The sequence below is a fragment of the Juglans regia genome, chromosome 1 (genome assembly GCF_001411555.2).
Source record: "Juglans regia cultivar Chandler chromosome 1, Walnut 2.0, whole genome shotgun sequence".
Classification (NCBI taxonomy): Eukaryota; Viridiplantae; Streptophyta; class Magnoliopsida; order Fagales; family Juglandaceae; genus Juglans; species Juglans regia.
In genome coordinates this window covers 19474676-19546764 of record NC_049901.1, presented here as the reverse complement: position 1 = coordinate 19546764, position 72089 = coordinate 19474676, and the positions used below count along the sequence as shown (strand labels likewise).

Below are 72089 nucleotides of genomic sequence, written 5' to 3'. Positions count from 1 at the left end.
TCTGCTGTCGCCAGGCACGGTATCATCAGGTTCAACGATTTCAAATTTCTTAGATCTGACTTTTACCTTCTTTTCAAGAGTGGTGTGTGAGCTACACGTGCCTCCATAGCTAGTAACAGTTGTTTGTTGGCGAATCAACTCATCTTTCTATTGCTACTTCCCTATGTTCCCACTTTTTCTAATCAAGAATCAAAACAAAGTGGTCGTGAAAGTATCATTCAGCCAATTCAGACCAACAAAATCAGCACACAACAATCCACTGCGACATATAGTGGTAATTTTGTAATCTGTTTATCAGACTATGTAAAAAATCAATTCAAATGGGTGGGAGCCAATTTTTTGGCTCCACATCCCTCTATTTTATTTCTCTTGTATCGTATTTGGTTGTCTTGGAATAATTCTTGAAAATTCTCATTTTATTAAATCTTATATCTTGTAACGGCTTCCTTTATCAATCAAATGCTTGCTTGCTTGGAAGACAAAGAAAAGTGATCGAATGCATAAATATTGGATGGGTTGGTTTGACATGGTTTTGCATAATTAAATCGAAGCGCCCCAATCTTTTCAGCCAAAATCTTAAAAGTCACTATGCCAGTCGTATTGCATTGTGAGTCTTGTTCTTCCAAAGTTGGGCTGGTTAGGCTGGGACAAGTGTAAGAAACGGGCACTCATAATGGGTATTCTTTTCCCTTTCCTTGGGGTTGTGAAATGGCACTTAAGGCATTTCATGGGATTTGATGCCCGACCCTTAATGGCTAATCGGGGGTTACGCTTAGAGGGGTTATTTATATAGCCCCTCTCTCTTTTAGATTAGTTACTTGCATCAAGAACGATCTCTCTCTCAAAATAGTTCTCTCTAATCTCGGTATTTAAACTGTGGAATTAGTGAGTGTTGTTCTAATATTACCACGTAGTACATTCCACCATCGCCGAGATGATATTAAAAGAATAACGACAACGAAAAATCTATGGAGCAATCGCACTATATCTATGATTTACCAACGAGGTAATATTACTTCATTTGTATACTTTGATGTAGTTTTTCTATCACTCCATGACATAAGACTTAATAGTGATTCTTTCAAATCTGGAACACCGTTAGACATGAGGCGCAAGTGGGCAAATATTGATCATAAATCAGCTTTTTCTAAAATTTAGTTCTATTTAACAATCCATAAATCACATCATAAATAACTATCTCAAATGGATCATATAGTACTGTTTGGTTTGGATACAAAATTACTCAACTCTTTTTATTTAATTATTACTTATATCATTGCAACTCACTGTACAAACCGCTCTCAAAGACAGCAGGAAAAGCTACACGGAATAGATAAAATTCTCCATGCATGTATTTTTAATTTATCATGTTCACGCCCTCATATTCCCCGTACAGGCCATATCCGGATAAGTATTCATCAAATGCTGGAGATAAATATTCACTGTCCGTAAAAGGTGCCAGGAAATCACTTGTAATGTAGGAGTTACCATCAAAAAATGGCTCCGTCCAAAAATCACCAGTAGTTTCTGCTGATGCTTCCAGGGAAGTAACAATATCATCCGCAACCATGTTTGTGCTAGATGCAACTGCACTATCTTTGGTCATAGAGGACAATTCACTTGAGGAGGGTTGTGGTGATGATGGTGAGCTATCCATTATTTGGGCAGTGCAAATTAGCAAAGGATCATTCGGTTCCTTTTCCCCCTTTCGTGCTTTTTCAAGTGGTACTGAAAGATCGTTGGCGCCATGTTTTTCCAGCTCAAACAAACCATATGGGCAGGAGAATTCATCAACTACTGGAGATAAATCCTCAGTGCCCATAAAAGGTGCCAGGAAATCACATGCAATGTAGGAATTATCTGTTAAAAATGGTTGTGTCCAAAAATTACCGCTGGTTTCTGCAGATGCTTCTGTGGAAGTAGGATTATCATCCTCAACCATGCTTATGGTAGGTTCAACTGAAGTATTGGTAGTGATGGAGGAGGATCTACTTGAGGATGGTTGTGGATCAGATGATGGCAACCTACCAATTATCTCAGTTGACGTGTCTGTTGGATATAGAAGAGGATTATTTGGATCAGTTCTCTTTTGTATTTTTTCCAGCTGGGAAAGATTGTTTGAGCTGTTATTTTCTTGGCGTGGGACGTCAGAGCTCTTTTTCAAGCCTTTCTTGAGGTTGGTGTGCCAATGGTTTTTGATCTCATTGTCAGTTCTTCCTGGTAACTGAGCAGCAATTGCAGACCATCTGCAAGTGAAGATCGAAGTGTGAGGCCTTAGTGATCCACTTCATACAAAAATCATGTGATGATCATGCCATACGTACTAGTTCTTTATAATGTAGTCTCTAATTATTAATTAGCTAGCAAAGAACTAATCAAGATTGGATGTAAGTAGATAGATCAGCATTCAGCATACCTATTCCCCAATGATTCGTGCAGCTTAATGATAGTCTCCTCTTCTTCTCTGCTATAATTCCCTCTTTTGATGTTTGGCCTTAGATAATTCATCCATCGAAGCCTGCAACTCTTCCCGCACCTTGATAGACCTGAAAATATGAAATTCTTCTGAGGCTGTATTCCACATTGGAGTACTTTAATTTTTAACCACTAAACCAAGTTCGATAATATCAAACAAATTATTTTCCCTCATGAACTAAAAAAAAATTAAAAAAAAAAAAGCTTTTCTAGTGAATATCTAACCTGCAAACTTGGGAAGTTGGCGCCAATTCCAGCAGCCGTATCTAGTAACATAAGCTATTAGCTTCCCGTCTTCCTCTGGTGTCCATGTACCTCTCTTCAATCCATTTTTATCACCACTAGGAGGTCTCACCATCTCTACCTCTCTTTCTCGTTTCCCTTGTCTATCTCTCTGTCTGATCTCAGCTCTCTTTCCCCAAGCTGCTGACTTTGAAACTCACGTCGATTTATTTATGGCCATGACTTGGAGGAGGCCAAACGTGTTTCATGAAAGATGATGATATTGGACAACTGATCTCATTATGGGTCCCCTCCCACGCCTAAAGATCCATTAAGCTTGACTAATTTGTAAATTACCATTTTTCATGCTATTCCATGTGGTACTCGAAGGGGCCGTGGCGAGTCATCATAAGGCATTAATACTTCCCGTATAGGTTCGAGGAAACGGGATGCTAGCTTCCTAGTTAGCTTGGTCATGACCCGTGTTATGTATGCAAAATGCCCTTCACCTTTATATTAAAGTCAAATGCAGTAAGTACTATATATGTTGTGGGATAAATAATGCGCGCACGTGCTTCAATTTTCATGTTCAACTTGTCTAACATAGTTTCTTGACAATATTTACTAGGAAGTGGGATTAATTTCATATATTATATATTATACACACACGTACACACAGCCTTGCTTTGCCATCTAGTTTAATTAACTGCACATTATCTCCGATGAAGCAATGCCACGCAAGCTCATAATATTTCATGTGTTGATAATTACAATAATGCAGAAAGATATGAATGACCCCACCTTAATATATAATATCTATTAATCATGAATCACATACAAGCCACAGAATTTAGTTACGTCTAACAAAAAAAAAAACAAAAAAAAAAATGTTATTGTACCTCTAACATTGAGCAGAATGTGAGGCTCAGGATCGATCAATATATATAATATGATTAATGTTGCTTTCGTACGCAAAAAGAGGACAGTTTGGAACGATATTCTTAGACAGCGACTAAAAAATTTTAGTGGTTTTAATTTCATGGCTTGAGTATCAACGTCTGACAGGTTGCTGGTCAAACTATCATGTGGACTGAAGAAATTAATTTATAATTTTATCAAACTCGCGCGCCCAATGGAAATATGCATGGCCTGGCCTGGCCTGGCGAAAAAGAAAAATAATAATTAGTATCGTATAATTATTTTAAAAATAAATAAATACAAGATTTATATTAAAAAATAAATAAATTTTTAATTTTTTTTTTAAAATAATTCTATGATATTTATACACTTCACGAGTATATATAACACTACTTAACTAAAATTATACAAATCCTCACGCATATATATGATTTCTAATCTCGATCGATCATCACAAGACTAGAAGCAAATTATTAACATATACCCCACTTATCTTCCCTAGACAGAAAAAATAAAGAAGAGAATTAAAGATAAAATAATTAAAAAACTTATAGAAACTAAGAGCTGGTTTGAACATTTTGAATGTTTTAAAATTCTGTAAATAGTAGTAAAATAATTTAAATAAATTTAAAAAATTAAAAAAATTAAAAATATTATAAAGTAAAAATATTATTTAAATATAATTTTTTACTATAATTTTTATTTTAAAATTCGTAAAAATTGTATTAATTTTTATATTTATATAAAGATTCGGTGTAATATTAGATGAAAACGATAAAAATTAAAAATTAAAAAATACTTTATATTTAAATAATATTTGTGAATCAAATTATGAAAATTTTTAAGAATTTCATGCCTTATCGTTGTGTCCAAATGTCCCCTAAAACTTAAAATAAAGTGGCCCATTGTTGTGGGTTATCGCAGATTCACGATACTGTGGCGAATCACTTTTTTTTTTTTTTTTTTGGTATTTTTCCATTTTTTAATTTAATAGAAATACTTGGTATTTGTTTTAGATTTTAAGGATAATTTTGGCTTTAAAGGAAAAATGGGATACATAAGTGGGTAATTTCTGAAACTGATCGTTTGGGATGATTTCAAATCATCTGATAGTTTGATGGGATTTTATGCATTTTCCTATATATTGTTAATTTTCTATCGAAACTTTTGGTGCATGGATACTAACTACAAAAACAAAAAGGACACAATTGAACTTGGTTATCTGTTGTTTTATTCGTTATGCCAATTAGCATCCACTGGTTGAAATTCTCTTGCATGATATAATACATATCAAGAAAAGAAAGTGATCAATCGCAACTCAAATATATTTGTTTGTAAAATATTTGCGACGAAAATGATTATTTTGTATCCGACAATAATGAAAATATATAATATTCAAATATATACTGACATGGATCAAGGCCGTTTTGAAGCTGTTAAATTAGAATAAAAACTTGAAGTATTTTTTTTTAATTTACCAAAAGAAATAAATAAATAATAATAATAATAAATAAATAAATGAACGGACGAAAAAATACACGAAAGTTTGAAACACATTGGCGATGGTGACCACGAAAAAAAAATTGCTGTTAGAATTATTATTTATTTGGCATCTTTTAGAAGCTTACTGGAACGTACAATTATCAATCCTCGAAGGGCAAAGAGTGTCAGTACATTTACACGTTTTGTACAAGAACTCGTCGTTACATACAAAGCTTGATTCACGTGTAGGCGCTGCTGTTTGGTCAAAAGAGAATCTCTGAAGACCCGAAGCTGCATGGATAGAACCAACCCTAGGCGGAAATTCATGGGAGCCATCCTAATCAAGTCATGGATGGTAGGGACCAAGTAGAGAACACAGAAATAATTAAAGCTAGTACTGTTCTTCTTCTTCGCTGTTGATCAGGATTATGACTTCTGCCTGGTTGAAACTCTGCGCTCATGCAGTATGGAGCGAAACACATGAGAACATTTCAAAAAGCCAAAATGGGACTTTGAAAGGCTTTAGACTACTTTGTTTAGGGATTATGAAAACATTCACATGCAAGTCAATTTATTCACTTTTTCTTGACCTGGCCAAATGGAAAGATTTAATAAAACTGAATGGAATCCTAGCTTGCTATATGCATTCACATCTGGCCCCAATGTTTATTATATTTTCAGTCCTTTTTATGGGTTTTGGTCATTCAATTGCTTTATGCGTTCACATCTGGCTGCAAGTGCTGGACAGTACTATGCATGCTGGAGGGGCATGTTAATCCACCACCGGACTAGGCTCACTCCACCTCGCAAAAGGCCCAACGACCAAGAATTACTAGCCCATCAAATGACGAAAGAAAAGAAGGCTCAGATCAGCGTAGAAAGATGGGACAGGTTCGCATGGAAACACACCACTGTTTGGATAATTCGCAAGAGCCACATCGAATTAAACGACCTGATATGGGTCACAGGCAGGAGATCTAGGCGGAGGATCTTGTCCTTTACAGGGCGCCCAGAGAAAGATAGCGCCTCACCTCCTGCCGTGGGCCAGATGACCCAAAGTTCTTATAGAAGCTACCGAATTAAATGTGACGGCATGGCACCCAGTGCAATTGGAGGAAACCCCAAGCACAACAAAAACACCAACTTGGAGAGGGGGATATAAAAGCCTAAGTAAAGATAACACTCAAACTTAAGTATTCATCAAGAACTTTTTCCAAGAGATATACTAACTTAGGTCTCGGAGGTGTCACCCACCCATTGAGCCCTCACGTTTCTTGTATTGCAGGTTGATTGAGTTCATTTGCCAGTGTGTGAAACACGCCCTTAATAGTTGGCGCCTTTTATGGGATCTCTAAAGATAATATCAACGTGTCTTTTGTATGATTGCTACGACGCGTTCTCAGGCGACCTGCAATCAGGAAGCTACCTTAACCAACATGGAGGGAAGATTTGTATAAATGGAGGAGCAGATGAGGAAGATGGTGTTGGAAATAGAGAGTCGCAAGTGAGAAAATGAGATATTTAGAACAAATAAATGCTGGATCTGGTGCAAGGTGCAAGGCCAAGCTAGAACGATCGAGTCGAAAATGAGTCACAAAGTGTTGGTGGGGTGGCTACCGACTACAAGGAGAAGACGAGGATGCACGACGAGTTGCGTAGCCTCATGGATAAATATGAAGAGATGGCCAAGAAGATAGGAGTGTTGTCCTCAGTTGACTAGTTACTCAGCAGCACAGATCTTCCTTATAGTGCCGAGGTGATGGCCACCCTAATCCCACCAAAGTTCAAGGTTTTGCAGATGGAGATGTACGAAGGGTCTAAGATGCCGGTTAAACATCTGAAGACGTTTAAAGCTCACATGACACTCCATAGTTATTCCGAGAGATTGCCTGTCAATCATTCCCCTTGACACTTATGGGACCTGCTAGGGGATGGTTCAGGGCCCTGCAGTCAGGCACCATCAACAATTCTAAGGAATTGGGCAAGCATTCCTTACACAATTCATGGCTAGTAGAAGGAGAAGGTGACCAACCGCATACCTCCTCACCATAAAACAATGGGAGGATGACAACCTGAAGGCTTACCTCTCCAAATTCAACAAAGATCGTATGACTGCGGATGACCAATATGAGAAAATTACATTGGCAGCACTCCTATGCAGCATTTCACCCTGGACTCCCTCCATGGCAGAGTTGGCAAGAAAGACCCCCACCATGCTACGAGAATTCATGGACCGGGTTGATGACACCTTTCGGGCCTTAACTGCCACGATAAAGTCTGAGCTTGAGTAGGCGCAGAATAGGTCCAAGGGAACCATCGACGGCAGAAATTAGAAAGAGGAGCCCAAGACAAGAAAAGGACAGTACGAAAGTGGGGCACCATCCAAGAAAACACACTCGAGCATGAGCATGCAAGACGAGGAACAGTCTTAGGTCGGTGGAGACAGAAGGTGAAGGGCCCATAAATATTGCACGTATCACAACACGAAAGGACACCAGACAGAGGATCTTCATCCATTGAAACGACAGATAGAAGAGTTTGCAGGAAAATGGGGACCTCGAGCGACTAATTGCCTAGCATTCCTTGCGACCCTGACGGATGGAGGAAAAGAGACCTAAAAGAGATTGGAGGCCCTAAAGAAACGAGAGCCCAGATAGAAGAAGGGTGACGAGAAAAAGCACAGAGAACACCCTTCGTATAAATCAACATAATGTTGCCTTAGGAGAAATCCAAACCATTGCTGGAGGATTTTTTAGGGGTGACTTGTCCACCTCCCGTAGGAAAGCGTATGCCAGGAGGGAGAGGTATGAAGAGAGTTTTAGCGTCAGGAGATCGGTCGAGCAGGTGCGAAGCCAAAAGGCCATGGTGATATCCTTTGACAAAAATGACTATGGAGGTGTAATTTATCCCCATCATGATACCCTAGTGGTAACAATGTTAGTCGCTAACTTCACCACCTGAAGGATACTAATAGACAATCGGAGTTTGGCCGACATACTTTTTTGGGAGGCATTCGCAATGATGGGAATCGACCAAGGCCGATTGTGCCCTTCACCAACATCCCTAAAAGGATTCTCGTGGGAAATTGTATAAGCCATGGGTTCCATAACCTTATCAATGACAGTCAAGACAGATGCATGCAAAGTTACCATCAAGACGGACTTTCTAGTGGTCAAAACTTGCTTCTCCTACAACGTGATCATTGGGCGACTAACCTTAAGCAATCTAAGGGTCGTGACTTCTAAATATCACCTAAAGATGAAAGTTTCGACTAAAGCAGTCTTAGGGGAAGTGTGAGGTGAGTAGGTGTTGACAAGAGAATGCTACGTACATGAACTTAAAGATGGGAGCAAGCAGATGCAAATGGTAGAGCCGCTCATAAACAAACCTTTGGCTATTGTAATTAATATCTAATCAATAAATAAAATTAATTTAGTAAGTTTAGGATTCAGTAATGAAGAGTCTACCGATTCGAATTCATTGATGATGAAAGTTGGGCTTGAAATCAAGGTCTTGAGGTAACGGCTACATGTGTAATCACCCGACCCAAGCCTAAGCCCAAATTGTTTTAAGCCCAGGCCAAGTCGTCACAAACCCTACATTTATTTTCTCATTCTTTTTCTCTTCTCCAGCTCTTCCCTCTGGTATTAGAGCATTCACATTAGATTCTCCATAAAATTCTCTATAATTTAGCTAAAAAATACATTCTCTAAAATTTTTTCCTAAATTTTATCCATCTTTTAAAATTTTTTTACATCTCATTCTCTATCCATTCTCTATTCTATTAAAATAATATTTCTCTATTCTTTCTTTATTATTTTTTTCTCTCACTTCTATTTATAAATTTAACTACTCAATATTTTTTTTATGTTTTGAATTATTACTCTAGTGAATATTTTAAATAAAAATTTAAATTATTTTTAATATTTTTAAAATTATTATTTTTTCATATTTTCGTAGTTATTTAAATTATTTTTAAAACTATTATTTAAAACTAAAACAAATATGAATATGAGAGAAAATATAGATGATTGGAAGAAGAATTAATTTAATTGAAATGAATAAAATTTTGATAAAAATAATTTAGGAAATGAATAGTAACTTTTCAAATATTGTTCTCTAAATTTTTTCTCTAAAATAGAAATTCAGATGGAGGAAGATTTTTAGAATATTTCTTAAATTTTTTCTTAAATTATAAGGAAAAATAAGTTAAGGAAACCCAATGGAAATCCTCTTAACCCCCCCCCGCCGCGGCGGTCCCTCAGACACCATGTCTTCTGTACGAACGTACCCGAACGACCTACTCTCTCTGTCGTTTACCTCTCAGTTGCTCCCTCTCCCTCTTTGTATTGCCAAGCCTTGCCTCTAGACTGTGGTGCCGCCGCCTCACTCTCCCGGTTGCCGATGCTGGTAAGCTCTCTGTCTCTCTCCACGCGAGGCCTCTCTCTCCCTTTCGTTCTCTCTCTCTCTCTCTCTCTCTCTCTCGTGCCCTCATTATCGTCCTTTGCATCGCCGCCTGGCATTGGCCTCCCTGGAAGGCCTTTACGCTGCCCAGTCTCACCGTACCTAGCCCCTATGTCTAGCACCAGTCCCCATCCGGCTTTGTTTCTTTCTTTTCCCCTCAATCTGTATGATTTCGCATTCCAGCCCATCTTCCATTTCTACTGTGCCTTCGCGTGGCAGCAACCACCCTCCCCACGTCACTGTTACCCCTCACCAATTAGGTTTTGGTTTCCCTCCGTCCGCCTCTCATTTTTTTCTCACTCGGTCTCTCTCTCTCTCTCTCTCTCTCTCTAGTTCTGTCTTCTCTCTCTCCCTCCATCTTATTTCGCTCTCTGTTTTGTAGGATAACTTGTTTGATCAGTGGAGACCGACGGAGCAGGCTGTATTGCCTCATCTTGCCAAGTGCCTCAGACCACCAAGGACCATCTCTAAGCAACGTCGCCTCACTCTTGAATCCTACCGACCACCGTTCCGAGATTGGGTAAGATACTCTCAAGCTTTACCCTCGTAAACGCAGCTTAATTTAGTGACTTTTATGATTGTTTCCTACTAGAAGTTGGGTTGTCCAGACTTGTGAGTTAGAGTTTGTAGTTATGCTTTCATAATTTGTTGGCGTTTGGAGGTTCCTTGTTTATGATTGTCATGGTTGGAGATGGGAATGAATTTAAGAATGTGGGTTGGTGTTCTGATATGTGGGGAGGGAGTATGGCTGTAAATCGTGATGTGCGTTGAGGTGAAATCTATGCGAACCCAACGAGGTTGGGTTAATATTTTGATGTAGTGTGTGGACGTTCTTCTTGGGCCATTATTCAAGGCACTAGGATGGACTATTTTGTTTATGAGCTCACTTTGAACTTTAGTTTTGGGTTATATAGTTCTGCTACAGTTTGGGTTTCAGTCTTAGATAGCAGTACTCTGTGAAAGTCAAGTAAATGGTGTTCCTGTGTTATATTTTGCCAAAAACTGATTGGGGTTGATTTTACGAAAATTTTGTAGATTTTGTTATGAAACCATCCTCGGTTATGTTTTTGTACTAATTTATGTTCTAAACTTTACAAATATGACATTTTATCATGACTGGTGCAGACATGAGCAAGTTTTGTATTCTATTTCTCTGTTGCATAAAACAAAGTCTGAAATATTTGATTCAAGTATATGATATTTATGTGCTCAGTATTCTGTTATGATATGATATTGCATATGAAAAATCCTAAGACAGAAGTTTATGTTCTGCTTTGGTTATGGCCCTTCCAAGGGTAATAGTAGTGGCCTCTAGTCTTGCCACAAGTAATAGTAGTGGTCTCTGGCCCAGCCACTTGTAATAGTAGGGCCCTCCAGCCCTGGGCCACGGGTGATAGTAGTGGCCTCCGACCTAGTCACAGGTGATAGTAGTGGCCTTCAAACCTACTACGGGTTATAGTAGTGGTCTTTGTTTGAGTGCAAACCATTTTGGTGATAGAGTGATTTTTGTTTTGCTTGGCTATTCGCAAATTTCACAATCCTGCCACGGGAGTAAACATGGCTTCTATTTTGAGTGCATAACTTTGGTGACAAAATAGTGATTTACATTCTACTTAGTTATCTGCAGGCATGCACAACCCTACCACGGGAGTAAACATGAACTCTGTTTATGTTTCTAATGTTGTTCAGTTCCTTGTGCCTAAGGTATGTTATAATTGTAATGAAATGTTTTTGAAAATACCTCCACCATATTTTTTAGAATTGTCTGTTTCTGCATTTTATAAATGGCTCATGTTTACACACTGGTATAGGTTTGCTACTTATTGAATTATTGATAACTCACTCAATTATCTTCATTATTTTTCATATGACTTTGAGGTTTCAATTGGGAACCAAGAATAGGAAGCATATGCGAGATTAGTTGAGCGTAGATGAATAAATGTCAAAGGGTACAAGTGATTAGTGAAGACACTTATTCAGATAGTTTGTTCTGTTTCTTTGAGTAGTATTTTAGAATATTGATGACTTTTATTGAGACTTTGCGAATATTCTTATTATCTATGTTGGAGAAATTGTTGGATGCTAGGTTTAACGTTATCCTTGACCCTCAGGGTACACGGTTGTACATCACGACCTAAAGGGAAGTGCAATGCTCAAGCCTCAAGGGTGTCATGGCGGATAGTTGTATGATTAAGGGCGTCACGAAGGATAGTATTGTTTCACATTGGGGTTGGGCGGGCGACAAGATGGCGACAGGGGCTTGCCTCTAGCAGTCTAGGACTCAGGACTAAGAAGAGATTCCGGAAAGTGAGAGGGGGAGAAGAGGGTTGTCATTTTGGAGCCCTTATTACGATTAAACTATGTTGTTCCACTTTAAATGGAACAAACGTCATTTTATTCAATGACAGACTCACTGTGCATCACATAGGATGTAAAACAATGTTGTTTTACACTTTTTAAAAAAAAAAAAAAAAAAAATGAGTTGGATTAGAGCTTCGGAGCCAACCTCAGCTACGAACTTTGACTCAAACTCCGACTATTTTTTACATTCCACCTCCGACTCGAAACTCAAATTTTTTCGACTATGACGGAATCAAGTCAGATCTAGTGTAGGATGGAGTCTACAGAATTTTTTTTTGGCCCTATTCAAGCCCATCAAAATGTTATTAAAATTTAAATAAATTTAAAAAATGAAATATTTTATGAAAAAGTTGGAAGTGTCCATAGTAACACTATCTACTGAAAATCGCATAGAAAAGACTAGAAGGCTGGAAGCCATAAGTGCTCCCTCAAGTCGAGTTTGAGTCATATCTTAGATCCCAACTTCACCAAGGAAATCAATAAATCCTTAGATGACCAATGCTAATAGTGTAAGGTGAATCCATATTTGGATTTGAACCCAAAACTTATTACATGCCAATTAACTTTAGCGTGATCCAAAGATTATTGAGTGACCACTCTTAATGGTAGATAAAGTTAAATCAACATAGAAGATGACTTTCTATCACTTTTTGGAACCAATTTACCTAAGAGAAATGATATAGACACGAGTATTTTACAACTTTTACACAATTCTTCTATAAAATATTATTACCTTTTGAATTGAAGCCCATCAAAAGTTTTGAAAGGATTCAAGTGGTTCTGAAAGATAATAATATTTTATTACAAAGTTGCATAACATTGTAAAATAGTTACCTATATCAATTTTGGCGGCAAAAACCAAAATTCTTAGTCCATCATAATGCTTAGATTTGTGTAGTACCATAAATTACTTATGCCTTTTATGAATCATTTGGGTTCGATCATATAAGTTTGAGTCGAATACTTTTTGTTTTTTAATTTTGCCAAAGGATAGTTACAATCTTATAATAACATATTAAAGACTTGTATTCCTCTCATCTCCAGTAGTTTGCATCTTACTGCCACACGTACACATCACTCGTGACAATTAGATCCACCACCTCTATCTCCTTTATTATTTCTACTAAGAGATTACTCATCCGTAGGGCTTAGAACCCACAATCCCACCCTCCCTTTGTTACTATAAATGGAGGACATAACATTTGAATTACAACTCAGCTGTACTAACTCAAACTTAGGACCCCTTTGTTACTTTAACCCATAGCAGTTGGCTCAAGTGGTAAAGACCTTGGGATTGGGGGTATGGTCCCCCCAGGTCCAAGGTTCAAATCCTCTTGGGTGCAAACAATCTCTTGGAGCTACACCCTCTGGTGAAGAGCTAGCGATTTAACTAATTCCGTGTAGGGAAACTCCGAGGGTGCCGTGCATGGGACCGTGGTTTACTCTGCAGGGTTGGTCCAAAGGGTCCTGTCTTGGAGAGATTCCCCGACATGGACCAGGGTGTATAGCTCTTTAATAATTAAATGAATTATGAACAAAAAAAATTATGGTGCATTTATCAAACAAGACAAAGTAGTATAATTGACTCAATTCATATAACTCGTATAAATTCATATTTATTTAATTGTTTTCAAAAGTATCACCTAATGTGTCATCATCAACTTTGACAATCATCCAACGGGTGCAATGGCTAACCATATATTCTTTGACATATCCACCGTCATCCAAAGACGAAGGAATGCTGAAGAGTTCCTCAAAATTGATTAGGAAGGAACATGGAAATGCAGCAAACCTGTTATCTATGTTGATCTAGTGATTCTTTTGTCTTTTTAATATAAGGGACAGAATCCCCAATTTTATTGATAACCATTTCTTATGTTGGATGAATACATTTTACAAACCGAAGAAGAGCTTTGGGGTTACATAAATTCTGAAACCAAAACTATTGCAAAAAAGCCATATATTCTAAGAAACTAATTCATACAATAATTGTTTCAAACTATCTATCATAATACAAAAGTATAAAGCAAGTGTCTAAAGTGAGGAAGTCCGGCTTTATGCAAAACATATATTCCATAGAAGTGTTTTGATAAGTGAAAAACTGAGCAAAAATAAGCTTCTATATTAGCAACTCCTAAATTTGCTAAGACACCAGCCAAGCTATTCTATTCTCTCTGTACGTATGAATTAATTCAAAAGGAAATAAAGAATGAATGCTAAGTATGTCAATCCACATTTCAAAATACTTCCAAGGAGGCTCTTACCAGTTCAGAGCAAGTAAAGAATCTGTCACCACCACTAATTCTATAATTTTCAATTGATATAATAATAATAAACGACACTTCAAAGTTGAAAGTTCTGCAAAAATGTTTGTCTCATGACCCAGATGTCAAGAAAATTCATAAACAAACTTACCATCATGATTTCTAATCACGCCCCCAACTAGATATGTCAGGATTTCCTTTTGAAGCTCCATCAATGTTGAGCTTAAATTTACCAACGAGTGGAGGATGCCATTTGGCTAACAAAGACTTAAGAACCCTTGTTTGAAGCCTAGCAAACTTGAAGAGACCCAATACAAGAGCTTCTGCTAACTTTGGTGTAGGCTTTAAATGCCTAACCAATGAATTTAGCTCGTGCAACCAAACTTTAATTCTCTTGCACAGTTGTGCAACAGCTCTTGGAGAGTTTTCATATCTGGCAGCATTTTAAGCTAACCAAATCTCCCACAGTATAAGTGAAGGAACCAAAAAGGCAATGATGTGTACCTAATCTAATCCCTTAAAAAAAGACCAACAACATGAACAATTTTGTTTCCTTGAATTAGATCAAAGGGAGGAGGCTCCAAAATACTTAAGAGAAATAAGCTCAAACCTCATTAGCTAGAGGATAGGAGTAAAATAGATGTGCTTCACTTTTAGTATCTTTTTTACAACAATTGCACCAGGATACTAAAGGAATGCCACAACTTTGTATTTTCAAGTCGGATGCCACTCCATCTTGCCACAGCTTTATATAAACAAATTAATATATAGAGGTAACAAAGGAATATGTATAAACAAATTTTGGATGATAATTGTTTGATGATATTCCATGGTAACTTTGTTGCAAAAGAACCATCTAAGGTATGTGTTTACATCGTGTTTCACATGCGTTAGAGCCAGTTTCCAGCAACTTGGGCCTTCAGAACTGAGCTAGCGAAAATAGGGAATAAGGGCACTGGGAGAGGGTGGCTTTGGGACCGGGGAGCCTCTGATACCAAAGTTAGTATCGTATTTTGAAAGTTTGTAAATAATGAGAGAGTCTAGGGATTCGAGAGAGTTTCTCGTACTTGGAAGTTGCTATTTATACCGGGAGTCTGGAGGGGTGACAGATCGTGTTTGCCCCCGTGGAGTCCATGTCCTTTGCTATTCCATTTTTTAGAGTTCCTTAATGCAGCGTGCCTCTGCGACAACGTCATTAATTTAGAGTGTAACTCAGGTAGTGGTGTCATTAATGCGACGTGGTTCCCGTATTTGTTTTACCTTCGTTGGTCTATCGATGTCCCTATGTCAGAGGATCAAGGGTTCTTTGTCTTTCCCGTTCTGCCCTGTATAAGTCTCCATGAGCGGAGTGTGGCCGAGCAACGTCAGGCCTATTCGTCCCATTAGCCATCATTGTTTACTTTTTCTTATAGGCAGCTTACTTTATGGGCAAGTTTGGGCCCTGGGGCTTTGTATCAGGTTGAAGCCCAGTGGGCTTGTGAAGTGGGGGGAAATCCTCTTACAGTTATCCCACCAATTCCCTGCGGACTTTATGGGCAAGTTTGGGTTCGAGGGGAATTCTGCCTTTCCTTCCTTGGTTAATCAGTTTTTGCAATTGTGACTATACGGCCTTTCTTTCCAGGGATGGGGGTTGCGGATTTCTTGGCGTTCACGTGTTGCACTTCTACTCCCCAGCTATATTAGAGTGGCCCTTTACACTATATCTGGCAACGGTTCGCCTCCAGCTTGCATGGCTGTATTTTGACGACTCTGTTCAGCATTAAATGGCGCCCCTTCAGGCCCTTTGTCATTACTCATGTCAGGCGATTATGTATTTCCCACGTCGCATCATTGGATACGCTTTTCTTTGTTGTTCAAGATTCTGGCTTCAAACCTCCTCTTCTAAAGCTCGACCTCGCTTTCAGCCTTCATTTTCGCACACTCCAGCACACAACGCCTCTTCTCATGCCCCAAAATTACCCTTATATCGTCATCTCATCCTCTTATCTTCATCTCGCCCTCCTATCTTCACCTCCTCTAACATACAACTCAATTAGTTGCCTCATTACATCCCTATTGATTTTCTTCGAGGTAAGTTTGGGCGTTATTAGGATGTTGTAATGATGAAGATCTCTGTCTGCCACTTCTACTCGAATATGATCTGATCAAGTTTCGGTTTGTTTGTGCCCTCACAAATTTCTGTCATATCTAGTTGACTTATGTTGTATATCACTATAATCTACCGCTTCACGTTATAACTTGTTCTTTGTAAGCCTGCGACTTCATGTTGTAACTTGTTCTTTGTAAGCATGTGGCTTCATGTTGTAGCTTGTTCTTTGTAACTTCTGGTTATTAATGAAACTACTTTATACTTTTTTGTGCCAGGCTGCTTGCTTTTGTATATTTTTATTTGATGTTTAATTTTCTTTTTTATGGCTAGTATGAGGGTTTTTCGCAGAAGATTATGCGCTTAGCGTTAGGCGGCGTGGGGAGGGGGGAATTGCTGTCATCCAGAGCTTTACGATCCACTAGTGCCCAACCTATTCCTGACGTCCCCGCTAGCTGATAGCTCTCCCGCTTATACTGTCTTCGTTTGCCCTTATTAGGCAACTGTCCCATTGGGGCCTTTAACGATACCGTTTAACTAGGCCAATGTCTCTCGACTTCTCCTTTACGTTGATTTCCTCCTTGTCATCTGTCTCTTGAATGCGCTTTACCCCGTCTAGTTCCTCTGTTCTTCCTTTTTGCATTGATGTGTTTTATTTTGACATAGGGGTGTAACCGATCCGGTCCAATCTGATCCTATTTTGGACAAAATTTAGGATCGGACCGATGTGTACCGGTTTTGCATTTTTCAAAACCGATTATGCACCATTTACCCTCCTAAATTGATACTTTCGATTTTATCGGTTTTCGGTTCGGTCCGATTTTTCAGTTTTTTTAAAATGTAAGTTTGATAGTTTTTCATTAAAAATCTGAATGATCTACCTGCCATAACTCTAATAAATCTGATAATGAAGTTCTATGTTAGGTTCCTATTGTGATGGTGATGTGATGATTGAATCTAAATGGAGAATGATGTATTTACGGCTGGAATGTTGCAGGAAATGGAATGGAAATTAATAACAAGCAAAAAAATCCTAATACAACATTTGAATGATCTACATGCCATAACAAGTTTCTACAAGCAAATCCATAATCATTCTCCTCTTTTTTTTTTCCTTTCCCTTACTCTGTCACTGAACTTAGGCTTATTTCTTAGGTCTTAGTTTTTTTCCTTCCCCCTTACTCTGTCCCTGAACCCAGGTTCGATTAGGTCTTAGACTCTTAGTTCTCTGTCACATGGCCAAAATGATTCAGGTATGTATCTAAAAGACTAAATCTAACAAGTAATGAAATGAAAAAAAAAATGGAGAAACATTACCATGAGGTGAGGCCGAAAGTTTGTGTGGTAAGGAATAGAGGCGAGGCGGCGACTGGTGAGGCAGAGAGGCAAGACAGAGACGAGAGTGGGGTAGAGAGGCAGAGACAACAGGCGAGGCAGAGACGAGAGTGGGGCAGAGTGAGGCAGTCGGCAGAGAGGCAAGGAAGAGACGAGAGTGTGATTCGATTTTAGGGTTTATTGGCATTATTGCCTTCTGGAAGTCTAAACGACGCCGTTTCCTATTGGTATAGAGGAAACAACGCCGTAATAGGAAACAACGCCATTTCCTGTTGGTTTCTTCTATGTAGATGGTTATTCTTCTTCTTCTTTTTTTAAGTGATAATTATAATTTATATATATTTGTAATACATTTAATACATAGTTATAGACTATAGTGATTTAGTTATAGTGATTATTAGACTATATAATAGTACTAATATTAGACTATTACTATTAATTATATATTAGTATAGCTATATAATATATTAGACTATATAACAGTATTAATATTATACTATTAGTATAGTTATATATTAGTATTAGTTATAAACTTATAGTGATTTAGTATAACTATATTAGTATAAGTATAGTCTATATTAGACTTTTAGTATTAGTTATAAACTTATATTAATAACATATGATCAAACAAATTACAAATATAACAATGTTCATATTTAAGATTAACATTTTATGTTATAATTTATAAATTATAATATGAAATTATTTCATATATGATATATAATTATATATATATTATATATACAACTTTTACATATAATTATATATAAAACTTATATATAAAAAATATTTTGTACAATATTAATTTTGTAAAAATTTATATATAAAATATTAATTTATATATATATTTTCCCAATCGGTCCAGTCCAAGAAATCTTAGGACCGGAACCGGACCTGTTCCGGTTAGTTTTCCTAATATAAGAACTGGTCCTGGATCGGACCGGTTCAAAACCAGGCCAACCGGTTTGGTTCAGTCTGGTTTTCTGGTATAAATTTACACGCCTATTTTGACATGTAACTGAAAGAGAAGAAAAGAAGTGTTGTCAGGATTCATTTGCCTTTGTCCGCTGTCGTTGGCTTGGGGGGGATGAAACTCCACCCTAAGCATTAAGCCATGCCAAGGAGACTCTTGTTATCTCCACGGGAGAGAGGCCATGAAGTATTTTGCTAACCCACCTTTGTACCCTCTGAGTAGCACCGTGGCAGCTGAGTTGAATATAAATTGATCGGGCAGCTTTTTCCAGCAACGAGGATCGACGTAGGTTATTCGGGTAGCCGTGGGGCTGATGTCGCTCTCCGTCACAGGGAGGTAGGCTGTCCGGGCAGTTTGGAACTACACCTGCTCCCGTCTGTTGGCATTATGCATTGAATCCCTGATTGGAAGATTAGAATGTCATCATAATTTTACCTTTAGTTTCGTAGGAGTTAAATTTCGCAAACCTGGGCCTTCTAGCCTGTAATGCAATTTGCTTGCCACTTTTACCGGGTTCCTTAGTACAGCATTTTGGCAGTCGAAGGACTTGGCCAGCACTCCTCTGGGGAGGGGTCAGAATACATCACGCCAAGCTGCCTCTTTTCCCCTAGAGGAGGTAATTTGGACAGCGATGTGGTTGACCTGCTTGTTTGCTGCAATGCAGGTTGGGATAAGTATTCGAGCAGTCTCTCGATTGGACCCTCTCTCCTTTGCCGCGATGGGGGTCGGGGTAATACCAACTCGTCCCTTCACTTCCCGTGGACCCGCTCCAGCCCGTTGACACCGCAAGGAAGGGTAAGTTTGGGTTAGGCTGGCCCTGATTCCACAATTTTTCTTAGCAAAGGTCGGGGTAAGTATTCTGATAGCCGTGGGGTGATCCTGCTCTACACCGCGGGGAGACAAGGCGGGCTCTGACTTGACCCATCTGCTTGGTCAACGGGAAGGTCGGTTGTTCGGGCAGTTTGTATCTTGACTCGCTCCCACCTGTTGACACTTACAAAGAAGGTAAGTCTTCATCTTCGAGTAGTTGAGGACTAACCGCACTCCATCGTGGAGGGGTTGGAATGCCTCGAGACAAGGCGGGCTCTGACTCAACCCATCTGCTTGGTCCACGGGAAGGTCGGTTGTTCGGGCAGTTTGTATCTTGACTCGCTCCCACCTGTTGACGCTTACAAAGAAGGTAAGTCTTTGTCTTCGAGTAGTTGAGGACTAACCGCACTCCATCGTGGAGGGGTCGGAATGCCTCAAGCCAAACCCCCATTTTGCCCCCCAAAGAGATAATTCGGACAACAATGTGGTTGGTCCGTTCCTTCGCCGCAATGGGGGTTGGGGTTAGTATTCGGGTCTCGTGGGAGGGATAAGGTGGCCTTTGGCTCGACCAATCCCTTCATTCACCACTGGAGGTAAGTTGTTCAGGAAGTCTGTTATTGGACCTGTTCTCGCTACGGGAGACAAGGCGGCATCTGGCTTGACTCGTCTCCTTGGTCCGTAGGGAGGTAGGTCGTTCGGGCAATTTGATACTGGACCCACTCCCATCTGTTGACGCTTACGAAGAATGTAAGTATCCCCCTTGGGGTAGCTGAGGATTGATCCGCACTCCGTCGCGGGAGGGATAAAGCAGCCATAGGCATTACACCCATCCTTTTGGTACCCAATGGGGGAAGTAATTAGGACAACGATGTGGCTGATCAGCTCCTTCACCGAGATGGGGGTCCGGGTAAGTTTTTTGGGCCACTGGAAGGGCTGGTTTCACTCTCCCGAACGAGGAGGTTGAGCCTCCTTCTCACCTATCATCCTTCATGGGAAGGTAGGTTGTTCGGGCAGTTTGGGACTGGACCTGCTCCCACCCATTAACTATGCAAGAAATGGTAAGTTTGGGTCAGGCTAGCGTTGATTCCACACTTCGTCATGGTGGAGATCGGCATTAGTTTTTTGGGAGGCCTCGGGGCTGGACCTGCTCTTTGTCATGGGAGGGATAAAGTGGCCTTTTGCTCACCCCGCCCTTCTGGCCCAGAGGAAGGCACGTTGTTCAGGCAGTCTATAACTGAACCCACTCTCACCTGTTGACGCTCACGAGGAAAGTAAGTTTTTATTTTCAGGTGGCTAAGGGCCGACCCGCAATCCTCTGCAGGAGGGACAGAGCAGCCTCTAGCGTGGCTCGTCCCTTTGGTGTCCCACGGAAAGGTAAAAAATTGATGAAGATTTTGTTGACATAGATTTTGTTGATGAAGATTACGTTGATGGAGATTTCATTGATAAAGATTTTGTTATATCCCTAAAACTTGACATTGAAAAACAACAACTGTTTCATTAGAATTTTTAGTGTATGCACAAAAATATAAATTTATAATAATTAAGATAGCTTTAGCAATAAACTTTTTGTAGGTGTTCGACATTCCAGCAATGTGGCAACTCATTTCTTTGGTAGTCTCGGAGCCTGTAGGAGCCCGGGAGATTGGTGGCGATGACCACATAGGGGCCTTCTCATCGGGGGCCCAGCTTTCTTTCGTCTCACATTGTTGTTCCTATTCTTTGAGTATGACGTCTCTAACCCTGAATGCTCTCAGGCACACTTACTTGTTGAAACACCACTCGACCCTCTTTTTGTTGGCGGCGGTTCTTATCTCTACCTCCAATTTGACTTCTTCCAGCAAATCAAGTTGTTCTTCTAGCTGCCTGTCATTGGAGTCTTGCTCAAAGTGTTGAACTTTGTAAGTAGAGATCTCGATCTATACTGGCGAGATTGCCTCGTGGTTGTAAATGAGGGTGAAAGGAGTTTCCCTTGTCAGTGTCTTCACTATGACCCTATATGTCCACACGACCTTTCTGTCATCGAGTCGCTTCTTGAGCATTCCCATCAATGTCTTGTTGGTGGCATCCATCTGCCCATTAGACTAGGGGTGGCCCGGGGATGAGTACCAAAAATCAGTCCCCAACTCCTGACACCAGTTATAGTAGTGATCGGAATCAAACTGTCTCCCATTGTCCGATATGTTAGTGCATGGGTTTCCAAACTTGCAAACCACCGTCCTCCATAGGAATCGCGTGATGTTGTTCACCATGATGGTTGTGAGGGCATCGGCCTTGACCCACTTGGTGAAGTAATCTACAGCTACTACCATGAATTTTACTTCTCCCTTGCTAGGGGGAGTAGGCCTACCAGGTCAATGCCCCACTGGGCGATGGGTCAAGGTGAGGTGATCAACGCCAATTATTCTGGCAGGTAGTAGGGCACTTTGGCGTACTCTTCACACTTCTGACATTTCCACGCATACTCCTCGGCATCTCTCAAGGCACGGAGCCAATAATACCCAGCCCTTAATACCTTTCTGACTAGGGCCTTTCCTCCTGAGTGACTGCTGCAAATCCCTTCATGTATTTCTGCCAACACATACTGCGCTTCTTCAGGGGAGATGCACCTCAAGAGAGGAGTCAAGTGATCCTGTCGGTACATGATTCCGTCGATCAGAGTGTAGCGTGCCGTCGATCATTGGCATCCAAGTACTTGAGTATGTCCCTTGCCCAATCTTGGGCTCTGGGCTATATCTCCATTAGCTTGATTCCTATGGCAAGTAATTCGACGGTTTGGATCACTAGCTGCTATGGTAGGTGGGATTCATCCTGCCTAGATGCCACGCGCGCCAGTATGTCTGTTTTTTTTATTTTCTACCCTCAGCACCTGCTAAATCTGGAAGCACCTGAAATGGGGGCGCTCGACTTCTACTAGTGCCAAGTATTGATTTCAATTTTTTTCTCTTCATGGCGAACTCCCCTAATACTTGATTGACCACCACTTGGGAGTAGGCTCATACTTTAATTTTGGCGGCACCCAAAAACATGGCTATCCCCAGTCCTGAGAGCAACGCTTCATACTCCGCCTTGTTGTTCGTGGTTTTGATGTCTTAATTGTACTCTTCTCCCTCATATGTAATGATATGCACCCTCACTCTCCCTCCAGCCTGACAAGATGAGCCATCCATGAAAACTTATAAGGGCTTCACGAGAGGTGCATGATCGCTCCCTACTGGGAAACCAATAAATTTAGCAACGAAGTCTGCCAGCACTTGTCCCTTGATGGTGTTTCGTGGTGCATAGTCGATGTCAAATTCGCTCGACTCTACTGCCTAGTTCATGAGTCGGCTTAAAGTTTCTAGTCTTTGCAAGATATTTTCAGGGGGGTTTTTGTGAAGACCCTTACTAGGTGAGCTTGGAAGTATGGGCGCAGCTTGCGTGTGGTTTCCACCAGCGTGAAGGCGAGTTGCTCTATGTGAGGGTATCTGGCTTCAGCTTCACGATATGCTAGGCTGGTGTAGTAGATCGGCCTTTGGACTCCACCCTCTCTGCACATTAATGTCGTCGAGACTGCCTAGGGGGAGACTGCAAGGTATAGGGTCATCGTTTTTCCCCACACTTGGGTTGGCTGAGGAGCGGTGGGCTCGTGAGGTATTCTTTGAGAGCCTCGAACGCTAGGTCGCACTCGTCATCCCATTTTTGTGCCTTTCGCAGAACCTCGAACAAAGCCAGGCACTTGTTGTTGGATCTTGACACGAACCTACTGAGAGCCGCCACTCGCCCAACCAGTCTTTGTACCTCGTTTGTGCTTTAGGGTGGGGCCATGTTGAGAATGGACTCCACCTTTTTGGGTTTGTCTTCGATTCCGCATTTCGACACCTTGAATCTCAGGAACTTCCCTGATCCGATGCAAAAGGCGCACTTTGCCGAGTTCAACTTCATCTAGTACTGCCTCAGTATTGCGAATGCCTTCCTCAGATCGTTCAAGTGCTGTTCCAGAGTCCCACTCTTAACCAATAGGTCATCGACATAGACCTCCCTGTTTCTTCCTACTTGATTTTTGAATTTACAGTTGATTAGCCGCTAGTAGGTGGCTCCCGTGTTCTTTAACCCAAAATGCATTTTCATGTAACAATACAGGACTTAGTTGGTGATGAAGGAGGTATTCTCCTCATCATCCAGGTTCATGCAAATCTGGTTATACCCAGAGTAAGCATGCATGAAGCTGACCATACGATGGCCCACCGTGGAGTTGACGTTTAGATCGATGCGGGAAAGTGGGAAGTTGTCCTTCGGGCATGCTATGTTGAGGTCCGTGAAGTCGACGCATATTCTCCATTTGTCGCTCGGTTTTTTCACGAGCACCACATTGGACAGCCATTCTGGATAGTGGGCTTCTCGCATGAATCTAATGGCTAATAGGTAGTCCGCTTCATTAGCTATGGCGACATTCTTTTCTGCATTGACACTTCGACATTTCTGCCTCACTCCTTTGGCCTTTGGGTCTATGCTAAGATTGTGATGTACGACTCCGGGGGCTATTCCGAGCACGTCCTCGTGGCTCCAAACGAATACGTTTTGGTGTTCAACAAGGAGTCTTTCCATGGCTTTTGGTTGATCCTGGTTTAGGGGAACGAACTCCAACGGCTCGTTTGGTTCCACTTTTCTGAGCCTCTGCTCATCTCGGATTCACCTTCGATTAGGGCACAAACGGGAGGCGATGGCAAGGTTCAGTCATCCACTGTAAGGCTCACCTTGCCACTCGGAGGGCATCCCTTCTTGGGTAGGTTCCCCCCTCTCTTCTGCAGTGTCTCCTCCAATCCTCAGAGTTCGGCTTTCTCATTGGTCAGCTTCCATGCTCGTCAGCACTATTGGTGAGCTTCCGAGTTGTCTGGAACAGGTTGTCACAGGCATACGAAATACATGCAAGATCTACCAAGATGCCACAGAGGGCACCTCTGTAAATGTCGTGTTTTTTACGCCTTTGGGCCAAGTTCGAGCAACTCAAGTCTTCATAACTGAGCCTGCGAAAATAAAGAAAAATCACACTGCGAGAGGGTGGCCTTGGGGCCGGGAAGTCTTTGATACCAAAATTAGTATCATATTTGGAAGTTTGTAAATAATGAGAGAGTCTAGAGATCTGAGAGAGTTTCATGTACCTAGAAGTTACTGTTTATACCAGGAGTTTGAAGGGGGGACAGATCGTGTCTGCCCCCGTGGAATCCATGTCCTTTGTACTGTTCCATTTTTCAAAGTCCTTTATTGCGGCATGATTATGCGATAGTGTGGTTCCCCAATTTGTTTTACCTTCCGATGGTCTATCGATGTCCCCATGTCAGAGGATCAAGAGTTCTCCATCTTTTCCGTTTTGCCCTGTACAAATCCCCATGAACGGAGTGTGGCCAAGCGATGTCAGGCCTGTCCATCCCGTCAGCCATCATTGTTTACTTTTCCTAGTAGGCGACTTACTTTATGGGCAAGTTTGGGCCCTAGGGCCGGGTATTAGGTCAAAACCTAGTGGACTTGTGAAGTGGGAGGAAATCTTCTTACAGTATGTTTCCAAACTCCACAGTCCTCTCTAGGTTTCAGCTTGACAGGTTATTTCATGACTTTACATAATAAGGGACGTCCTCCCAATGAAAGCAACTTTGTATCATTCTAATCCGGGCATGAACACGTGTTTTTAATTTTTAGTGAAGGGTAAACAACAGCAAATGACTTATTTGCTACAGAACCTGTTCCTATACATCTTCATACCAGAAGTTAGTTGACCCATCTTTCACCAATCATTGACTTTCTTGAACAATGACAGGGAGAAGACGACAAATAGATTTCCAGATAGGAGAGTCTAAAAGTTTTGGCAACACATTTTCAACTACAACAACATTTGATAAGTGTTTTTGCCTCATATAATTTGCCCAAGGGAAGTCCCCAATTACAACAACTTTCCATGCTTGTTTACATTGAAGAGTCTTCAAAGTGTCAAAAAGGTTTCGAATATAAGCACCACCTTCCTGAATAGGTCTCGCTATCTTCTTCTAAGAAATCCATTTATTTTTCTAAATGGAGTGTTCAAAAAACCATGTAGTGGTTGAAGCTATCAGATGCTTTCTAACTCAAGAGACAGATTTATGACCTAGGAAAGTTCTCTTGTGATGATTTATCTTTTCGCCTAATGCTTGTTCATATTTAGATATAAATCCCATAAGAGCAGATAAACTTCTTTTGGATCCATTAGTGAACAACAAAAAATCATCGGCAAAGCTGAGGATATGAGTGATAGGAATATTACAACGATCTTGGCACTGTATATATAAGGTGAAACTGTAGCTGTAGTGACAAACTCCATTAATCTTCTACGGAATGGTTAATCCTTTAATTTGCTTAAATACAAGAAATATACGTCCAACTTTCAACGTGTTAAATACAAGTTACATAAGGTCTACCCAAATATCATTGATCTTCAAGCTATTAATTAGGCAATATCAATTGTTTTGTATATTTTTTGCTTTTTTTACGAGTGAATTCTTCATCAGTCTTTCTTCATTTATTTAGTTTTTTATTTGGTGGTAAATGATAGCTATTTATAACCTAATATATATTTCATATTATCTCTTTTCTAAAGAAAAAAAATTATATGCAAGCTATAAAATATATACAATAGTAGAAAATTTTATTTGTAAGTTTCATGTTTATTAATGCACTATATAAAATTTCTTCACACCAATTAAGATTTAATAAGTACAATAAATTCCGTATATAAGGATATATATATATATATATATATATATATAAAAGTTTGTAAGTCTTGTCAAATTCTTGCCCCACAAATTTGTAAGTTTCTGCAGCCCAAGGACATGTCATCATCAGTAGTGACATTGTGAAATTAATTAATAGCATACGTAGCTTGTACGTTTGGCTAAAAGATGTCAAAGTCTAATTTATTTCTAGTGCGCATGATTTAAATAATGATTTTTCATGCATGCAAAGATAAATCAACATGGATCACGATACATATTCAATGCTTCTACTGCCCTTTCCTGCAACCAAATAAAAAGGTACCAAAAGTTGGACTCCCAGCCTTCTCCACCCCAGATCTAAAGAATCTGAAATCAAAATGAATTGAAAACAAATATCATGATCACTTATTTGATTTCTTCACCTACTAATCAAGAACCGTTAGGAAATGAAAAAGAAACTCTCCAAACAAGAAGCTGGTAAAGTCTATCAATATAACATCCGGATCGAGTCAAGCTCATTTTATTTTTATTTTTATTTATAACTATATTTATATTTTTTTTCACACGTTAATTTTCTTTCTCGCATGTTTATTTATTTATTTCTCTTTCCATCCATTTTTTTTTAATTCCCGTAGGGTTTCCTCTCGTCCACTCCATGCACACACACGACACATTCGTGCACACGTCTCTCTCTCTGCTCTCTAGGGTTTTATTTTTTTGTGGTCATCCATTCAGTTATATATTTGCTCGTTCTTCATCCTCAACAAAAACTTAGAGTTGCCGTTTCTTCTTTTTCATGCCTCAGCCTCCTTCACCCACTGTACCCTCTCGTTACTGTTGCACAATTCATCCACTCTCCACTGTGAACCTCAGTTCAGACCTCACCACCGTGCCCACTGCCCAGCCCCACGAAGCTGTCGCCTAGCGTTTCGTAGCCTCTACTGCAAGCTTCGGTTTCCGCTGTTTTTGTATCCAAAAACAGAGCAGCTTTCAGCCACCATAAACCACTTCTCCCCCACACCGTGAGCCCTTCTCCATAGCCAGTCGTGCAGCACTTGAACCACTGCCCCAAACGAGCCAAGCCAGAAACGCAACACGGTATAACTCGTGGCGCCGCTGCAGAGATCACCCACTGCACCGTAGTGCAACACGAAGACAACCGTGCAGCACCCCAGCCACTGCCACGACCTAGCCCAGCCTGAAACACTTGAACCACATCATGTACAATGGAAACCACCATGATTGCCGCTGCTCTGCCCTGCACCTCTGCACCAAGCCGCTAATACGCTTTGGGACGTGAATGACTCTGTTTTTACACGTCGAAACAAGGGAAGAATCCCCACCGTAAGTCATGTCGTCAGCCCCCTCAACTTCAATGCCACTGCCATCAAAAGACGCCGGAGGACAAGCCTCCACCTTCAGATACTACCCAGGTCGACGCCCAGCCCCCAGACAGTCGCAAGCCTCGTTGCTCCACAGTGAGTTTTTGTCCTTTTTCACGCCGAGCTCTCTCTCCGTCCCTCTCTCTTTCTACGTGAGGTCTCTCACTCATCTCTCTCTCTCTCTCTCTCAGTGGCTCACCACTGTGACCTTCTTCGCCATGTCGCGTGTAGCTCCTCCCTTTGCGATGAGTACCTCGCGCCTCTGTTCTCGCCGATAGTTGCACCTAGACTGCATGAATGCGTTTCCAGTCTACGTAAACTTATATTTTTGCATAGTATTTGAATAAGGAATTACAGTTTTACCCTTATTATTGAATGTGTTCAAGTTGATATTTTTGGTTATATTAAGTCTGTTTTTACGTGGTTTATATGGGTGGTATAAGAAAATTTTATAGAAAATAAATAGGATTTTCAATTGTACTATTGGTAGCAAATTATTTTAGTAATTGTGTAATTTTTTTTAAACATTTAAATTACGATTAAAGCTATTTGTTTATTATTATTTAACGAATTTTTTACTTGTACTTACCTTAAATCGCTTAAGTATTTTAACATGTTATTAAGTAAAGATTTATTTTAAGAGTAAAAAATATTGGTGTAATGTTATTTTTACATTTTGGATATGTTTTAGTCTATTTAAAAATAGTTATGGTTTATTTTAAAATATTTTAGGATAATTATATTATCCAGCATTAAACTTTATAGTTGGTTTTCAATAATAAATAGGTCTGACTTTTAAATGTTTTAGTCGTAGTTATTAAAATAGCATTGACGATTTTAGAAAGTGATGATTTGTAATTTTAGGTTTTGAGGAATTAAATAGGTTATTTTAGAAACTTATGATTAAATATCGAAATATGTGATTAATTGGAAATTTATGAGAATTACGTTATTATGTTATAAGTGACAATTAATAATTGTTTGGCCATTTTGAGGAAATTCGTGAGATGTTAAGAAGTCCTGGTAAGCAGGGTTCTTATTCTAGACTTTGCATTAAAATAAAATGAATTGAGCTTATTTTTGAAAAATATACATATTTGATTTTGAAAAGAAATTTGAACTACCTCGATTATTTGTTCTGCATTACTCATAAGATTCTGTTTAAGGAGAAATTATTTTCTGTCATAATTGGTGTAGACATGAGCTTATTTTTGACATTCTGTTTCTGAACTTTGAAAAGAGTGCGAATAAGAAATTTTATGCATAAATTATGTTGTGATATGATTTTGTTCTGTTCTGAAGATTTTCTGTACTCTGATATGATCTGATGTGATTTTTGAAAACCTCTAGCATAACATTCTGTTTCTGTTTCTGTTCCGTTCTGACCTTAGCACGGGTGTAAAACTGTGGCCTCTGTTCGGGTTGGTACCAACTTTTCTGTTTTTGGTACACTCACTTTGGAAACAAAGTGATTTTCTGCGTGGTCTTTCCTATGTGCGCACTCGGGGCTCCGAAAATGAATAAGGGGAAGATTCACATTCTGTTGCTACTCGGTTAGCTACCGGGGTTTGCACAACCCTACCACGGGGGTTAAACATGATATTTGTTCTGATATGATAAGATAAGATGTGATATTTCAGTTTATGCTATGCCAAAGGGATTTTGAATGAAATTATTTCTAAATCTTTCGCTCTGATATTTTTGATAACATGTTCTGACGCTGCATTTTGAAAACATTATTCTGATTCTGCATTCTGAAAGAAAATATTTTTGTTCTGCATTCTGAATTCTATAAATGCTCATGTTTATACACTAGTATATGTCCTCTGCTTATTGAGTTGTTGATAACTCACCCCTTATCTCCATATATTTTTCAGATAATTTTGATGGTTCAGCTGGAGAACAAGAGTAGAAAGTTTTAGCAGGTGTGATGATCAGAATGGAATAAGTACCCGCAGGTACAAGTGCCTATTTGAGAGTCATAGTTAGTAAACTGAATTTATGTTTCGGGTATTTTGATTTGATGAGTTAACGATAATTTCGAGTTTTGGAGAGTTTTTATTTTATGTTTTTGAGATTTTCTTTATTGTCCCCATGGAGGAACTTAGATATTTGGATTGATTAAATTGATTAATATTATATTGGATTTTCTGGATTTTATTGTTGTACTATTTAAGTTGATTTGAGGTATTAAGAGTTAACTCTCCAGACCTTTGGGAACGGGGAGTTACTATCAATGCATAGACATATAAAAAAAATTGTTATTACATATCAATTCAATAAAAAAAGAGCAACCATGTGAAGAAAATATGCTTATTTATGAAAAGCACAATATATAACTCAACATACCTAAGTAGTGTGCAGGCATTTTAAGTTCTAAAAAATGTAAACTATTACAATCTGTATAGAAACCAACATGAAAGATGAGTAAAAATCTCTTGGTCATGTCCAATCGATTGTAAATGAAGCCAAACATACAAAAATTTAACATTTATCGTTGACCTTTAATGTGCATATATCTAGTTGGATATTGATTTATTACTTGAACAAGAAGCTGAGTTTTAAGCAATTGTCAATTAAATTTCAAATATCTTTTGTTTAGTAATGACTTTCTCTGGTAGTATTGCTTTCTTTTTCTTTCTATAATTAATTTTTTCTTAAAAAAAGGCCCAAGTTGAAATGGAGGTAGTGAAGTTGAAAATGTGAATAGAAAATGGAGTGCATAAAGGAGTGGAGAAGATTTATAGAAAGAAACCATGCATATAAGATTAGTATCATCCAAAATGAATCTGTAAGGTTTTGCACAAGTGGAAAACACAAAAGAAATAGATGTTTTAGATGTTCTATTTGGCATCAGTTAATTAAAAGAGCACCAAGAATAACTGTATAAGGTAAAGACATGAACACGCTTAAAATAAAATTATATAACAATTCATCGATAAATATAGATGATAAATATCAGCTAAAATGTAATCACTCATTATAAAGATTATGTATTACCAAAAAAAAAAAAAAAGCCTTAATTACCAACTAGAAAAATATGAAACAATAAAAGAATATTTATATCATTTAATCACCTAACCTTTGAATTTAGAAACTTGTGCTCATAATCAACAGAAACTTTGTACTCTTATGTATTTTGCTCCTAATTAATTCGGACGAATAAATTATCACATTGAGTTTTATGCAGATAAAATTGCCACCCCAGCAGCTTCTACCACTGCATGTGTGAATGGTGGGAGAGATTTTCATACTTGAAAAAGTATTGTTATATATCACTATTATTGATCTGTCAAGTTTTAATTATTTTTTGTTTTTTAAATTATTGGTAAAAACAATATCAAATTAGTTCATTTTTATAACCCTAGTGGCACCTCATGCATGTAGTCTTTCGATGGTGCATGTCCTGAGTGAGGTTTAAATTCCCCTTTAATCAAAGCTCTTTGAGAAGTATGTTCTTGTGAGATTTATACAGGATATCCAGGAGCAGTTGATCCAGAAGTGATCGGTGGAAATTCTTCCTTGTCTTGTAGGTCAGGTGCAGCTTGAGGAAAATCCTTGATCATTCGGTCAATGGTTTTTTGTACATATACGAACTTATCCCACCACTGTGTAGTAAGAACGGTCCATGATGTCAGCATTCCTTTCATAAGATTGAAGAAGAAGAGAAGGAAGAGAAGTAATCAGAGTATGGAAGAGAACCAGTTCTTTTGCACTTACAGAATCTCTCCTGTTGCCCCTGTCCATTCTGAAATTGTTGTGCATACTTTGATTGCTTCTCTTCCTTCTCTTCTTCTTCAGTCTTATCATTTTCGCTATTTTTTTGTATCAGAGCGACTTGGTTTCTGATTGTTGCAATTACTTCTCTTCTCTTCATTTCATTTATTTTATTGTTCTACAACCCCCACCCTGAGTTCTTACTTTGGATGGTTCAGTATCTTTTCTGTCTGTCTAGTACCATTGGTAAGTCCCGTTTGTCAGAGAGAGCATGAGGGCAGTTTGGGTTGTTGGATCGGTAAAATATGATGTTCACAGGCCCCTGAAGTGCGAAGGTCGGTGTTGTCTAGCAAAAAAATGGATAGAATGTTTAGGACTAATTCAACTGTTAGTTTCAGGTCGTCCAGACCAACTGACATTGTTAATGAAGAAGATTGCTCTTTCGAAGAGGCAATTTCTATTCCCCCTGTTCTGGAGTCTTAGGAAATCCCTAAGCTTCTAGTAAATACTATTTATCAGACCTCTTGGGTCCAAAAGACTTTCAATGTCTCCCAAAACGTTCGAACGGTCGAACAAACTTATGCCCTTTCAAAATCTCAAGAAAAATGTTACTTTTTTCAAAAGTCTAATATTGAGAAATATTTGAAAGATGGTTACAAATACTTGCATGTTGGTTCTGTGCAAATTGCAGCAAAACCTTTAACCAGAAAAGGGATTAATGCATCTGTGCTTTTCTGTTTACGAGATGCTAGGTTCAACCAATTTGAAACTAGTATTCTTGGAATGATCCAGTCCTCTCTTTATGAATGATCAGTTCATTTTAATTGTTTTCATGATTTAACTCTTTCACTTGATGACTAGCATGTTATCAAGGCTTTAACTTTAAATATTTTAACATCTGGTTATAACATGATCAAGGGCAGTAAACCTCTTGCTTTAATTTTCTGGATTTATTATCGTCTTTTAAAAACGAATTTAGATCCAAAAGCTATTGCAAAACCTTCTGCGGGTAGCACTCTCCTAATCCAAAGTTATACTCTTGATGCGAATATTCAAATTCTAAAGAGAATTTACTGGAGAGACATAACTCTTCCTAGTGAGTGGATTTTGGAAAATGAAGTTCCTCCTGTCAAAAACATTACTGCTGATTGTAATCTTGATTACATCAAGCAATATGTTGACGGGACTGTTAAAATTAGTTTTGATCAATCTAGCCTAAGAAGAAATTCTTTTGCTGGATCCCGATCTTCTTTTGCTGGTTCTGTTACTGAAAATCAAGTCAGGTGAGATCAACATCTCAAACAATTTCTGAAAGACTTAGTCCAAACAGCCCAGCCTGTTAATCCTGTTTTAAAACTAAAAGGACTTTCTACGTTCTCACAGGTGACATCAGCCTATTATACTACCAAAGAGGGAGAATCCTCTAGTAATAAGCCCATACAGGATGAAGCTGACAAAGAAGAAGATAATTCTTCTGTGTCTCCCACAGCTTCAGATATAGTTGATCATGTTGCCCCTGTGCATCATAGTTTAATTGTTTTAAACAAATCATTTGAATTTGATTTAGTTGCTCTTTTTAAAGAATATGGATCTGCTGAAAACCATGATAGACGAAAAGCCTATCATGTGAAATTTTCACAAATCGAAAAGTAACGCGTCAAGCACAAATGGAAAGAAGAAATGAATAAAATCCAAAAGCATATTCTTTTCTTTGATTTTGTTGAAAATTATTATGTTTCAAAAAATACTTTAAATGTTGTTAAAACTGATTTTGTCAAGGAAGAAGGCAAGACTGTAATCCAAGCCAGTCATCCACCTTTAGAGACAGTACTTATTCCTTTTAAAGGATTTGAAGTAACTGTTTCTCCTTTCAAAATCCCTGAGACTGTATCCAGAGATCCTTAGAAAGACAAGGTTATAAAAGAAACAAAAAAGATTATTCATCAGAATAATTTTGTAAACCTTGCCCTTCACACGATCGGTCAACAGTTAGATAGGATTGAAGAAAATATTGAAAAGCCTATTTTTACTTCAAATCCTATTTTCAAAAATGAAAATCCTTTGGTTCTTCCCAAAGGTCAGCCAAAGAAAAAGATTGAAAAATCTTTGATTATTTTACCAGAGAAATGGCTTAAAATTGATTTTAAAAGCTCTCAGGCCAAAACTCTGGAAAAAATAGATCGAATGATTGCTGATCTTAAAAAGGAACAGCCTTCTACCAGTGCTTTAAACAGTAATGAAAAGGAAGTTGTTCTAGTTGAAACCACAGAAGAATCATCTGTAGAAAAGGATATTGATTCAATCAAAAAAAATTTTCAAGATATTGATTTAAAACATGAAATAGCCAGATTTTCTTCAAAATGACCCAAACCAATGAGTCTGACGAAGAACTGGTATTCAAGGCCTACTCCCCCTGATTTACAGTTTGAAGAAAAAGTTTTTCAAAACCAATCTTCTTACTCTGTAGACAAAGTTTACGAATGGAATATTGATGGATTATCTGAACAAGAAATTCTCAATACCAGGAGTAAAATGTTTTTAGTTGCAAATGCTTATATTAACAATAATATTAGACAACCTGATATTGTTATGATATTAACATAAGGTTTTTCGGTGTTTTGAGACATGGTGGGACAAACACCTAACCAATGAAGCTAAGGAAACCATCCAGAACGCTGTTAAGCGTAATCATGAAGGGTTACCTATTTTTTATGAAACTATCGAGATGACACATCCTGACGGAGTTAATACTTTGATTTATACTATTTTAAAGCATTTTATTGGAACACCATCAAACATAACCAGTCGTGTAAGCGACCAGTTAAATAATCTGCGATGTCATCAGATGTCAGATTATAGATGGTATCAAGATGTTTTTACTTCTCGAGTAATGCTTCGTGACGATAGTCAAAAGCCTTAATGGAAGGAGAAATTTATTGATGGATTACTTCGCTTGTTTGCCTACAAAGTGAAGGAAGAACTTATTGATGTCTCTGGGTTCCTCAATTACAAAAATTACACCTATGGTGATATTTTCAGTGTAATTAAGAAATTTGGCATTAGTATGTGTAATGATCAAAGAATGCTTTGTGAACAGATGAGAAATAGTAAGAAAGCCAAATATGAAATGAGAACTTTTTGTAAACAATTTGGCCTTCCTTCTATTGCTCCATCCAAAAGAAAGCATAAGTTTTCTAAACCTCATGGTGGTTTAAGGAGAAAACCCCATGATGAATTTTATAAGAAAACCTACAAAAAATCTTTTCCCAAATCATTTTCTAAGAAAAAGAATTCTAAAGAATCTTTACAAGAAAAATGTTTTAATTGTGGCAAGATTGGGCATTTTGCAGATAAATGTTCCAAGAAAGCCAAGAAACTGAAAAAGAAGCTTAATCAGTTGGATATTGATAGCCATGATAAAGAAGAACTATTTCGACTCCTAGAAATAGGCTCATCTTCATCATTGGATATCCTTGAATTCAATTCTAGTGATTCAGAATATCACTTTGAAACTGAATCTCCTAATCCTACTGGTCCAAAGCTGGGTTGCAACTATAATAGTACTTGTTGTAAGCCTCTTGGTAAGACAATCAATGTCTTGACAAAGGCTGAAGAACAAGAAAATCTCTTGTTAAGCTTGATTTCTCAAATTACTAATCCTGAACTTAAAGAAAAATATCTTCTTAAATTAAAGAAGACGATGGTTCGTCAAAAACCTGAGACTTCTAAGTAAATGACTAATTTTCAAGAAACCTTGGAGATATTTCAAAAGAAAAAATCCAAAGAGATTTCCATTTCTGATTTACAACATGAAATAAATTCTATTAAAAAAGAACTTGTTGAACTCAGATCTAAGGTAAACAACCTTAAATCTGAAAATGAAGTTTTAAAACAAGAATTTTTGTTATTTAAAATTGATAAACAACTTGATCAAGACATTCCTTCTGACAATGAACAAACAAATGATTCTGGTTCAAGTCAACATGAACTGACCTCTGATAATCAAATATGTTTGATCCGTCAAACTATTCCTCCAAAATGGTTTTCAAGGGTTACTATTGTTGTTTCCCGTGATTTTCATTTCTCTGTAGTTGCTATGATTGACTTCGGGTCAGACCTGAACTGTATTCAGGAAGGATTAATCCCAAGCAAATACTATGTCCAGAAAAATGCTGAGCTAGAAAGAGGAACCCCTCGTCTAGTTATTAATTACAAACCTTTGAATAAAGTCTTAGAGTGGATTAGGTACCCTATTCCAAACAGAAATGACTTGATTCATAGGTTAAGTGATGTTATAGTTTTCTCCAAATTTAACTGAAAGTCCGGGTTTTGGCAAATCCAGATAGCAGAGTCGGATAAGTATAAGATTGCTTTTGTTACCCCTTTTGGTCACTACGAGTGGAATGTGATGCCCTTTGGCCTAAAAAATGCCCCTAGTGAGTTCCAAAATATCATGAACAACATTTTTAATTTGTTCACCCAGTTTACCATCGTCTACATAGATGATGTTCTTGTTTTCTCAAAATCTATTGATGGAAACATTTGCATTCGTTTCTTGACATCATTAGATTAAATGGTCTTGTCATTTCAGCGAAAAAGATCAAATTGTTCCAAACCAAGATTAGATTCCTTGGTTATGATATTTCTGAAGGTAAAATCAGGCCCATCCAACGAGCCATTGAATTTGCTAACAAATTTCTTGATGTCATTATTGATAAAAAATAATTGCAGAGGTTCTTAAGATCTCTCAATTATGTTGCTGATTTCTATAAGGATATGAGGAAAAAATGTCGTCCTTTGTTCAAATGACTCCTTTCCAATCCTCTTCTTTGGACAGAAATATATACTGCTCTGGTAAGGAAAATCAAGACACATGTCAAAACTCTTCCGTGTCTTGGTATCCCTACTTCTGATTCATTCAAAATTGTTGAAACAGATGCCTCTGACATTGGTAATGGCGGCATTCTGAAACAATATGTTTCACCAGGCTCTTCTAAACAAATTGTTCGCTTCCATTCTAGAGTCTGGAACCCTGCACAAGAAAAATATAGTACTATTAAAAAAGAAATTTTATCTACAGTACTATGTATTTTTAAATTCCAATCTGACCTACTTAATAAGAAATTCCTACTAAGGATTGATTGCAAAAGTACTAAATTTGTTTTAGAAAAAGATGTTCAAAACATTGCATCAAAACATATTTTTGCATGCTGGCAAGCTATTTTAAGTGTTTTTTATTTTGATATTGAATACAACAAAGGCGTAAAAAATTATATTCCTAATTTTCTTACCTGTGAATTCTTGCAGACACCCAATCATGAGCAAGAAAAAAGGCAAAGAAAAACAGACCAACATACTTCCTCCAATCCCCAGCCAAAAGCTGATAAAAAATGAGCCGGCACAAACCCCTGTGTCGACTGCCCTAGACATTGCCAATAGGTTCACACCTCTTGAAAAATTTGTGCAACCAGCGACGTTTGCATCAACGGTTTCTATGTCCTTTGAACCATATGCAAAGGCAATTGCATCAAAGGTAAATACCCCTGCTTCTTCCCAATTTTTCCTTCCAAAAGGAGAATCTATTTACTTGAATAAACATTTTGTTACCCATCTGTTCTACATAGAACCTAATAGGACTATGTATACAGATAACTTCAAAATTGCTTCTTCATATTTTCCACCTAATTTTTACTGGATTCCAGAAGATTCTTCCAAAAATCTCCAATTTTATTCCAGTATTTTGATCCTCATGAATTCCATTGTCATAAAACCCATTTATGACAAAAATAATTCAATCAAACTGATTTATCAAAATGCCTATATCCTTCGAGTTATCACTGAGGAAGAATGGGGTACCAACCTCTCTACTTCTAAACAACTCTCTGATACAGACACTTCTTTTAATTACCATGATTACATCACTGCTTGGAATCATTTTGTGCTTTTCCAGGTACCTAATATGAGCCACTCCTGGTTCATTAATTTTGATGTCAAATTCAAAGGAAGTTTTCCTTTCTGGTTTCTCCAATAGTGGAACCAATTTGGATTAATTCCAAAGAATTTCCCTTATATGCTCTTCAGAGCATTCAAACATTTTACCCTGATTGTTGGTCCTAAACTAGACCGACATTTAGCAAAATTTTCTCATTCCCTCCATTTTTGCAAATCCTACAAATTGCCTTTGATTTTTAAATGAAATTATGAAAGGAATGCTGACATCATGGACCGTTCTTACTACACAAAGTGGTGGGATAAGTTCGCCTATGTACAAAAAACCATTGATCGAATAATCAAGGATTTTCCTCAAGCTGCACCTGACCTACAGGACAAAGAAGAATTTCCACCGATCAGTTCCGGATCAACTGCTCCTAGATATCCATTAATCTAGGCCCCTGCTTCACCAACCAGTTCTAGACGGGGAAAAGCTACCAGCTCATCCTCAAAGACTAAAAAAAATACTGATATTCTTGATAGACTTAATAAAAAGGATTTAATCAAGATACTGGAAAAATAACTGTCAAAGTCTCTAAGTAATGATTCTGAACAAGATAACAATTCAGAAGCATCATCAGAGGCTTCATACAGTAATGTATTTGGTCACGATTCAGAAGATACCCCAAGATTATCTGATTACTGACTACTACTTGAGTTCAAAGAAGACTGACAAAGCTCTCATTTGATGATTTGTCATTTTGTGCCGAAAGCAGATTCCTCAACGGACCCACCTAAAACACAATAATGACTCCTGCACTGTCACTATATGCCAAAAGCAGCCGCCCACAGAGACAGCTGGTGACATAAAGTTGACAACCAAACTGTGCCAAACTGTGCCCGTGCCTAAATAGTATTCACTGCTCACTCACAAATTTATTTTTACTGCTTACTTTAATAATTGTAAACAGAAACTCCGTATTTTATAAAAGGAGAACCTTGATTCGGAATTAGGTAGAGCCCATTTGTGCCATTCTACCTTCTATACCTCTCACCATATTCTGCTCTCAACCTATTCCAATTCTGTAAGTGCAAATCTGCACTACCTATTTTAAAAGCTTTGTAATTTTACTAAGCTTTATGTTTATAATATCATATTAATGTTATTTTGTTCATCAATCTATTTGTGTATTGCATACATGCATATGGTTGGTTTAACCGCCTGCATAAAATTGTGCATACTCTGATTGCTTCTCTTCCTTCTCTTCTTCTTCAGTCTTATCATTTCTGCTGCTTATATATATATATATATACACACACACACACACACACACACTATATCGAAATTTCCAAATAAAAGAAAATGTTATATACTATGTTAGAGAATCCAATTGTCTAAAAACACATGGACATAAATGAGAAAAATATACAAATTCAACCAACATCACAGTAAAAAAAATTTCAAACGCCCTTACCTATTTTTCCAAACTCACGGCAGGATGTGCTGGTGTTGGTGTTGGTGCTGGTGCTGCTGTGATGGGCTGGTGCTGCTACAGGTTACTACTGTGAAGAAACCCAATTTCAAAGTGAAATGGGACGATTTTATTTCCAAGCAATAAATAGAGCCTAACTAATAATTTATTAATAAATCAGATAAAAAATGAGTTTTCTTATCCATACAATCAATCTGAGGTTTATGAACAATTAATCACAAACCAATTAGAGAATCTGAAAAAAAAAAGCACAAAAAAAGCTAAAACACACAAAGGGGATCACGATTTGGTCAGATTAGATGGGTAGGTGAGGAGGAGGGACCTTGAGTTGGGCCTCGGCTGCAATAAGGCGCCACCATCTTTGAGCTTCTTCAATGGCTTCTCTTTGCCTGCCTTGAGTGGTGCTGCGTCGACGAGAAACGACCTATACGACTTTTGTGCGAAGGAAACAGACACTAGGGCATAAAAATGGGAGCAAATGGCTTGAGTGGCTTTCGTGCAAAGGAAACAGGCGAAGTGATCTCCGATTTTAGGCTGGAAACAATGGCCACTGATGAGAGGGTGGGTATCATACCGATCGTAGGTACTCGGGGATGGGGAAGAACAGAGTAAAAAAAAAAAGAGAGAGGGAATGTGTTTACGCTTCGGGGGGAAAATTAAACAATCCGTAAGTTTTGGTGCCCCAGAGATGAATTGCAATGATTGTTTGCCCGTCGCAAGAATTTTTTAAATTTTTAGCGAAATAAATTGCCACAGTATCTACAAAAATCACTACAATTGAGATGCATAGTGATCTACTCCTAGCAAAACAAAAGGCGTTGTTTATTCTGTGCGATGAAAAATAAAATTGCCGTTAAAAATGACCAATTGTGGCGATTTTATTTGCGACAGATGAAAAATCGCCGCAATTAGCCTTTTTTCTTGTAGTGTCAAGTACTTCAGGCAAATTGAGATTTCTTTTGGTGGCTGTTGCTCTCACCCAAAATTCTATATGCAAGTGAACAATTTTATTATTTCCTGATATAAATATATATATATTTTGATATAATCCATCGATTTCCTTGTCTATGCCAATGCATGATGTTCAACATATATATACAAAGATTGGGAAGCAAACTGTTATGAGAAAGTAGACATATAATAAGCATAATAAATGACGTTTTATTTATAAGGAAAGTAGACATAACAAGCATAAACTGGTATGGTTACATACTACAGATGGCGAGTATTCTATCAGAATGGCTTATCACCACCATAGAGAGCTTGAGACTAGTAATGAGGGAGAATCATCGAATGGGAGGGTGGGTCAAGAAAGTTGGAAAATAGTGTGGAGAATGAACGTTCCAAATGCAGTAAAGATGTTTATTTGGAGGGCTTGCAGTGAAGCTCTCTCCACTCTATCCAATTTAAGGAAAAGAAAAGTGGTTGAGGACAGCTTATGCCCCATTTGTAGATTGGAGCCTGAGAGCTCAGGACATGTTTTATGGGAGTGTGGTGCTACTAGAGATGTGTGGAGCCAGAGCTGTAGAAAAGTCCAAAAGATAGTATGCCACATTGATTTGTTTCTTGATATATATCTGGAACAATATGGTTAATCTTCTCAAACAAGAGGAACTTGAGGAGGCTGCTATAATATCGAGATTGATTTGGACCATAAGGAATGAGTTTTCACATGGGAAGGGCTTCAAACATCCTACTCTTTTGCTCAAAAAGGCTAGTGATGAATTGGAGTTATTTAAAAGTTCAAGACAACCATCTCAGAAGAGATCCATTCAAATGGCACCTGTGCAACCTAAGTGGCATAAACCAAGGGAAGGAGTATACAAATTGAACTAGAATGCTGTTGTAAATAGTGTGGAAGGAAGAATTGGCATAGGTGTGATTACTAGGGACTTTAAGGGACAGGTCATTGGCACTTTTAAGAACCAAAAGTCTGAGTGGAAACTCATTTGATGCAGAAGCTCATGCCCTGGTGTTAGTTGCTATTTTTTGCAAAGAAATGGGCTTAACACAAATCATTGTAGAGGGTGATGCATTGCAAGTGGTGAGCTTGTTGAAGAAGAACAAATCAAATTGAAGCTTAAAGGGTTTATTGATAGAACATGCAAGGAGAATTCTAAATTCTTTCGCCTCTTGGTCAGTGACACATACCAACAAAGGTGCTAATATAGCTGCTTCTTACCTTGCTAAAGATGCTCTCAATTTTGATCAAAACTTGTTTGATTTGGAGGATTATCCTCAATGTATTCATTCCACTATTTTAAGTGAGATGTTGTAAGTCTTCAACATTAATAAAGATCAGTTTCATTTTAAAAAAAAAATGGCGTTTTAATTTTCCATTTGCTTTGTATTCACATATTAATTGCTTATCCTCCACTAGACATTCATTTTACCCAAATAATAAGCCATGTTTCTTAATTAGCATGAACATAATGTCTTGAATATATTGGGCTATGATAAAAAGTTTGGTTACAGAAAAAGCAGCAGAAGAAGAAGATGAGATCAAATAGATCATGATCAAGGTGAAGCGATCACGCTTAGAGTGACCGATATATTCATATAATGTCAAGGATCCATATAACTACAAAACGAAAAGAATATTGTATTTCGATTCAACTATAGTATTTTCTAGTAGCTAGTTAGCATGAATCATTACAACAAATTTGATTTTTAGGGATGAATGTTTTTTAGGACGGAATTTCTTTTTCTAGCACAAAATCCAAATCTCATCCCAAAAACTACCCGATTTGTAATTACCGCTCAAACAATAATTTATTGTTCGAACAGTAATATTTAGGGACAAAATCATTCGTCCCTAAAATTGATTGTTCGTCTGAACAGACTAGCATATTTGTTCGAATTGTGTTAATTTTGTTCGAATGGTACCAAACCAGTTCGAACACTAATAATGTGTTTGATCTAGAATAATTTTCGTTTGAACTAGAATAGTGCCTGTTCGAGCAGAAATAATGTCCATGTGAATGGGTTTACAAAGCATCCCAAACTTTAAGAAGTCTAAGATATTTTACAGCTTAGAGAGAGAGAGAGAGAGAGGGAGAGAGAGACTAGCATACCAAAAATGGAAAAATTTTGGGGATATTCTTGGGAAGTAGGGAATGAGAATAGTTACTTTTTCTTTCAAACAAATGAGATTTTTTTTTTTAATTTTTATTTTTTTTTATAGTTTGAATATGCATTTTTTCTATACTCTACTAATGTTGTTTCTCTTTTTTGCTCTTGTAGGGAATGCTTAGTGCTCAAAAATCACTTTTTTGGTTTGTATTTGAGGTATACTCACATAGATTTTATTGTTGTTTTCAATTTTCTTGAAATACATAAAAACTTGTTTTTTTTTTCAAGAAGAGGACGGTACGCCAATTTTATTGATAGGCTTCACTTGTGACGGAGGAAAATCATGGTTATAGCAAGATTCCTAGAGGATATATTATAATCAAGAAAGACCAAACTCAAGAATAAAAAAGACTAAGACATCTTGAATTACAAAACAGAGATTTAATAAAAAATACAATAGGCCAAAACTATATTTTGAAATGCCAACCCTAGACAAAACAATTAAACTTGCAAACAAAACACATGCAAGTAAGGATTAACGAAACAAATAAAGCAGAAAAAAATACATACCAGGAAACTCTTTAGGAAATCCACAAATAAGGGAGATCAATTCTATCCATGCGAAGAAAATCTCTGAGATTACTACATAGCAAATGATCTTCAGATCAATCCAAATTAGAGCTACCAACTCCCCACTTGGCAAGAAGGTCAGCCACGACATTACCTTCCCGAACAACATGTCTTATTCTATACTCCATGCAATTCAAATAAACATGTAATTTATCCCAATAATCTTCTAAATACCAGATATTACAATCCCCCTTAATGAGCCAGTTAACTAGGATTTGAGAATCTGTCTCAATCTCAACCCAAGAAAAACCCAAGTAGTAACATCTATGAACACCTTCCAACAAACTTCTCATTTTAGCAAAATTATTAGAACCCAATCCCAAAGCCATAGAATAAGCTGCAAGTAACCGACCACAATCATCACGAATGACACCCTCTACTCCTGTTGGTCTGGGGTTACCAAAAGTATTACCATCCATACGAAGTTTCACCCAATCCTGTGGGAGCCGAATCTACTTCACCACACGAACCTTCTTAGGTCTAGTTTCAAAGATTGGGATTTCCAATCTTTGTAAAGTAGCAACATCCTTAGAAGAAATGGTAGAAACTTTCATGATCAAATCCATAATATGGTGAAGTCATAATTTAATAACATGCCAAACCGACTCTATTATGTCCTCCTTATCTTCGTGCTGAGCCTTGCAAAGCGTATCTCAAATCTTCCATGAAACAATAAACGTTACTATAAATGTTGTTTTTATTTTTTTGGTACCTTATGCTGTTCTTTATTGTTATAATATTATTTAGTAAAAATTTTGGATGCTTGGGTAGGCTTGATATTTATATTTGGTAGGTCTTGTTCTTGGAAATATTTTGTAAACTAATACCCTTATTGTTCTTGGAAATTTTAGGGATTGTTTTTTAGTACAAGGGAAGATGAAAAGTTCAAGACTTGAATATCCTTGAGTTGAACAAATCTGGGAAGAACAAAAGAACTAAAGTTTCAAACTTGGTCCATTTCATTATTTTGTATTTTGTGCATGTTCAAGGCTATGTAATGAGTTGTGTAAAAACAGTCAATTAATTTGTTATGGTTAAGAATTTGAGGGGATTTTATAATGAAGATTTTTTTGCAGCTTTTATATTAATCTTTATGATTTTCTATGAGTATTTGCTGCTAGATGAAAGCAACAAATGCTTATATTTTTTTTAATTTTACATAAAAGTATTTGCTAGGAGATCAATTTGCTACAGTTGACACTTTTGGTCACAAACATCATTTTTTGCGAGAAACTTTCATCGAAAAATGGCTTTTGCGACCAATTTTTTCGATGCAGTATTTATTTGCGACGTTTTTAATCGTGGCAAATGAATATTTGCGACTAATTCTCCAAAAAAAAAGCCATTCGTTACGATTATTAGGGACGAAATTTTCTTCTAGTCCCAAATAAAATCTATTCAAACGGTAGTTTTTGCATTCGAACGACTATTAGGGACAAGATTTTTTTCCCACAAAAAAAAAAATCCATTCAAACACTTTCGAATGGAAATGAAAAATTTTGCACAAACAATATTTTTTGGGACTAAATTTGAATTTCATCCCAAAAAACTTTTTGAGATAGACTTATTGAGAAAAATTAGAGACGAAACATTTTTGTCTCAACAAACTTTTAGGGACGAAATTCAAACTTTTTGAGACAAAAATCTTAGTCCCTAAGAAGTAAATTTGTTGTAGTGAATCAAAGCTGTCAAATTTATTTTCTACCCAACTGTTTCACTATTTTCGTCTCTAATCGTGGCAAATGACTATTTGCGACTAATTCTCCAAAACAAAAATCCATTTCGCTATGATTATTAGGGATGAAATTTTCTTTTAGTCCCAAATAAAATCTATTCAAACAGTAGTTTTTGCGTTCGAACCACTATTAGGTACAAACTTTTTTCGTCCCAAAAAAAATCCATTCAAACACTTTCGAATGGAAATGAAAAATTTTGCATAAAAAATATTTTTTGGGACTAAATTTGAATTTCATCCCAGAAAACTTTTTGAGATAGACTTATTGAGACAAATTAGAGACGAAAAAATTTTGTCTCAAAAAACGTTTAGAGATGAAATTCAAACCTTTTGAGACGAAAATGTTCATCTCTAAAAAGTAAATTTGTTGTAGTGAATCAAAGCTGTCGAATTTATTTTTTGCCCAACTGTTTCACTTGAGGCACTTTCTCTCTTTCATTTTTCTTTCTCTTTTTCTTAATTAAGACAACCAAAGATCAATTGAGATTTTCTGTAGGTGTTTGATTGAATTGGATGATCCAATAAAAAGATATATATATATATATATATATACACATTGAATACTTTTTTTTTTAATGTAAACTTCGAATACTTATGTGTGGTATAAACTATTCGAAAGTTTTATGCCAACATCATTTAATATTGTAAATAAGACCGATATAATGTTTTTATCGCTCTTCAAAATTAAACCATCTATTTCAATGGAATACTTGAAGCATCCATATTTGGATGACCAAAATTTTCCCTAAACTTTACTCAAAAATCATCTTTTTTTATTTTAACTCATATTTAATTTCCAAAGCATCTTACATCTCAATCTCTGTCTCCACAAGGGGATAAAAAGAAATATTTTGCAACAACAGAGGAATCAATAAGAATAATGTAGAATGTGCATTTGGGGTCTCCTTCAACAATGTTTTGCAATTGTTCGTTGACTAGCTTGAATGTTCAAAATCAAAATCAATGATCAAAAAAATATTGTAAAAGCATGCGTAATTCTACATAACATGATTATTGAAGACGAGCGAGATGATAATGGAGTTCCCAACTTCGAGTACAAATAAGTTGATTATAGTCTTTCTGAACTATCACGCAATCATACAACTGAACTTATGGAATTCATTCAAAGTCATCATCAAATTAGAGACACTTCAACTCATTATCAGCTCCAATCGGACCTAACTAAGCATGAATGGCAATTATATAGCCAGTTCTAGAAAATGTCCTCACCAAGTATAATATATGTCATCAGTTTGGTTTTTCCATTCCTATGTACAATTTCAGTTCCCTAATAAAAGTTATCACAACAAGATTTGGACTAGTTTTATCTAATTAATATCTATTGTAAATAAAACAAAATTTCTATACAAACATCATCCTCAATAACAAGCATCCAAAATCAAATTTAATATGCATCTAACATAAGAAACATTGTCTAACATCACAAATAATGTCCTCAAATATATAAAAAATAAAAAAAATAAAAAGACCGCAATTAAGGAGATATAAATTAGCCATTGCTTGTCATTGGTAAAAAATTTCACAATGATTAAATAAATTACACAAAATTGACACTCCCAATTGTTAGTACTTATCTACATTACGTTTTTCCGTAATTTTCATTTAATGTTGCTAAAAATATGTTCATTGTGATTTAGGTAAGGCAGTGACATCTATGCTCATTATTTGTTCTTTCTTTTCAAATCGCTTCTTCTCCACTTTCTCCTCAGTTTTAAACCTGGCAAATTGAAGTATGTCCCTTTCCAACTTTAGTCTCTTGTCCTCCTGCCGCATTTTATGATCCTCTATTTCTCGATCATATTTGCATTCTCTTCTCCTTAAGACATAAATATTCTTTATATGGAGCGCATGACTCCTCAAGAAGGTATACTTCGTCCTGGAGATCTTGAAAATGCCTCAGTTGGCCTATTTAGGGCCTTCCATTTTGCTTTCTCCGCTTTCTTTCTCATTGACCTATCCAAGTCAACAACATCATTATCAAGAACATGCTCCCTCCAACATCATTTATTGAATCTAGAACAACAAATGTATGAGTTGGAGTCGGTGACATCGTGAATCTTCACTTTGGACCATCCTTGGAGCAAGGCTAAACCCATTTTGGTTGGTCTTTCAACAGATGCCAACAATGCTCGAATGGAAATTAGATATTCTCCAGTGATTAGTACATAAGTTTCGCTTTTTCAAACCTGCAAAATACAAACAAACAGAAAATAATTAGTGTGTATTTATCCAAAACCAAAGCAACACAATATGTACAATAGCAACAAGAAGGTAGTGAATGGATATACCTTGTCTTCCTTAGTCAAACCACTTTGATTCAATGCTTCCACTTGCGCTAGTTTCGCACATAATTTATTGGTCACTTTTTGAATCATCAATTACCGATGCCTTAAGGACCCAATGGTCTACTCCATTGTACTACACTTATATTCATTGAAGTATAATAAAATTTTCTCGCAAAGTTGGCTATATCTTTTATCTGTCCCTTGGATTGCATATAACCTAGTATTTAACCATGTTGACACAAGTAGTTTATCTTTCTCTTGAGTGAAGTTGGCACCCCTTTGTGGTAAGAACCTCTAGTTGGGGTAAGGGTGGAGAGTCTTCCACCAACACTGGACTATGTTAAGCTTAACTCAAGAAAGTGTGGTCAATGTTAGGGTCCTAATTTAGGAGGTTTGTGAATAATATATTTTCATGCTCTTTTGAGTCAACCTCTATAAAACCATAGATTATTAAGGAATTTATAAATTTTAGAAACTCATAAACAATGGTGAAAGCATTTTCAAACCAGCTCAGGAAAATAATGGCGACATAAAGGAAGGAACAATAAATTATGACTGAAATAATCGGTTGCCAATATTCTGAATTTTGACGTAGATATTGGCCACCCAGGTTACCTTACCATGGAGTTTGTTCAATCAAGGTTGACATCATCACAACCGAAGAGGAAATGAAACCCAGCAAACCAACAAAACACAGCAATGATTCAATGAAGCCAAGAAAACACAAAGTAAAGTACAAAACGAGTTATAAGGCACAAAACAATGCACAAAAGGGCGTTGTAGGGAATAACAATCTAGCGGTCAACAAAGCAAAATGGGGCTACCACATCAACCAACAATGGGCAAGCCATTTTGCACACCCAACCAACATGTCAACAAAGCATAAAAAAAAAAGTGCAAAATAGGTTATAAGGCATAAAACAATGCACAAAAAGAAAAAGTGGATTGCAAAAAATAACAATGGGGTTACCAACAAACAAACAAGGGGCTACCACATCAATCGAAAGCGGCTGCCGCATCAACAAAAAACCGACTACCACAACAACCAACAAGGGGCAAGTCAATTTGCACACCAAACCAACATGTCAACAAAGCACAAAACACTATACAAAATTTGTTATAAGACACAAAACAATGCATAAAAGTGGATTGCAGGAAATAACAATGGGGTTGGTAACAAAGCAAAATGGGGCTGCCACATCAACCAACAAAGGGCAATCCATTTTGCACACCCAACCAACATTCCAGCAAAGCACAAAACAAAAATAGTTTATAAGGCAAAACAAAAAAAAAACACACACACACACACAAAAGTGGATTGTAGGAAATAACAACGCGGCAGCCAACAAAGTAAAATGAGGCTACCACATCAACTAACAAGGGGTTGCCACATCAACAAAGCAAAATGGGGCTACTACATCAACCAACAAGTGTCACATCACCAACTGCCACATCGCACATCCATGAGCCAACCAACAAGTCAAAACAAATAACAACATACATAGTATCAGAATTTAACAAAGCCAATTACCACAACCAAATGTTATAACTCAAGAATATTGGGGCTCAGCATGGTCCAATTTTAGGCATAGCAAACTAGCACAAGATCGAATGACTGCAAATCTCGTTTGCTTTTATGAAAATTTCACAATAAAGATAATCATCTAAGGTACCCTGCCATAGTGATCGATGAGCATTCACTATACCTGTTGATATTATACTCCCAACTTGTAATCCAACCATCATCACAACCTCATCACATTACAAATACAACCCAATGATAGCCTGTGCATATTAATCCCAAAAGCTGCAAATGAGAAAGCTATAACTCAAGAACAAAGCGATTAACAATAGAGTGAAAGCCAAAATATCACTGCAACATCGTGGATCCCAAATATCACAGCAACAACAAAGTCAAAATATCACAACAAAGCAACAGAACCCACTAAGCTCGTCCAGTTCAGTGATAAGTTTACAGGAACATATCAAACAACAGTGGAAATTACACAAAGCACAAATCTCAGAAATCACAACCAACCAACAAGCGAGATCAACAAATTACACAAAAAAAAATCACATAATCTGTACAAAATCAATGACAATGGAAATCTATCAAAGCTCCAAGATGAAAGCGCATAAGTAGTACAAATCAAATAAGTTAACACAAGCCAAGAAATCTAGCTATAGATACCCTAGACAAGCACATACAGAGACCCAATCTCAATTGCCACAATCGAACTGTTAAAGAATGGAATAACAACAATGTATAAATCTATAATACGGGTTCCAGTCCATTACTCTAGAGCATTCCCATGAGGGAGGGAGGGGGAGAGAGAGAGAGAGAGAGAGAGTGAGAGAGTGAGTGAGTGTGTGTGTGTGTGTGTGTGTCTCTAGAGCATTCCCATGAGAGAGAGTGAGTGAGTGAGTGTGTGTGTGTACATGTCGGAGGTGTAGAAACTTATGGAAGAAGATGATCGGAGGGGCTGCCGAATGGAGACACAAAGGAGACTTGGTAGCAAGTAGGGCGCGAGAGAGAGAAGCTACACAAGAGTGAAGGAGCCGAAATAAGAAAAGTGGATGCAAAGTGGCTCCTTAAATATGGGGATTCACTGTAGCATCTCCAAATCCGTACCCTATTTTTAGAAGGCGAATGGAGGGTGCATTAGTGCTGTAAGGGATTTTCCCCACTTCACAAAGCCTACTAGGCCACGGCCCTGTGCCCAACCCAAGGGTCACCAAGACCATACAGGGAGTAGGGTGTCTACTAGGGAAATGAGTTGAGTAATCGATAAGACGGGTCAGCCTGACATCGCATGGCCATGTTTTGAACCTAGGGACTTGCATGAGATGCAGCGGGGAAATGCAGAAGGCCTTCGATCCATTCAGAACATCTACAGCTCACATGGGATGGAAGCAAGGCCTAGAAACCACGCCGCATTAATGGAGCCGCCACCGAGCTACATGCCACATTTATGATACCGTCATAGAGTCATGCCGCATTAAAGGACTCTGACAAAAGAAACAGTAGGAAAGGCACGAATTCTGTGAAGATAAAGATGATCTGCACCTCCCCTAATCCACGATATAAATAGCAAGGTCTAGGTGCGAGAAAACTCTCTAATCCCTAAACTATTTCACTTATTTTCAAACTTCCAAGAATATTTATTAACTTTGACATTGAAGACTCCTCAGCCCCAAGGTCGCCCCCTTAGCTATCTCCCCTCCTTTATCTTTTGCAAGCCTGTTTTGAAAGACCCAAGTTATCAGAGCCTGACCCAAAGATGTGCAAAACACGACGCTAACAGGTGCATTGGGGGTTTTCCCTAAATTTGAACTCTAACTTTTGGAGAAAATGGAGGTATAGAGAGCCGGATGTGAATGCTCTTAGAAAATATCTCTATTGGACAAAAAAATCATACTTACAAAACACCTCCATGGATAATGTCCAAGAACTTAATGGACGGCTGATGTAGGTTGATCTGGGTCTGATGATGTTGAGCTGATAGATTTGACGTTGATGGCCCTGGACTACCTCGAGAAGGCAAATCAACACAAATATAGCAAGAAAATGTGAAGATTCTAGGAATTGGGGTAATATTGCCTACATGTCAGTATTTTGGTTACGAGTATCGAAATCGGACATATGATCCCAATTCGGAGAGGACTTTTCAACTCAAACGTTGTAGTCACCACACAATGCTTGGTGGTCCATGTTTCGATCCCGAAATCAGTTGTTTCCCCCCCAAATCATCGATTTAGGTTATTTTTCTTTTTATGGTAATATTTCGCTCTCGGTTTTAGAGATGATTTTATTTTTGGTTTGAGCCAAACTTTTTGCAAGATACTTATTTTATTCCGTATTTTATTTTTAGGCAATAATTGAGATTTTGTCTTTTGGGGCAAAATTCTTTGAATCTCAAATTTCCTAACTATTTGAGATCAGTTTGTGGGTTTCAAAACTATATTCGAGGTTTATGAGTTTTTCTTTGTGTTGCGTCTTTTTCGCGGTCTCAATCCTTAGTTTTTGTTGATTAATTAGCCAGCAGAATAATCTTTATTATGCCTGGCATCAACAGCCATCCAAAGATTGTAAGAAATCTCGAAATCTTTGATTACAGTTTTCAATCAACCAATTAAGCAATAATATCAATCAAGAAGTACTACAGCTATAAAGAGATTCTACAAAAGTAAACTCGTAAATTGAAATTGTTTCATATGATATGTTGGATGTATTTTATAATAAAAATAATTTTACAATAAGTCACGTCAATTTGTGAGAATTTTTCAAATACCAATATTACCACCCTTTTGACTAGCAAAACCCGAACGGACTTGTATTTCTTTACTCCACTAACGAGCCGCCCATCCTCCCTCACGTTGGTTGGCCACTTCCAGACTCAAATATAGCTCCCAATCTCTCGCTTTGGACAGGAGAAAAAAACCATGAATGCAATCCAACTATATATGACGCCCATGCACTTTGTTGTCTCGTGATTGAACCAACTAGTGCCGGCCGCCTTTCACACCTCAAACACCAAGAAGAAGTTAAAATTATCTCGCTTCCTTGCTTGCTCTTTCCCAGTTTAAACCGGAACCTATCATTTGTAACTCTTCGAAACCATAGCCCCTTTTACATATCATACATAACCGTACAATGAAGAACGTTTCAAGAAACAGGTTCTTGCTTTGTTTTCGACCCGTTGTCGACATGGAAGTTGTTCTCGAGTCCAAAGGTGTGGTCGATCGGTCGGGCATTCAAGGTTTTCCGTATATCCGTGTGGAAAACAAGGAGGGAATTAAGGAAACGTTGACTCGAAAGCGAACCTTTTCTCGGGTGCTTAGAGACGTGATGTTTGAAGCAATATCGGTTAGTCTATCTCTGAAGTTCTTACTCCCAATATAGGATTAGTTAAATGATTTGGCAGTTTTTGAGGGCCTTTTGATGAGCATCCATACAACCTTTTTTTGTTTACAGACTAAGAAGGCTCATGATAGGAAAAGCTTTAGTCAAGATTCGTGTCAATCAAGCCGTCGTCTGTCCGTAAGGTCTCATGATTCGAGTGATGACAAATCTGTGAATCCGGTATCTGTGGATACTGATACTGATCAAGAAGTTAGAACAAATTCTGGGTTGTCACATTCATCTTCCCCTGTGAACTCACCCAGGTCTTTGTCAGGCTTTGAAAAGAAGCCAGAGAAGGTTAAGATGTGTTGCTCTAGTCTCCACTCTGGCATATGCTTGCTTGTCATTAGCCTTATGATCACAATCTTGTGGGGAAGGCTTTGTGCTATTGTTTTCACGTCGATCTGGGTATACTCCGTGCCTCGCCAGCACGTGGGTTTTGGCAGTGAAGAAAGAGTGATCAAGTTACCAAACATCGAATCAAGGGAGAACCATAAAAAGGTGATAATGGAAGGGCTACTTGAAAGGAACCACCACAGAAGGCATAAGTAAATGACGTGACAATCCTCTTTTTCGTGCCTGATCAATCTTTCTCTATGGTTCTCTGGTTACCCAATTAAAAGCATTCTCAGAGCACGCGAGACAAAACCACATCTGTTTCGTCTGCTGCGCTTTTTCAGAGACTTGGGAAGAAGAACAGGACATTCTGTTCTTCGGTTACTTCCCAGCTTTTTCACGTTCGTTTTGTCTTTTTGTCTTCTTTTCTTTTAATTTTACTTTTTTTTTTTTTTTTAAGAATGGAAGATGTAAAAACGATTGTACAGAGCTTTTGGTTATTTACCGACTGTCATTTTTGTTTTGAAGTTGTTTGGGATTGACCAGCATAGATTAGATTGCCAGAGGTTATCTAAAAATCGGTGGCAGATTGTGCCCCACTTTCACATTATGGTGACTGAAAATGGCTATGCTAATGGAGGGAAATTGGTACATCTTTCGTGGGGTCATTATTGCTGCTTTTTCTGCGTTTCACCTTCATAATTTGGCTCACTGTTTACGCAAATCCGTATGTACATCTTCCTATTGATGAGTGTACGCGCACTATCAGACAAATGTACTTTGATTGTCTATTACGTCGGTTTGCATGAAATGAAATAAATTTAAATAAAAATTAAATAAAATATTATAAATATTATTTTTTAATATTATTATTATTTTATATAAGAATTTAAAAAAATTTTAATAATGAGATAAGATAAATAATTTTTGTATCCAAACGGTACTTGATGCCTCGCAAATCAGCTCTTATCATGTCAGTAGTAGAGAGGATGGGGTTTTCGGGTCGGCTGGCAAATAAATTTAGCGTCTGGAGTCTGGACTCTGGACTCTGCAGTGTGAGAAGTGATACAACTGAATATATAGCAATCTGTTGTCTGTTGGGGCGTAGCATTAATATCTTTAAAAATATGCAGACTTTCCGCATGCATTTTTGGGAAGATGCACAGCACAAAATGTTGATTATTCCCATGGTGCCCATGTGTTCGGCTTGCCTACTACATCAATATTTCCTTTAGTTTGAGCCCTCATCACCTCTCGGGGATTTGCTATAACTGCCTGAACTAGTCCTCGAAATAGTATCGCATTAGTCATTGTTATCCATAATCCTAAACTTTGATTACGTACAATACAAATCTACAAACAACCCACTTACCTATAACAGAACCTTAATGACACTTATCTTTTAAAATGATAGAAATTTCTTAGAGTTCTTCACCGAATTCTTGATCGAACTTTATGGTTTAAAATGAAATAGAGATAAACACATGAAGAGATTCATAACATTTATAGCTACTCGAGTGGATTTCTTGGACAACATTAAATGTTCAATAAATGTTATAAGGTCCACCTTATGTATCTATATCTTTTCCACTCTAGACCTTACCCAACTCTAAAAAATCCAAATTCATCTTAAAATGATACGTGTTAACTATGCATGCTGAGAATGTGAGAAATTGTTTGGTCGAGAGTTCTTTTCAATGAACAACGACTATGTGATAATAATAATAATATGATATTTCATGTGATCTAGTTGTATCAAGTCAAAATTGAGATGAATTAAGTGATAAAGAGGTGGTAATTCTTGAGGGAAAGACGTAATTAACATGTCAATCGAAATAGGATAACCCGATCTGTATAAAAGGGGCTCAAGTTGGTGGCTTCTGCTTTGAAAGTGCAAAAATCAAAAAGAGAAAAGGAAAGGAAAAGAAAAGGAAATCCTCCAAGAAACCAAAAGAGATTGTACGAAAGATCCTGGGTTGGATTTGGATTTGGATTAGTAGTTACCTTTGCAAATTGGATAATTATTGTGTGCAGTCTTGAATTAATTAGAAGACACATAAATGGGCCTCTCTCTCACGTGGGGTTGCGGGCAGTTGAAGCAAACAGTTCACCTTGTGATGCTTTTTAATGCCAAATTTATGTCAATTTCTTTGCAACAGAAGATAGTATCAAAACTTCAATGACATTGACATGTTCCATTTCTTTCCTTTCATTTCATTAAGATAAATGCTAGGAGTCTGATTTGATCTTCCATTTTTCTCCCTCGTCTGATGTGGAGAGGCCAACTGGCCTTTTCTTTTTTTTTTTTTTCTTTTTTGTAGTTTTAATTTTTTTTTGTCTTTCCATTTTTCTCCGTTGGATGAAATATATGAAATAAATATTACCGGTTCATGTGAATAATATAACTTTTAAATCCACTTTTTTTCTTTTGTTATATTTTCTGTGACTTTAACGTTATTAATTTAACAAAGAAGAAAAACTATCATTTATTACAGGAGTTTGTTAGGTAAGAGTTAAATGTCCAATTAGTTGGTGATTGAAGGTAGACTTCCGTCTAGAGCTAGACAATATTGCCACAAAACTTGCATTACGTAGAACACGAAACGGAAACACTCTCTCGCTCTCATCTCTGATCTCTAGCCATGGATCTCTTCATGGTACTGTGCTTACTACCTCTATTATATGCTTTCTCCTGCATCTGCAGGATGGTTCTTCAATGGAGAGACCAAGGTTGTTATATGTTGGCCTACGAGTGCTACAGGGCCCCTGAGGACAGGAAGCTCGACACTGAATCCTGCGCAAAAATCGTCGTCCGAAACAAGAATCTGGGTTTGTGAAGAATACCGGTTTCTCTTGAAAACCATTGTCAGTTCAGGGCTCGGTGAAGAAACTTATGGCCACCGAATGTCGTAACGGGCAGAGAAGAATGTCCAACAATGGCAGATGCCGATTTTGAGACGAATGAAGTCATTTTTGACACACTTGACAAACTTTTTGCTAGGACAGGAGTTTCTCCATCAGAAGTCGACATACTTGTCGTGAACGTGTCCTTGTTCTCTCCCTCGCCCTCCCTAACTGCGCGGATAATAAATCGTTACAAGATGAGGGAGAACATTAAGGCTTTCAACCTCGCTGGAATGGGCTGCAGTGCAAGCCTTATAGCAATCGATATTGTCCCGCGCTTGTTCAAGACATATAAAGAAGCATTTGCTATCGTTGTCAGTACGGAATGTTAGACTTAAATAAAATTCACTAATGCGGAATAACATTTTAAAAATGAGAATTGAAAGGTTTAACGTCAAGAAAAATTACCTCCAGTCATTGATGTAATTCACTGTATAAGCTGCGTTTCTCACTGTGTTTGGCTCTTCCAAACTCTTCTCTACTCTATTTAGATGGTGTAATGTCGAAGGGAATTGAGTGAGTAAGTTTAGGGACCAAACACATGTATTTATAGCCGAAATCTCTATCAAATTTCGGTGTTTAGGTGTCCCACGTGATTCTATTTTCATGAGATCAGTTTAAACTTAATGGAAGAGTGTTGGACTACTTAAAGGACTCTTAAGTGATAAACTCACACTCCCGAACGTCTTCATGAGTAAGAATCGGTCAATATAGTTTAAGCGTGAAAATCGGTCAACATTCTCCCATTTGGTCCACACTCCTAATATAAGATTTCATCTTAAACCCATCAATAATCTACATTTAAGTAATAAATACATGAATCATGGCGATAGGTTCTCTAATAACGAGTATTACATTCCATGTATTACTATGTATTCATTCTTTATAATTTATGTGAGAACAATTTCTTAATGAATAAATCCTATGTTTATTCTTGGTCCAATACAGATGAATTTTCTCAAAAATAAATTAAGGTGCACATTAATATGAGAAAAGAACATCAAAATAATTAAGAATTTCATTAAAAAATAATATTGTTCATACAATGAAAAACTACATAATGGAACCAAGTCTCATATTCACTATATGATCCTTGAATTTCAACGGTGGCATGCATTTAGTCAAAGGATCAGCGATCATTAGTTCAGTGCTTACGTGCTCAATGATCACTTTATTTTTTTTAACACGTTCCCTTATGACTAAATATTTAATGTCGATGTGTTTACTCTGACTCCCACTTTTGTTGTTCTTAGCCATAAAAACAGCAGCTGAATTGTTGCAATACATTATCAATGGCCTAGAGATTGAATCTATAATTCTAAGTCTAGAAATGAAACTCTTAAGCCATACACCATGTAAAGTAGCCTCAAAACAAGAGACGAACTAGGCTTCCATAGTGGAAATGGCAGTCAAAGTCTGCTTGGCACTCCTCCATGATATAGCTCCACCGGCCATCAAAAATATGTATCCTGATGTTGATTTGCGTGAATCAATACAGCCAGCAAAGTCAGAATCTGAGTAGCCAATTACTTCCAGATTGTCCGTTCGTTTATACATAAGCATGTATTCTTTGGTCCCTTGAAAGTACCTCATTACTTTCTTTGCAGCTCTCGAGTGGTCTAAACTTGGATCACTCTGATATCGTCCCAACATTCCCACAGCAAATGCAATGTCAGGTCTTGTACAGACCTAAGCATACATTAGGCTTCCGACAGTCGAAGCATATGGAATGTTTTTCATTTGTTCCCTTTCAAGGTCGTTCTTTGGGCATTGATTCAAATTGAACCTATCACCCTTCACAATGGGAGCTACACTTGGTGAACAATTTTTCATCCGATATCTCTCCAAAAATTTATTAATATAGGTTTCCTAAGACAGACCCAAGATACCTCGAAATCTGTCTCTATGGATCTTAATGCCAATGACATAAGATGCCTCACTCATATCCTTCATATCAAAATTTTTAGAGAGGAATTGTTTCACCTCATGCAGCAAACCCTTATCATTGGTTGCCAGCAAAATGTCATCCACATATAAAACAAGAAAACAGATTTTACTCTCACTGACCTTCTGGTATATACATTGATCCATAATGTTTTCTACAAAACCGAATGAAGAAATTACATTATGGAATTTCAAATACCATTGGCGGGATCCTTGTTTTAAACCGTATATGGATTTCTTGGGCTTGCAAACCAATTGCTCACCATCACTAGAGGGGAATCCTTCAGGCTGTTTCATGTAAACCTCCTCCTCTAGATCTCCATTGAGAAATGCTGTTTTCACATCCATTTGTTCCAATTCTAAGTCAAAATGGGCTACTAATGCCAAAATAACACGTAAGAAATCTTTCTTAGATACAGGAAAGAAAATCTCTGTGTAATCGATTCCTTCTTTCTGAGTGAATCCCTTAGCAACGAATCTTACCTTGTATCTCGCAATGTTGCCTAATGAGTCTCTTTTAGTTTTAAAGACCTATTTACATCCAATGGCTTTTACACCATTAGGCAACTCATCAAGATCTCAGACTTCGTTACTCTTCATAGAATTCATCTCTTCCTTCATAGCATTGTACCATAATTCTGATTCTTTGCAACTCATGGCTTGTGAAAAGAACTCGGGATCATTTTCGGCTCCAATGTTATAGTCAGATTCTTGCAGATACACAACATAGTCACTAGGAATTGCTGATCTCCTTGCTCTAACAGATCTTCTTAATGTTGTACCATCATCTTCTTGAGAAGTAGTATGTGGTTCAACTTGTTGTTCAAAAGTTGTTGGCAACTCTTGAACTACCTAATCTACTAAAGTGTCGTCAGCAACTTGTGAAACATCAATGATTAGTTGTTCAACACCAGTTGGTACTTGAGGGGTGTTGTCAATAATAATCAATCTATCACTTGAGGTGGAAAGTTGAGATTCTGAATGATCATTCTCAAAAACTATATTCCTGGTTTGATCGCTCCCACTGATCAAGTCATTTTCAAGAAATTTTGCATTTCTTAATTCCACAATTCTAGTACTGTGAGATGGACAATAAAATCTATAACCTTTAGACCTTTCAGCATATCCAATGAAATACCCACTAATGGTCCTTGGGTCTAGTTTCTTCTCTTGTGGATTATAAATTCTCACCTCAGACGGGCATCCCCAAACGCGCATATGTCGCAAACTCGGTTTCCAACCTTTCCATAATTCAAATGGTGTTTTAGAAATAGCCTTGGTTGGAACTCGGTTTAATATATATACTGCCGTCTTATTTCAGCCCACAATGATTTAGGAAGATTGGAACTGCTAAGCATACTCCGCACCATGTCCAATAATGTTCGGTTTCTTCTTTCTGCTACACCATTCTGGTCCGGTGAACCAGGCATGGTGTATCGGTCAACAATCTCATGCTCTTGAAGAAACTTTGCAAATGGCCCAGGTGCTTGTCCATTCTCTGTGTATCTACCATAATATTCTCCACCTCTATCTGATCTCACGATCTTAATTTGTTTACCGCATTGTTTCTCTACTTCAGCCTTAAATATTTTAAAGGCATTTAATGCTTCATTCTTGTTATGAAGCATGTAGAGATACATATATCGTGAGTAATCATCTATAAAAGAGATGAAGTATTTCTGACCATATGAGTCCATGTTTGGACTACATATATCAATATGTATGATCTCTAATATGTCTGAACTCCTATTGGCACCTTTCTTTGACTTGTTGGTTTGCTTTCCCTTTATGCAGTCCACACAAGTCTTAAAATCAGTAAAATTCAGAGTATTAAGTACCCCTTCATTTACTAATCTTTTAATTCTATTTATGGAGATATGACATAATCTCTGGTGCCATAATTTAGAGGAATTCTCATTAATAACACATCTTTTAGTGCCAGTGTGAACATGCATTGAATCATAAGTGGTATTGTTTTGTAAATTAATGCAGTAAAGACCATCAGACAAAGTACCATTCCCAACACAATCAGATTTATAAAATAAACTGAATGATGAATTTGAAAAATTAAAGGAATATTCAAAATGTATTAATCTTGAAACTGAAATTAAGTTTCTAAAAAAACTTGGAACATAAAAGGTCTTTTCTAACTTTAAAACAAAACCACTAGATAAAATTAAATAGTAAGTTCCAACAGCTTCCACATGCGAGCCCATCTTGTTTCCTGATAAGATGCTTCGCTCACTTCGCTCACTTCGAAATGTGGATTGTTGATCCAGAATTAATCCACCATGTGTTAGTATTGACATTAACCTTATTAGATTCATAACAAACAAGTGAGGTCGAATTACCTTTGTCTGCAAGCCATTTCTGGAATTTGGCGCATTCCTTCTTCATGTGTCCCTTCTTTTTACAGAAGAAACACTTGGAATCTTTCTTAATACCACCTTGGGGAGGTATTTTTCCTTTTCCTTTCAATTTGGCTTGATATTTGCCCTTTCCATGCATTTCCAGCATTGCACTTTCACCCTGTTCCATTATCAGTCTCCCTTCCTCTTGAACACACATGATCATGAGTTCATTAATTAACCATTTATCCTTATGTGTGTTGTAAGAGATTTTGAAGGGTCCATATTGATGCGGGAGTGTGTTCAGGATGTAGTGCACCAGGAAGGACTCCGACATTTCAACCTTGAGTTTCTTCAATTGAGCCACATTGTCCCTCATTTGCATGATGTGCTCACGCACACCTTTCACACTGGTGAGCCTTAGGGATGAGAACTTCATAATTAGGGTGCTTGCTAGTGCCTTGTCTGAAGTGACAAATTGTTCATTAATGGCTTTTAGCAAGTCTCGGACCTTTTCACGCTGATCGACAGAACCACGAATACCAGCTGATATTCTAGTCTTAATGAACATCATGCTAAGGCGATTAGATCGCTCCCATCGCTCATAAAGTGCGATGTCTGCTGTATTGCTGGTATCAGTTATAGCTGGTAGTTCGTCTTTCCTAATAGCATAATCTATGTTCATCCACCCTAAATGAAGAAGAATTCTATTCTTCCAGACCTTATAGCCATCTCCCTTAAATTCAGGGATATCATAACGAATATCAGCGAAATTTGTAGGTTGTGTAACTACATATAGATTACATGCTTACGTTAAAATTGAGCCCTAAATAAATATTCATGTTTTACCAATGTAAATCATACTTAAGAATTGAATCTAATGACATAAAATTGCCTGTGGACTAAATTTTTAATTCAAGTAGATCCAATTAATCTATATGATAGAATTTTATCAATTTAATTACTTAATTCATAATTCTAAATGGTATATTATGATTTGATGTGTATTCTATCTTAAACTTTTATGATAAAACTATCAAATTATTTACTTCATTCATAATTCCTGTGGGTAATTTATGAATAACTTAATATTTTATCCTAATTAATAATATAAATATAATAAAAATTCCTGTGGGATAAAATTTATTATATTTATGTATAATTAATTACAATTAATGTCTAATATTCCTTATGTGATCTTAATCAATCATAATAATTTTACTTAATTAAAGATGCTGTGGCTATTCTCTAATTAACATAAAACTATATGGATCACTAGACATTTAAATTGCATAAGACTAGCTTAATATTATGAATTACATAATTTTAACTAATACTCACATGTTATAACTATGCACAAAAGAATCATAATATAAGCATAAATATTGCACAATCAAGACTATAATATTATGCATAACATTTAATTTCATGCTCTAAACTATATACTCATAAAAAATTGCATGTATAAAGCAAAATTAATCAATTCATGCAAACTAAATATGAGCATAATAAACAATTATCCTCATTGCATATAATTAAAATAAAAAATAAAAAAATTATAAGCACAAAAGACATAGGCCCAAAAACCCACTTTTCAAGCCATTTAAAAAGGGAAAAAAAATTTATTTATTTATTTTTTTTTAACACTGCACCATATAAACGACGTGTCGTTTTTCTAGAAGGAAAAAATGACGTGTCGTTTTGCCCATTGTTTAAAACATAGACAGCCCTTAAACGACACGTCGTTTTATTAAAACTCAAAACGACATGTCGTTTATCTTCATGCTTAATAAACGACTACCAAATAAAACGACAGGTCATTTTCATCAAATTGAAAAACGACGTGTCGTTTTGTCATTACACTTGATAGATGCTCCGAAACAAAACGACATGTCGTTTTCATTAAATTGAAAACGACGTGTCGTTTATCACTATTCGGGATATAGAATCCTAATGCTAAACGACATGTCGTTCGCGTCGTCTTCTACCTCCAGACAGCATGCAATTTTCGCATTTCACAGCCATTTTCACGTCAAAAATCATGTTTTTAATCACAGAAAGTTTAGAAAAAATATTTCTTTATGATTTCTAAACTTATTTCAAATAAAAAAACGTCTAAAAACAAAACTCAAAGCTTTTTTTAAGGTTCGGCCAAAAAATAAAGGAACTGTGTTTTTTATTTTTAAACACCAAGACAGAGGTTTTTATGGCTCTGATACCAACTGTTAAACTTAAATAAAATTCTCTAATGCGGAATAACACTTTAGAATGAGAATTGAAAGGTTTAACACCAAGAAAAATTACCTCCAGCCATTGATGCAATTCACTGTATAAGCTGCGTTTCTCACTGTGTTTGGCTCTTCCAAACTCTTCTCTGCTCTATTTAGATGGTGTAATGCCGAAGGGAATTGAATGAGTGAGTTTGGAGACCAAACACATTTATTTATAGCCGAAATCTTCATCAAATTTCGATATTTACGTGTCCCACGTGATCCTATTTTTATGGGATCAGTTTAAACTTAATGAAAGAGTGTTGGACCACTTAAAATACTCTTAAGTGATAGACTCCCACTCACGAACGTCTTCATGAGTAAGAATGGGTCAATATAGTTTAAGCGTGAGAATCGGTCAACACGGAATCCATGGGTCCGCACTGGTATCGGGGCAAAGAAAAATCCATGCTCCTCTCCAACTGTCTATTCCGTGCCGGAGGCTGTTCAATGCTCTTCACAAACAACAGAGCTTTAAAGCATCGAGCCAATATCTTGAGATTAAAATATCTATTTCGAACGCATCTTGGCTCAAACGATGAAGCATATGAATGCTGCAGACAAGTAGAAGATGAGCATGGCTACCTTGGCTTTCGCCTCACCAAAAGCCTCACAAAAGCTGCAGCACAAGCTTTTACAATTAACCTCCGAGTGCTAGGACCTAAAGTACTGCCACTAAAGGAACTACTCTGCTACCTCATAGTAGCAATCCAGCAGACCAAAACCAGCAGCCAGGAACTTGAAGCAGTAGGATCGCATCTGAATTTTAAGACTGGAGTGGACAACTTCTGTATCCATCCTGGTGGAAGGGCCGTAATCGATGGGGTTGGCAAGGGTTTACGGCTGAACGAATATGACCTCGAGCCAGCTAGAATGGCGCTTCATCGATTTGGTAACACTTCTGCCGGTGGCCTTTGGTATGTTTTGGGTTACATGGAGGCTAAGAAGAGGCTTAAAAAGGGAGACAGAATTCTGATGATCAGCTTCGGAGCGGGATTTAAGTGCAACAATTGTTTGTGGGAGGTGATGAGGGACTTGGACGGTGGAAATGTTTGGAAAGACTGCATAGACAGTTATCCACCTAAAACCGGCCTAGTCAACCCTTTCGTGGATAAGTATAGTTGGATCAATGACGAATATCTGAGCTTTGTCAGAGTACATGATTTGTAAGTTTCAGCTGGTCATGATCTATGCATGCAGCACGCATGCTGCATGCTCAATCGTTCGAGTCTTTCACTCTATACTAATATTATTGCATGGAGTTAATAAGCTCCTAGCTAGAAGGACATGTCCTCATGGATGGCCCTGTACGTGATATATAGAATTATTGTCAAATAAATCAAAGATACGTAGCCCATCTCCTTAATTATGAAAGTCAATTAGTTACTGTGAATTCGGCATGCATGTACCGGCCTGTTTCCTTTCAGTCGAATTATCAATATATACTATATTCATATATATAGTAAAATGATTAATTTCGCGTCATGATATAATTTTATATATTAATATTATTATTACTCCAGAAGGAATGAAAGCTACTTTTGTATTCATGAGGGCATGCATCCTTAATCCACATGTTACAAAAGTAGTTATATTTGCAGCTAGATCGAACTAGCTAGTTAGTGTATCTAGGAATATTTCCTAGTATAGTTAGGGATCTTTTCGTGATTTGTTACAAATTGCATTTCACACTGTATCACAGTAGATATTGATTTTCAAATCTTGACTCTACACTTTACAAATTTAATTAAATAATTTGACACGTGTTTGCAGGTGTTCGATGTTAAGACAAACATAAATATTACAATCTATCTTTCTTGATCATCTCTATAAGTTTTTAATAAATGAAAATACTTTAACAACAAAATAATTATATAAAAGTAAACCTACAAATTGATGAGACTTGATATGATACGTCATATTATAAAATTATTTTTATTATAAACTAAATATATCATATATCATATCAAATTATATCAATTTATAATTTTATTTTTTAGAAATATTTCCATGACCAAAGTATTTCTCTCGACGTTAATTTGACATTGTCGGGTGGAGTTAAAATCTAAGGAAAATAACAGACGGGAACTTATCCCACGGAATAAAAGCACATATATGGGGCAAAAATACGTGTATCAAGTTATCAACAGTGACTTAATTTTGCCCTTGAAATTAATTTGATTTACAAACCAAATATTCATCCTTTGGGCCGATCCAATCGCTACAAAGAGGATTTAACCACGCACGGCTGATCCATACAGACCAGAAGGAAATCATTCTGGTGAAGTGCGTACTAGCTAGCTAATTATCATCTTTTCCTAGCGATCCCATGCCATCAGTCTTTGATTGATATATACACGAATATCTTCAATCACTACAAGAAATAAGATTTTTTGCGGCGATTTTATGTCTGTCAGAAATAAAATCGCCTAAAAAACCCTTTAATTGTGGTGATTTTTACACCGTCACAATCTTTTTATATAAAATTTTAGAATTGGTCTTTTGTAACGATTTTTTCACTTTTTACGACAATAATATTCGCCGGCGCCACAAATATTAAATTGGTCATTTGCAGCGATTCTTCATTTTTTGCAACGAAAAAAATTCGCTGGTATATTAGAAACCTTGTTACGACGGTTCGTTAATCGCTGCAATTGCGAATGCGAACTTTTGTAGCAATTTTTTAATTGTTACAAAAACAAAATAACGAAAGTAATACTTATTTTTGGCAATTTAAATTTCGCCGGTGTCACTACACGAGTTTGGAAAACACGGTGGGAGAAATTACCTGTTACGTTTTGTGGCAATGTGATTATCTATCGCGTCAATTGTTGCCGCCACAATAAACAATTTTTACTGTAGTGAAATTTATTTTCCATCAAATGCAAAAAGCACCACAATAGATAATTATTGCGGCAAAATTGTCGTTGTAAAACATTTGCTGCAACTTAAAGTATTATTAGTGGCGAAGTAAACTCGCCGCAAAAAGCTAATTAAATTAAAAGCCCCTGTCGTTTTCCTTTTCATTTCCCCATCCAGTCTCCCCCGCCATCTCCCCCCTCTCTCTCTCCAATCCCTTCGACGCAAACAACCCACGACGTCATGCACTGCCAGTCGCCAACATTCCCACCATGCCACCGCCACCTCACATTGAAGGCCACGCACTCCTTCTCCCCCAACCCCCGCCGAATCTCTTGCCTCCCCGAATCTGGCGTCACCCCTCTCTCTCTCGGATTTCTCTATATTGCTACCGTTAGGGGCGCTGTTCGCCTCCACCCACACGTAGAGGTCATCGCCAGTTCTCCGTCAGAGCCCCCTTCTCCTCCACGCCTAGCCCAGTTCTCAGTCTGAGGCCCTCTCTCCCTTGCTCTGTTCATAGCCCACGGCCACCAAGTCTCACTAGCGCCACCGTGGTCCTCCCGAGCCACCACTCCACGCCAAGTGACCACCACGACCACCCCTGATATTGCATTATGTTTTCACATTTATGGGTTCTTTTCATTCCTGTTATATTTGTTTGATTTCTTGTTTTAGTTCCGTTTGGAGATTGAGTTTTGTGTTTATACATGTGATTGCTAGTTTGTTTATGGGTTTGTTTATATCTGTGTTTATATTTGAAACATTTGAGATTCTTTCCCCCTGAATAAGAACTTAAAACCATCAATATGTGATTTACAGATACTGTCTGCATATGATACCGGCCAAAATTATCAAGGTGAGTCTTTTAATGTTTCAAATGTCGGAGTAGATTATGTCAAGGTATAATGGTAATTGACCTTGAATGGTCTTCAGCCATATATCAGTGCATACATATACATATGGCCTTATAAATAAAAGTCTCTTGCTAAATGAAAATATGTTAAGTTACTCAAGCAGCAGGTTTTGCGGCAAAGTTGGAATAACATACTTTGTAACAAGTTTCATATCTGGAGTGATTTAATCTTTTGTTGGGAGAAAATTAGCCTGCTTTCTCCTTTTGCTGATGCATCCTCGATCACCACCACCCTCTAAGCTTCCATGGAAATGATTTAATCTTTTTTTTAACACTCACTACTTAAGGAAAAAGATATTAGCAGTGATACTCCTGTGAAGGGTAAGGATTATAGTCTTTGTTTCTAATGTGGATGGTATGTCTAGCATATTGGGATGCTAGCCATATTCTCTTTGCTCATGAATTTTAATCTAATGACTTGCATTGCATTTTTAAATGATTTTTTCCTATAAGCAAATTATAGGTGGCCGAAGAATTGAGATATCTATATATGACATTGTTGTTGGTGATGTTGTACCTCTTAACATTGGTAATCAGGTACATGTTTCTTTTTTGTTGTTCTTATTATATATATATATATATATATATATATTCGTTGAAGCTTTGAAAATGGGGAACGCTCTTTGGATGATTTTAGATGTTTCTTCTTTCACACCCTATTCCTTTGGGCTTTTGTTATTGTCCCCAACGGGGCTAGTTTTCATGATTCTCTTGTATTCATATCTAGCTCCTAACTTGTAACTATGTGTTCTCTTTGTGTACTTTCTGTGTACTTGGGCTTTGCCTATTTACTTTATTCAGTAAAATTTATTTTTACCAATAAAAAATAATATATTACCATTGTTATTTAAAGTTGACTTGACCTTCTAAATCTTTCTGCAAGTCCGTGCCGGAGCAAGATTGTGAGCATTCCTACCCGTCTTGTCGTTTTAATTTATAAATTAATATTTCTTTTTTCTTTTTTGAAGAACGAACTTTTTTCCAAGTTCACAAGGATTCCAGAAATCCGTTTCTGATGTCTGGCTGCAAAATTGCAGATGGTAGTGGCACCATGCTGGTAATATAGGATTTTATTAGCTTTTTTAGCAAGTATTCTTATATATATTCTAATATCTATTAGTACCATATAAAAGATCATGGGATATGAAACATTGACACAATTGCCTAGATTAAACAATTTTTGGGAAAAGGGAGGCTTGTTTTGAAAAAAAAAAAACATTACGTTGGAGTTTATTTTTATCCCCTGAAAGCATAAGTGTATAATTTTCACATATGGATCAGTTATTTTGATGTCTCCATATTTCATATATGATTGTTTTCACTTTTATAAAAAATGTTGTTCTTTTTAGGGTTTTACCTTTCTCTTGCTGGAGATGGAAAGCATTTTTCTTTATGAATCTATACATGTATTTGAAACCTTTTATATCTGGTCAGTCTCTCACATTGAGCCAACTTGCTTTGTGGTATACCCATGTTATATATGTTCCTTTTATTTGTTTATGTACTAGGTGACTAGTGTTGGGATGAATACTGAGTGAGGATTACTAATGTCTAGTATTTCAGAAGACAATGGTGAAGAGACACCATTGCAGGTCTGTTATCTTTCTTCAAATTCATATTTTGCACATTATGTTTACTTTTAAATCATTTGTTTCAGGTACGCCTAAATGGGGTTGCAACTCTCATTGGTATAATTGGACTTTCAGTAGCTGTCTCTGTCTTGGTTGTTCTTTTGGTCAGGTAAATTAAACTTGGGAGTGAATTATTGTGGATGACCTCATAAACTAGCATACAAGATAATGATCATCACTCATTCCTCTTTTGTTGTTTCCATTGCTTGTACTACTTATGATACATTGATATATATATATATATATATATATATATATATATATATATACGGCTAACTAGTAATCTTCAATTGGTGAACATCGAGGATTTTAGCATTTTTAAAAATATATGCACATGCATGGGGTAAAGATATATTTTGTTCGAGGTAAAAGAAGCTGGCCGCAACTCCTATATTGTCATGGAAGCTAGCTCTTGCTATATTAGTGGCAACCCCCACCACACTAAACAATCAAAGATGGAAAAAAAGATATGAAGCTAATACTCGTATAAAAAGTGTACGATTATTTGGTTTCAACTTTTTGAGTTTAGAAAATACGTACGAGTGGTAATTAGTGTCATTTCCAGCCAACCTAATAAACTTAAACAGATTTTAATGGTTCTAATAATTTATAGCTATGACGAGTAATTCATCTCTCATCATTGCAATTATATGAGTTACGAGTCTTCTCTCTGCATTGTATATATACAGTTCAGTTGGGTACAAGCGGGGCTAAGCGACTGTTCCTTCTATCTTATGTGGAATAGACTGCCAGTAGTGTAAGGGTCTTTATGTCTTTTCCTTGTGAGTTTGTTAGAGTCACGGGATAAAGACAGGAAAGGGAATCACTAGGTTTCTTTATGTAAAATCTAGACTTTGTCTTTTCTGTTGGAGATAATGGATTCCTCGAAAATCCATGGTTTGATTTTACAGTAATTCCTTTGTCATCTTCATCCTGTACTCACGCCAGCCTCACTTATTTTCAGTCACATATTCACACACCCAGTACAAAGTTCTTACCAGCTATTAGCATCACAAATTGTTATTCTTTGTCATAGATTTGTCATTTTCAATCAAAGTTGACGCATCAACAGGTAAAATTGGAGATGAGCATACTCCACCAGTTCATTAAATTTTCTATCGAACACTGAAGTAGTAGTGTTAATGGAGAAAAAACCCAACAAATTTTTGCCTTTACATACAAACTGTGGACCACACAGATACAGGGGCATCCATCCAGTAAATAGCAGAGCAAGAGCCTCCATTGATATCTTAACTACAGATTCATCAAGTCTTCACGTTTATAATATAAGAAACGTAAAGCTATCCATTCACAATCTGGGAGATAGATTGGCCTTCAATGGATCCTTCATCACCATAGTGAACTCCTGCTTCTCTAACAAATCAACATCATCACCATCCACAACCTTCCACTCAAAATTCCATACTAAATTGGCAACAAAGTACTCCAAATGAAGCATTGCCAAACCAGAGCTAGGACACATCCTCCTCCCAGCCCGAAATGGCATCATCTTAATCTTCCTGCTTCCCGTTATATCAAACACTTCCCCTCCTCCTCCATCACTACCTCTCAAGAATCTCTCTGGCCTGAACGCCATGGGATCTTCCCATACCTTCGGGTCCCAGCCCATCTCTGCCACCATGAAATTCAACCTATCAAAGTAATTCATCGTGAGAAAAATGGTCAAAGCAGAGAACCCATAATGCGGTTTAACCCTTAAAATCCAATCCACAGCTTCTTTACAACCCACCATTAGAGGCTCATCTGAGATCAGACTCTCAGATACATATGGGTTTCTCCTTGTTTAGAGAATAGGGACACAAGCTCATCATCATCGCATGCCAAACGAAACAGAAAGGTGACTGCTTTTTCATTTTCTTATCAGTGTTCTCACTCCCATCTTCCTCAATACGAGTCTCTTCCTCAAAACTCTCATCCTCACAGAATAGAGCATCAAAGAGCATTGGAGGGTAGCCTTCGGATTTCAAGTTCTTGTAGAGCCATCTTGAAGTAACCAGAGAAATGATTTTATCTGAGAAACCTTTCATGCCTGTCATTTCCTGTGCATTCTTTTTTTCGATTTTGACATGACCTGGAGATTAGGCCTTGGAGAGGAGGGAGAGCACGAAGTGGAGAAGGTTCGATTCGGAGAAGGAAGGGGAGAAGATAAGCCTCGTGAAGTATATGCCATATGGGAGAAAACGAAAATGAAAGTGAAAATGAAAACGCATCGTTTGTTATTTTGAATGAAATGAACCATTTACTTTGTTCCACTTAGATGACGACTACGCCGCGCTTATCCCATCCGACTGCAAGAAGAGTTTTCGGTATACAAATAGATCAAATGATGAAAAGTTGAGTTTGCTTGATTAAACTACGTACGTACACACCGTTCAAGGCCGATAGCTTTATCTTTAATAAAGCCTTCATAGATTTTTTATATTGGCCTAGTTAGAGGTGCATGGCTACAAGATGAAGTACTTATAACCCAAAATGATCTCTCAGATTATATATGCGTGCAATTGGTACTTAACACATGACATGACTAGCTAGTAGTCTGAGTGAAATGTCAAACCAAGATCAATAATTTATTTTATCATGTTTTGGAACGTGTGGCAATATATAGGGTACATTGTTCTTATTTTCTACGTACCCTTTGTGTTATTAGGTAAAGGGAATTAAATCCTAGTTGATCTACTAACTCTGCTTCAAATTACAGTATAAATTTGGTTTTAAGTCATGTTTCCATAAAGAGAATAAGGATATTATCATAAGGCTTGCCATGAGTGTGGTTGTGCAAATCCTCTGTGGCTATGTGGCCATGAGAAAATGTGGGTTGATCACACTACACTTTTGCTTCTTTAGAATATTATCACATCCTTTTTCATCAACGCGAGATATGTTTTTGGGCAATGTTTAAGGCTCATATCATTCATCGAATCTTATCCGGATATTGAAGGGAATGCACATAGTGGTCCAATTCTGAGGTTACCATTTGCTTCTTTGTTTGATACTCTTGGCATGTGAGTATGTTTTATTCCTTCTGTATCAGTATTTTAAGTTTAGACTTGTTATTTGAGTTATATCATGTGAGGGTGCAATGATATATTGTGTGCACCTACCTTTGGTATACTGTGTGCACCTACCAATTGTTTTACAGCCTGCCAATACACTTATGGTATGTCACATACTGTTTCCATGTGTATTTCTTAGGGGTGGATAACAGTGGTTGAATGGGTATCTGTTCAGATGTTGTCTATTATGATAAAAGATTAGCTATTAGGATAATTAGATCGCAGAGAGGGAGAGAGAGAGAGAGAGAGAGAGTGCTATTATTTTTAATTCTTTTTAAATGGTCAGATTTTATTAACATAACTTTTTTAAATGCAGGCAAAATGTTGGTTGGACCCTTTGGAGTGTTTGGTTTTATGCTTTAAAAGGGAATTTTCCGAGGGAGAGGAACTTCCACCGCTTGAACATTCTTCGGCTTCTTCCTTACATTCTTCCAGTTCCAACACAATCCCAGCATATTTGGTATGTCAATCTATTAGTCTCCATAATCTTGTTCTGGTTAAATCTACACGGTTCTTTAAATAGCAATGAAGTTGTTCTCTGTAAGTTGCTGTAATTTCTTTTTCTGTTCTGAAGCTACTTCTTTGTGTGATTAGGACCTTGTAGTGCAGTCTTTTTTATCTCGATGCTAGCTATATGGTTCTTTTGAGTATGTAAAAAGAATATTAGTGCAATCCATAGTATAAGGTAAAATTGTGAAGCCTGCAAAACTTGGATGTGTATAATATTTTTCTATATTCTGTTTTGTGCAATTTTTTTTTATTTTATCAAACACCTTTTACAACGAATAAAATTCGCCAGAAATATTTTTCTGTCGCCGAAACATATTTTATCGACGCAAATAACTTTTACGGCGAAACTTACCCTCTGGAAAAACACAATTTCGACGATAATTTAAAATTCCTGGGAAAAGTAATGAGTTATTTGCAGCAATTTATTAACCTTTTTCGACAATAAATATTGCCGTAAATAATTTTTCTAAGCGATTTTAAAGGTAAATGGGAATGTTATTTCTATCGATTTTTGAGACATTTGCGACAGACTAAAATCGTCGAAAATAGTAGTTTATTGTGACGATTTTTGCCTATTGCTGAAATCGATCAAAAATGACTTTAGGATTTTGACAAACTTGCAGCGGTTTATAAATAGCTGCAAATGATCAAATGCAGTGATTTTGACGGGTATTTGCGACGATTTTGAGCGCTGGAAAAGACCTGATTTCTTGTAGTGAATGAGCACTCATTTTAGCTTTAATTGAATTGATAATTAAGGATAGATTTCATATTTCAATAGGAAACGATAATTATCGTTAAATTTGGAGAAAAACCCATGCACCTCATTTAATAAAGCTATGCCTTCCATGTTTAAATCGAACACAAGAATTAACCTTCGGCACATCACTTGAAATATGGAAGCTACTGAAAAGGACTCAGGGTCGGGTGAGGCATTGATCTCCAGGATGCAGAAGTCAACTGAAAATAGGAGACTGAGTTTAGCAGTATTGGGTGCCAGGAGAAATAAACGATTGTGCATTGTGTTGTCCCACGTAGAAAGCAACACTCATTTGGTTACGCATGTTAACGTCATGTTTCGTACACCTTTGGATCAAGTTCCAGCAACATGGGTCTTCCGAGTTGGGCGTCGATTGGTGCTGTGTGGAGCCCCTGGCAGTGTGATGGAGATGTAAGAAAGATCATTCGTAATGCCACTAGGAGGGTTAGGAGTGCCGAGACTAGGAGGGTGGCATTGGGGTGTATGCATGGCTCGAGTGTTGGGTCCTTGGGCGCTCAAGATAAGGTCAACTAGAGGAAGATCAAGTTGTTAGCCAATTTCTTGATTTTAGGGGTTGGTTGGCAAATCTCTTGAATTTAGGGGAGGAGGCAAACCCCTTGATTTTAGGGGATTGGGTGGTTGCTAGAGGTTTGACCGAATATCTCCTTCAAATTAGGGAGATTATCTATTTGTTAATTTGTTTGAGTTTGTTTCCTTTATTTTAGGCATTTGATAAGATTGTTTCCTTAAACTTACGAGTTTGATTGATGTTTGAGATTGAGGTTGTTAGAGGGAGTAATTGGGGCAAGGATGGCCAAAACCCTAGTGAAACCCTACTATTAATTTTGGTTTTTGGCTTGTAATTCATTATTATTCTATTTTGAATGAGTGAGATTTTTCTCTTCCAATCTTTCAAGAATTGAGTGCTAGCCCGAGTTAGTCTTAATTTTCACCATCATACCAATCGGATCTTGGTGTTGCCTTGAGGTAACCCTAAATTCAATCACCCAACACGCCACAAACACTTGAGTGAGAGTGAGGCTTCCATCATTGGTGCTTTCATTGAGAGTGTCCAACCCAAGGAGAGGAAGCCATGGCCGATTGATAACAAACTCATAGGGAGCAGATTGAGAACCTTGAAGCCACTGTAAAGGCACAACAAACCGCCACCAACGAAAGCCTTGGAAGGATAGAGGCGGTGCTCCACCAATTGGTGGATCAAATGAGGAATGGAGATGCGAGGCGCCATAGGAGAAGAG

General features: G+C 37.4%; 2 protein-coding genes and 1 pseudogene across 2 annotated transcripts; 2 read left to right on the top strand and 1 right to left on the bottom strand.

Annotated features, from left to right (window-relative positions):
• Positions 1-1211: 1211 nt before the first annotated feature.
• LOC108991955 (transcription factor MYB4-like) lies at positions 1212-3009 on the bottom strand. Its single transcript, XM_018966382.2, has 3 exons — positions 2701-3009; positions 2417-2546; positions 1212-2246 (listed from the first exon to the last, which is right to left on the bottom strand). The coding sequence occupies exons 1-3, from the start codon at positions 2831-2833 to the stop codon at positions 1358-1360; spliced, it is 1152 nt and encodes a 383-aa protein (XP_018821927.1). The 5' UTR covers positions 2834-3009; the 3' UTR covers positions 1212-1357.
• Positions 3010-50768: 47759 nt separating this feature from the next.
• On the top strand, positions 50769-52257 carry LOC108991970 (uncharacterized protein At5g23160-like). Its single transcript, XM_018966399.2, has 2 exons — positions 50769-51245; positions 51354-52257. Exons 1-2 carry the CDS (start codon positions 51033-51035, stop codon positions 51831-51833), a joined length of 693 nt encoding a protein of 230 aa, XP_018821944.2. The 5' UTR covers positions 50769-51032; the 3' UTR covers positions 51834-52257.
• Positions 52258-54244: 1987 nt separating this feature from the next.
• On the top strand, positions 54245-62332 carry LOC108991952 (annotated as a pseudogene).
• The last annotated feature ends 9757 nt before the right edge of the window (positions 62333-72089 follow it).

What these genes read in the sequence shown, in the direction of transcription:
- LOC108991955 (XM_018966382.2), bottom strand. Translation starts at nt 2,833, where the DNA reads ATGGTGAGACCTCCTAGTGGTGATAAAAATGGATTGAAGAGAGGTACA. An exon ending in CCAACTTCCCAAGTTTGCAG is followed by an intron (nt 2,547 to 2,700) that starts GTTAGATATTCA and finishes TCATATTTTCAG; the next exon opens with GTCTATCAAGGTGCGGGAAG. An exon ending in CACGAATCATTGGGGAATAG is followed by an intron (nt 2,247 to 2,416) that starts GTATGCTGAATG and finishes CTTCACTTGCAG; the next exon opens with ATGGTCTGCAATTGCTGCTC.
- LOC108991970 (XM_018966399.2), top strand. Translation starts at nt 51,033, where the DNA reads ATGAAGAACGTTTCAAGAAACAGGTTCTTGCTTTGTTTTCGACCCGTT. An exon ending in TGATGTTTGAAGCAATATCG is followed by an intron (nt 51,246 to 51,353) that starts GTTAGTCTATCT and finishes TTTTGTTTACAG; the next exon opens with ACTAAGAAGGCTCATGATAG.